At 46.7% G+C, this 58,837-nt stretch overlaps 1 long non-coding RNA gene across 1 annotated transcript; it reads right to left on the bottom strand.

Annotated features, from left to right (window-relative positions):
- Positions 1 to 34,780: 34,780 nt before the first annotated feature.
- Positions 34,781 to 54,896, bottom strand: LOC109314538. Its single transcript, XR_002102303.1, has 3 exons — positions 54,886 to 54,896; positions 50,605 to 50,610; positions 34,781 to 34,877 (listed from the first exon to the last, which is right to left on the bottom strand). It is a non-coding gene; the product is annotated as an uncharacterized LOC109314538 (long non-coding RNA).
- Between the last annotated feature and the right edge of the window lie 3,941 nt (positions 54,897 to 58,837).

Below are 58,837 nucleotides of genomic sequence, written 5' to 3'. Positions count from 1 at the left end.
GTTGCCTCAGGAGCCCCAAATCTATTTCTTCCCCTTGATGTGGGGGTCTGTAGCAGACCCCTACCACCAAATCCTTTTCTCCTTGCCCCCCATGTAGCCTAACCCACAGTCCTTCTACTTCCTCATCCTTTGATTCTGTCTTGATGAGGGTTGATGTCATGACTGGTCTAGGTGACTGGGTAGACTCGGTGTTGGACTGCGACTTCCAGGTTGCACTTCATCCTGGGCCCTCACGAGGCTGCTTTTTGCTTTTTTGTTTGTGTAGGAAGTTGAAAGTGTTGTCATGTGTATGACTGGATACAGCAGGGTAGGAACAGTTTGTTAATAGAGGGCTTGGCCTGTATAACCATGAGGCCAGTATCCTGACTGCATAACGGCATGTTAGGCACAACATGTAATACAGTGAAGATGTCTGTCATGGTGTGACACTATGAATGTAATGGCACAGTGCTCTTGGTTTGATGGTAATATGTTTGTCTTTGCTTTGTATATTGGACTTGGACCCTGGAGGGGCCAACTCTTTGTACCCCAAACCCCTGAATAAAGTAGTTAAAAAGTCAACTTCCTCCCTCCTTTGTTTCTGATGCTGTAGAGGTATTCAGGGGCCTAAAAATTCACCAAGGTGCCTAGTGGGATTTACAAAAGTACTTAAGAGGTTTAGGCACCCGACTCCCATTGAAGCACATGACCTCTCAATGGTTAAATTACCTAAGGGTTTTGAACTAAAAATTAAAGCAATTATGAACATATCTACTTTACAGTCAACTTTCATCAAGTCCTTCGTTTTATTTATTTATAAAATCTCAACTCAGGGATTGCAAATAGTCAGTGGTATCACTTTAACCATATGCTCAAAGGAAAGCACTAACCTGGAATGACAAAGTATTCCTGATAAAGAAAAGTATTCATATGCTGTCCTGAATGAGGGTAGTTTTAAGGATGTGTTTAAATCATGGGATTAAATCCATTGCTCTTCAGGGTGGCACCTGTGCCTACCCTTAAATATATTCTAAACAGGAATGCTTTGCTGGTTATGACCATGATGAGGAACATCTTAGCATCTTTGCAGTGAGATCCAGCAGAGGGCATACCTCAGGATTCATTCTGGCTTTGTTTTTTGACTGCTGAAGAGTACTGCAAGGAAATCAACTGAAGAGATTTAAGGAGATGACTCAATGATCAGCATGTCAGACTCCAATGTTATATGGATAAAGTGACCTTCCCAGTGTAATCAGTTAGCAACAGAATCCAGGCCTACATTATAGTGAAAGGGAGTTTCAGTTCAGTTCAGGAATATCTGGGTGTTTATATCTTTCCAGTGAAGCAATAAAGGCCCTAGAAGCAGCTGGGCAGGCTGGAAATTTAATGTGTCAGAGCAGCTCATTAGAGTGTAATGACATTTCTGAGACTAAATGCCGATATGAGCAGCAGGCAAAAATTTCTGAGTATGTATGATTTGATATATGCTGCCCATCACGAAGCAGCCGGGGTTGAGGTGCTATGCCAGGATTCAACTTTCCATCCAATTGTCCGCTTTTAATGGATATAAAGTGTTACCTTTAGCACTGAAAAAGCTGAATAGATACAAATATTACTAATACCTTACGGGTGCACTGGGCCTCATTATCCGTGGGTAATTGAGGTTATATGGGATTGTTCGCTCTTATCTGTCACTGTCCCTCTTTGCGACACGCCGAAGCAAAAGAATTCAAGGCTAAGTGCTATAAACTTTACAGAGGTACAGAACCCAGAAATACCAAGTCATCTGAGCCCCTTTGTGCATCAAACAGCAGCTGCACAGAGTGAGAAGCAAAAGCACTGCCTACCTGCTTAGGGATTGGTTTCTAAGGGTCAGTTGGAGGATTATGGTGTTGTATGATACAGCCCCAAGAATGCAGCGTCTAGCTCCCCTGGCTTCATACACCACACTAGCTTTGGGTCATATAAATCCTGCCACTGAACTTAGAAAGCTCAGCAAGGACAAAATATGCCTTGAAAAGATACCTGGACAGGCTGGCATAGAGCATAGGGGGCAGGAGAAGAGTGCACAAAGTAGAAAAGGCAAATGGTTTCAGTTAGACCTGAGCAAATAATTCACAGCAAATCATTTATTTGATGCATTTTGCTTTTGTCACTGTAAGTCAATTGCCTTTGAACAGGCAGTGACATTTTCAAATGGAATCATAATTATTTTCTACTTTCTTCAGGGAACATAACAATTTGTACTGGATTCAACATTCCCACATCACATGACATTTTTTCTGTGCCTTTACTGGATTATCTGTCTACCTACCTACCAGAAATCCTTGCATACAAAGGCTGTGTTGGTTAGTTACATAAGGCATCTATTTGATGAACACAAACAATACCATGGGACTAACCAACAGGGAGTAAATTTCAAATGGTATATTGATTTGTAATATTCATATTTCACACTGTGTTGGTTGGCTCCATAAATAAAGCACATGCTGTTCTTTCTGTTCCTTGATAGAGGTTATATAACAGCACAAATTGCGTGTTTACAACTGGATATACATTGCAGCATTCGGCAACAACAAATATTCAGACATTCAACCTTAAAATTTGCCGTTTGCAAGCACTTTTACTAATAAAGCTCCACCATTTAAATATTCCTGGAAAGTGCCTACAAAAGGGCTTTGAATATGTCCAGCCTCTAAGGTCACTTTTCACTTCTAAGGAACAGTCAAGACTTTTCTTTCATTGTTTGCTCAGTGCGAGGTGCAATATAAATTCTTACTATAATGCGGCACAGTGTAGCGTGCAATATGAGTAATAATGTGTTGGTGTGTGCATACCCAGTGTTACTAAAAACTCTCTGCAAATATTAGACAAAATTATTGCACTGAAATGTTAAATATCATTTCTAATGGATTCATAAAATTCCAAGTCTGTTAAATTCAGTTGAAAATAAAAAAGCAAAACAGTTTCACAAACTGCTTCTAGACTGGCAAAGAAGCTGCAGAAGAAGTGAGCCAGAGACATTGAGTTGTAGACTCCTTCTACAGGTGGCTGTTCGCAGGTAGGATGGAAACAGATTACTGGTGGGCAGTTTTCAATACTGCTGCTCCTCCCACACTTACTAGAGTGAGGACTGCAGTTTCCCAGAATAACGATGCTAGTTAACCAATAATTTTAAGTTTGCTGTAAAGGTTAATCAAAAATTGTTCCTGTCCCAAAGATTAATGTAACTCCAAAGGCCAATCAAAGCCAAGCTCCTCTGCTTACTCTTTTGCTACATACACAAAAAGTTACACTGATATTAAAAAAATGACCTTAAGATTTCCACCACCAGATTATTTAATATGGCAACATTGCTCTCAACCCACTGGTACTATAAAAGAAGACAAATTACTTTGCCTGTGTTTAAAAGCTTTTGAATATAGAACAGAATTGATTTTGTGTATCTAAAAGGTAACATTCATGTAGCTTGCCAGCAAGAGGTTGCTTTTGATGACAAAGCATCTCACTGTTGTTCTTCCCTAGTAATATTGTGCATCTTTTTATTTCTATACAGATGTAAGGGCATAATAGATGTAACAGTTAACTATCATTCAAAAGGGTTTTATGTTGAAGTTTTATTTTCTTAGTTATTTACCAAAGCTCTGCTGTTCTGAGAGTGAAAAACAATTTTGCATGTCAGATAAGTTGTATTCCTCAGCACTTTAAAAACTCATTTGCTTCAGATATTTTTCTTTTATAATGTTTATTTTTCCTTGTTATGCATTCTGGGGAGGTACCTGATAGGGCTGACTTGGAAAATAATTATAAAAGAAAAAGTGTTGAAGTTCAGCGCAAATGTCCCTTACAGATGTGCAGAATGCTTTACAAACAGAGGAGCATTACTGCACAAAGATGACCATACTGGGATGAACATCCCAGACAAAACCATTCTGGCTAAATGCCTGTCTAATCTGCTCTTGAATATCCCTAGGAATAGGCATTCAACAGCTTCTCTAGCTAGCCTGTTCCAGTGCTTGATCACCCTCATAATCTAAGTTCTTCAAAATCCACAACCTAAATTTCCTGTACTGCATTTTGAGGCCATGGCTCTTAGTGCTGTCCCCTATAGCAAGGGCAGGCAATTATTTTGGGCACAAAGCCGCTTGCCCAGTTTTGGCAAGCTGTTGAGTGCTGCACAGGTAGCCCCACCCCTTAACAGGTACCCCACCCCGGTTGCCATCTTGTGACTGGAAGTCCTGCCTTCAAACCCCTGACTTTTGCCACCAGAAAGCTGGGTTTTGCCATCTTGAAACCAGAAAAATACCAAATTATATTCTAAAAAGTGAACATCTAAAACATTAATTTGATTTCAAAAAATATTTTTGTCCTTGTTTACATATGTTTGTGTAGTGTGCATGGAGGTGATTGCACAATGGCTTAAAACGAAGTCATAATCTTGTATATTGTGGGGGAAGGGTGGGTACAGGTTTGTGGAGGGCTGTGGGTGTGTGGATATGTTGGGTGTGGGTATGAGGTGAGGGAGCATATATGCATGTGTGGATATGTGGGGTGTGGGTTGGTATGGGTATGTGGAGGGCTGTGGGGGAAGGGTGGCTGGGGTGTGTGAGGAGGTGTGAGGTCTGCATGTATGGCAGTACGAGGGGGTGTGGGGGTGCATGTGTATGGTGGGGTGTGCGTGTGAGACTTACCCTATGAACACACACACACACACACACACACACACACACACACACACCCCTTCCTTACCTACCCACACACACCCACACGCAGCCCCTCCCTATATCCCCTGCCCTCCCACCCGGGTAACAATGCAGCTCTGTGCTCCCTGGTCCAGTGATACAGCTGGGAACCATGTAGTGTTGGACCAGTGTGGGGGCAGGAAGGCAGGGAAATGGCTGGGGTTGGGGTGAGGCTAGGCTGCTGCATTCCTGCTGAGGCTCCCCTTGGGTCCTACTACCTCTGGCTCCTGTCATGTTTGACAGGCAGCCAGGAGCAGATAAAGATTTTCTAATTTTTTTTTAAGGGGCTCCATGGGCTAGATAGAATGGCCTGGTAGGCCCAGTTCAGCCCGTGGGCCATATTTTGCCCACCCCTGCCCTATAGCCACAGAGAAAAAGCCAGGTAAAAGGCAGATGAGGCAGGGGGAAATGTTAGAAAACTGCTGGAGTTTCTTTGGCCTAGGTGACAGAGTCATTGAGACCAGACCTGAATGAACCTCACTGTGTCAAGAGAGTCACAGTTTACTACATTTTAAGGCCAGATGAGACCATTAGTTCATCTAGCTTGACCTTCTGTGTAAAACAGGCTTGTGTTTGGCTACAGTATAGTCTTGCATCAAAGATATCCAGAGGCAGAGAGTCTAGCACTTCTTCTGACAGTTTGTTTTCAATCACTGTCACTGTTAAAAATGTATGCCTTACATCTAGTTTGAATTTGTCTAGCTTTAAATCAGTTCTACGTATGCCTTTCTCCACTTGATTCAAGAGCTCTTTAGCGTCTGGCATATCTCCAGAAGGGTCCTTACATACAATGGTGAAATTACCTTTCTGTCTCAGATAAGCTAAACAGATTGAGCTGTTTTACTGTCACTAAAAGGCATTTTTTGTGGTCCTTGGACAAAGTAAGAGAAACACCCAAACGTCTCAGGGGCTGCACCTTTCTATCTCCTTTATTTGGAGTGCTCTGAAGTGGTGATCCATTCACAACTGAAAATCCATGGCAATGTTTTCACTGACTCCAAAGCTCAGACTTTGCTTCACTTGGAGCCCACATTGTCCTGCTGGACACCCCAGCAAATAGGTCTTTATTACTGAGGTAGTAAATGTTCAATGCTGGTGGTTAGGGGACTTTGGAAAACTTAAGATGATCCTACCTCACTCCCGGTCCAGATGCTTATCTGTCAGGCTACCTCTAGGGTAAATGCTGAATGCTTAAACAGTGGTGGGTTGCCTGAATACTGTCAGTTATGGACCATGATTTGGACCACAGCGGGAGCAGTTACTTCCATATGCCTTTCGCAAGAGGGCGCCCAGCTGCAGAAGGCCTGTCAGGGCTTAAGAGATAAGCCATTGGCTCTCTTGGATGCCATATTGAGGGAAAGGATGCAGAGCACAGAGCAGGCTCCCTTCCTGTTCATCTAAGGACTGCATTTCCTAACCTGTGACAGTAAACATCTGAGGTGAGGCAGTCTTAGGATGTTTGCTGCATATTGCAGCCAGGGCAGGCAGAGCCTCAGAGCACTCTCAGATGTATCCACCTTTGGACACACACATCATATTGTCACCGTGGAGGACAGACAGAGCAAAAACAGCTTCCCCCAGCCCCTTGCCAGCATCTCTGCTCTGAAAACACCTGTGCAATTGTTTGGAGAGGGGAGAGGTGTCATTTATCTCAGCAAGGAAAGGCTGGGCAGTTTGCCAAGCCCATCCTGGGAGGGGAAGGAGTGTGACCTCTCTCTGGCCAGCACAAGGAGCACATCCAAGATACTGTAGCCTGAATCAGAAGTACAGTTGCTATGATACAGGTGCCTCTGAAGGGACAGGAGGTGGGAGGAGAGGTGATATTAGGACTTCAGATTTCTCCTCCTTAGAAGAATAGGCTTCATTTATCAATGTCATTTCCACTGCTTGTCCTTGGCCACAGCCAAGCCCACACAAGACGGGATAGCAGCAAAGGATTTTCAGAGGGGCTGGCTGATTGTTCTGCCGGTGAGTCCACTGACAATGCAAGCGTGGTGACAATATAATCTGTCAGCAAAGAGTGTGGCTGAAAACCTTATCCTTCTCTTGCCTGTTTCCTTCTGCCCGGGGAAGGCAGCAAATTGCACCCGGGCGGCCCTGAGAATGAGCGCACTCAATGACGTGAATGCTGTGTTGTGCTATATATCACTTTCCCCTCAGCTTCTTGCATGCTCATTTCACAGGTGTACCAGGGAGGTTAATGGCTTTCATTTGTTGAGGATCCAAGTTATATGCACACAAACCCAAGGCAATTATGCCCCAGCTCTAGTTTACGCTCAGAATAAAACAAACTCCTCGTTCTAATTCCGTTCCCCAAATTCCCAAGAAGTGCTCGTAAAGGGTAAGCCGTGAAGGGAAAAGTAATTACTTCTCTGTGGCACATTTAAACATCACTTTTATTACTGTTCAGCCTTTGCATGCACTTTGTCCCTCTCTGATTTATTCTTGCTCTTTTCAGGTGGAACAATGCTAATGTTTTGCAGATCCTGTTTCTTGAGAAGAATGTTTAACTCTCAATTTGCATAGCAGTGTTCAGCCATAGTTGCTTTATCAGAGAACAGTTGCACAGGCTTCGCTTTGATTTGAAATCTGATAGGGTGAGAGCATAGTTAATTCCTTCACTGGCAGACTGGACTGATTCTGCTTACTGGGTCTTTGAGCAGGCACAGAGGGGAGAGCATTGTGCTTTCTATGCCGGGCTCTTTATAGCCTGCAGTCATTTAGAGGACCAAAGGATTGTTCTACAGTGGGAACAGCGAAGAAGAGGCTGATTCCTCCTTTACTCTGGGGAGGGAAGGAATGGGTGGGGATGGGGAGGAGCAGGAAATTGCTTACAGAGCCTAAAGCCACAGGTCCTCTTGAGGACTCTGCTGAAATAACTCTTTTGGTAAACGCCCATTTTTAGCCACTGGCAGGTAGATTACAGGGAGAAAGTAAGAATCCTCCATCCTTTCTGTGATATCCAAGCCCAACCTGAATTATTTCTATCCAGTACATGACTAGTTAATGCCTTGTTTGGGATGTTTGCAGGACAAGAGCCAGGACATGCTATAGCACCACAGGAAAGGCTGAACTCCTGGTGGTTTCCTGTAAACTGTTTGGGAGCAGGAAGGTCTAGTTCTCTTCTGAGGAAACCTGTGAATATGAAACTTCTGGTATGAACCTGCTGGCTCAAGAAACTGGTAAACAGGCTGAGAAGGCTCAAATTTCTCCTGCCCTTAAGCAGATCAAACACATGGTTGCTTTCCTGAGGTCAACCTTAGGGTGATTTCAGTTGTGCAAAGGTAATTCCTTTGCATAACTGCCTTTCTTTTCCTTGTCCCATAGCTTTAAGTCTTCAAGTCCTCAGTTGTCTGCAGAGACAAGCAGCCATTATAGCGTTGAGATGAGTGCAAGCTGTCAGAGAAGCTGCATACACTGTCTGTTCTCTCATGGGGTCTTTGCTTTCACTGTGTCCAGATTCTAGCATCAGAGTTTCAACAGTATTTAGGTGTATAAACAGAGCAAACCTATACACATCTGGATGTCTGCTCCGACGTGTGCTAATTAGCACACGTCAGAGCAGATTTAAGTAATTTGAGTCTGCTAGACCATGTGCTCCAGCAGCCTCCATGTCACATCTATTCAGTGTCCCTGTGCTTCAAAATGGCAGTGGGGATGCTTGAAATAAAGCTCAAACGAGCTTTAGTTCAAGCACCCCTGCCACCATTTTGGAGTGCAGGATGCTGAACACACAAGACTATGCGGGTGCTTTAATTAAGCAGCTCTCGGAGCCACTCTAATTAAAACACCCCTCCCGAGCATGTGTATAGATGCTCAGAGATGCCAAATGGGATCTTCAAGACTGTCTAAACACTCATGTCTAAGCACTCATCTTGTCACTGGTTTTTAGGACCCAGCTAGACAAAGCCACAGCTGGGATGATCTAGTTGGAGACGGTCCTGCTTTGAGCAGGGAATTGGACTAGATGACCTCCTGAGGTCCCTTCCAATTCTGATTTCTATGATTCTATGAAACGTCTTCTAAAAGCTGACCTCTCATCTGAAATGAAACTATTTAGGCAGAATGTGTCTTTGCCATGTATACACGGAGAGCCGTAGCCCTCCCCATCACCTGTGTGACTTCTATGTTGCTTGGAGTAAGAACACTGGGTGAGAAATAGTTATGGCAGTTCTCCTCTCTGAGACGTGAGATCCTGAAATCTGTGAGGGGTATTATTATGATCTCATGCCAGCCTGACTCAACTTGTTGAACTGTTCCAGGCCACCACCCTTGCAAACACCAGAGCTAGCTCTTTAAGCTGAAGTTCTCTTTTGTGCTTATGGAAGAATTTTCCTCTACCTCCTGTACAAGTGCTGGTCCCAGGGGCGGTCACGATACCTGCTGGTGGCCGCTCAGCCCTTGCCAATTTGTGATTCTCTCTGGGCAATATCCCCTTCACTTTCTTGCCATGCCTCATTTTTGTTATCTTTGAATAAGTAGGCTGCCCCAGGGCTTCCCAAGCCTGGTCTCACTCTCATAACTACAGGTGTCCATGGTCACTGCCTTAAGGGCCAATTTTGTGAGCTCCATCTTCCCCATTACCACTTCCATGCCTTATACATGACATGCTGACATATGCCCCTCCTGGGCTATGGGACTCCCACCCCCAGTCCTGGCCTCTCCTGGACTACAAGCTCCTTGGTCTCCTCTGTCTCTGGATGTGGTCCCTAACCTTCAATCTCCCTAGACCCTGGCCCCACTCCTAGACCAGTGAGACATTTGGGCTCCCAGGCCCTGCTGACAACTGCCCCTCTGGAACCTCTTATTGAGGTTTTGGCTGCACTATTACCCATAACTTTTTATTTACTCAATCCCCATCTGCGGCCCCACCAAGTCTCAGGACCTCCTGGTCAACCTCCTCCTGGCCCTGGCTAAGCTGGCCATGTACTTGACCAGGAAGGAGGCTCTGGATGAGAGGGTCCCTGGGGACTGCAGGGTTGGTTTCCTTGACTTGATTTGCTCCCATCTCTGAGCAGAGTATCACTGGGCAGTGACTTCTGGCTCCTTGGATTTGTTTGAGGCACTGTGCAGGTACTTGTTCATGGGCACTGTACATTGTATTCTGCTTGGTGTCCCCACTCAGCACACTTGTTTTGAACCTCTGACCAGCACTCCTATCCCTGTTTTTTATTCTTTGTCCCATAAACTCTGTTGTCCCTTTCCCTGCGGCCTCCCTGCCTAAAGGAGGCCAATGAGTGTGTTGGTAGGCTGGGCCCACACACTCTTTTAAAGGTGGACAAATAGTGCTGACAACCACACCCCCAGGGCTACTGACTTCCAGGGTCCCTGGCCCTGCTGTCACCTGCCCCTCCTGGGCTCCAACGTCAGGCTTCATGGCCTTACCTACTCAGCCCCTCCTGGGTACAGGTTTTCTCCCTCTGGGCCTCAGGCCCTCTATTCTTTCTGGCCCCTTCCTTTCTCTGGGCCAGCTGGGACCTCCCTACCTCCCCTTAGTCCCTTCAATAACTACCAGCCATTATTCATCACCAGCCTTCTGGGGCCTCAGGCTCTGCTGTACTCCCTTGCTGGGATTCAGGCCTCCTGGCCCTTCACCAGCCCCTCTCCAGCCTATGGCTCATATGCCCCTGTTCCCAGGCCTAGCCTTTCCAAGGCCTGTGCTGTTCCTGGGCTCAGAGCAGCTTGCCCCAGCTCAGCTGTTATCTCAGGAGCCCTGCTGCTAGAAGCTCTTTTCTTTGTGGCACTCAGGCCTAGACTGCCTGACCAGCTCAGGCTCTGGGTTTATATGGCTCAAGCCCCACCCCCTTATGGTCAAAGGTCTCCTTAATTGGCTCCTGCTACACCTGCAGGCTGCTCCTCCCTCAACCTCTCTCCTCTTAAAGTGAGAGGCACACCAACAACCCTGTCACACCTCCCTGAAGAGCTTGACTGCCCTTCCCCTCCTCCCTATGAAGGTATGTTGTAGTAAAATATGGTCCTACATTTATTTTTCCCAACAAGGCATTATCAGGCTTTGGAGGCCTGTCAGCAATGGGGCTCCAGTTTAACTAGCAGCTGCTTATACTGTGGGGGCCTCAGGAAACTTTCTGAGTTAATTCTGAATTCCTGGTCCAGGGCTTAGAGGAAGTAAAGCTTTTATTGGAAAGGGGAGGTGTAAAATGAAAAGATGTTAGGATTAGAAATACAGTAAGCCAAACAAATGTCCGATAAAAGTTAGCAAAACAGTGGAAGCAGCAGCTAGTTCATTATATCTGGGCCCACTGCTTCTAATTGAGATCAGATAAGTGCTGGATGGAAAGGACATATCCTAGTCTGTGGACTATTTTCTATTTCCTTATCAGTGGTGCGCAGAGGATAGAGGGAGCTGTGAAACAGGACTTGCCTTGATGCTCTGTTACACTTACAAACACACACATCCAATGCAGACACTGCCATGCTCACAGCTGATGGGACATGTCTGGTGAATGCTATTGATTGGGCAACTTGCTTGATAACATGAGAACTGTCCTGAACCTTCATTTAACCCATAGTCATATCGTAACTAGACTGCTGGCTGGGTTCTCCCTTGCCTTTTTGCATTATTGCTTGTCTTTGCACTTCTGGCTTCCAGCTGTTCCTGGGAGATGAACTATGGAAACACTGCATTGTTGTTGTATTTCTGGAACTTAAATTCATGTACATGGGAACACATTGCTATGACATTTTTGGACTAAAAATTAGGCCTGTGCAAAGCAGGTAATATTCACTTCGGATTCGGATTCGACCAATTTGGGGGACAGTGATTTGATTCGGTGATTCGTATCACTGTCCTGAATCAATTTAGCTGAATCTGATTTAGAGATTTGGCTGCTGCCAAATCAGCTGAATCTCTAAAACACACAGGCCACATTCCCTGTCTGCTCTCCCAGCCCCGCCCGGCCCAGCTCCTGGCTCTTTGAAGAAAAAGCCCCCACTCACTGACTGGTTTCAGGCAGGGGCGATCCCCACTACCCCCCACTGCTGCATGCTGCATGGGGGGCTCTGCTATGAGCCCCCCACTGCCCATCCGCTCTCTCAGCCACCCCATGGCTGCTCTGCCCGGTTCAGCTCCCAGCCCTTTAAAAAAAACCCCCCAAAAAAAAGCCCCCACTCACTGGCTCCTGCCTGGCAGCGGGGCAATTGCCCCAGGCTGTGTGGGGGGCTGTGTCATAAGCCTCCAGAAGCTGCAAGGCCATTGCAGTAGCCAGTGGGGGGGGTGGGTTTTTTGTTGTTTTTTAAAGGGCTGGAGCTGGGGTGGGTGGGGCAGCCATGGGGGGGTTGGGACAGTGGGCAGGGGTTGGGGGGCTTGTGCAGAGCCCCCCACATGGTGTGGGGTGGGGGGGAAGCAGGAATTGCCCCCCCCACCTGGCAGCAGCCGGAGTAGGGGCTTTTTTTTAAACAAGTGGGAGTTGGGGCAGGCGGGGCAGCCATGAGAGGCTGAGGGGTGGGAAGGGATCCAGGGGCCCGCAGGGCGGCTGGGGGAGCAGGCAGGGGGAAAAACCTGGCAGAAGTCCCCCCCGTGGTTCTCTCCCCCCTCCTCCAGCCCCTTCTCCCCTGCCCCCTACTTACCAGCATGGAGTCTGGGTTCAACTCCCTAGTGCAGCAAATGGGAACTGCCCGAATCACCAAAGCTCTCCGAATCTTTTCTGAATCAATTTGGAGAGCTTTGAATCGATTCAGACCTTTTAATTAGTCCCCTGATTTGATTTGGATTCAGAGATTTGGCCGCCGAATCAGGTTGAATTTCCTCTGAATCAAATCAGCACCCAAAGCTTTGCACAGCCCTACTAAAGATATTTGAATAAACACCTGTCCCACATTTTCAGAAATGAATGAATGCTCATTAGAATATGTAAAAGTCCGCATGCATTTTTTTATTTGAATGCACTGATTTGCATACAGAGTTATTGCAACTACAGGCAATAGAGTCATTAAATGTTTTGTGAAGATACTTTCCTGTGAGGGATAATTCTGTTATAACCGATCAATTCCTGCTGCTTATTTAATTTATCACAAGCCCTGCCATGGAAGTGGATTGTGGAGTCACACAAGTTCACATTAAAAAACCTCCACATGTTATTGTACAATTTGATATGAAAAAGAAATTTGGGACAAATGGAATATAAAACCTTGTGAACCAGAGCCGAAGTCTTTCTCCCTCCCCCATCTCTAAGACCGGTGCTGAAGTTGGTTCCATGCAGCAGAAAGCTGAAGTTTTGAGGCAGCCCCTCTACTAGCATGGATTTGCCATGCTCTGTTAGATCCAATAGAGTGGTGTTTGCTTGCCCCATCTGTGCAGCTGTGATGGAGAACCACCCTGGCACTGTATGCAGATACTTCCAGTCACTTGGGGTCAAGTGGAAGAAAACTCATTGGTTTCTTTTTTTTCCATCAGCTGGCTTCTCCTCTGATATAGGCACAGACAGAAGTAAACATTTTCACCCAATCTGGCCCCTGGAAATGCTATATAGCCATGACCAAATGCAAGGGCATGGCTACACAGCACTGTAAAAGGGACCAATTCTGCAGAAATCTGACCTTCAATACATGAGGGTTCATATGAAAGCACCCTAATGCAGAGCACCCCCAGGAACTTCTGTCTCTGCTCTTTTGAGGTTTTAAAGGATTAATACTGGGGAAAGAGTATTGGTTCCTTGAGTTTGCTGGTCAGGATTTAGACCTGGCAGTTTTAATAGGGTTGTAACCTGAGAGTTCGTAATCCTGCCAGTTTGCGCTGGGGTTGAGGCTTGCAACTTTATGCTCCCGGTAGAGCTGTGATCCAAATCACCCAGAGGTAGGCCTGGTCTTTCCCCCTTGAGTCATTTGATAGTCGTTGGTTTTAGTCAACTGTGTAGGTGGGCCACCTGTAGCCATTAATCAGCCTGGTTCCTTTGGTGTTTTTCCTGCAATTTTCATTGAAGCAGGCCATATAATCCAGCCCAGAAGTGTGGTGTATGTGCATGCTGCCTGGACCTGTAGTCACTCCCCACACACATATACAGCTTCTCCATGGGAGCAAAGATCAGCACGTCACTATCCCTCCGAGAGCACCAAGGGGTCCTTTGCACTGCCAAAGAACCCAAGCTATCCAGCAGCTGCCCCCGGTGCAGAGCAACCTATAGACTATGTCATGTAGTTAGTAGTGTTTCACATTGCATTTGCTATTTCCTTCTGTTTTTTGTATTAAATTGGTTTTGGTTATACTGCTTGTGAGGAGTGGGTTTTTGTTTATGCAGGACACCATAGTAATTAATGTAGTGTTCACAGATTTCTGGGTGGGGGCTCAAGCCAAAGTAAATACATGTAGTACCCCTAAAATTGAACTTGGCCCACGTGCTGCCGACTGGTGCCTAGCAGAAGCGTTACAATGGTATAACTTGGGGAGTGTAAATGTACCCCGAGGCTGGCTTAGTTTGCATGAGGAAATCCCCATGTTGTGCAAAGGAGAGGAAGGAGTGGGGTTGTGTCCCCAGGTTCAGCAATCCCTAGTTGGTACAGTCAGAGGATCCTGAAGGTAGATTGGTGGGTGGCGTATATACCTTCCTGGACTGCGCACACAGAGTTGTGCTGTCAAAGGAGCTGCAGTGGACACCAGAAAACCCCCACTTCTTTTGATCAATTTATGCTGCTAACTGGTGAGCAGGCCAAGTGTGGGCAGGGGCCTTGCAGTGTTTCCACTGAAGCTGCTCACAGTGCATCAATTCCCCTTCCTGTCCCATTTGTCAGTACGACTCCACAGGGCAGAAAATTACCTACTGGGAGGGCACTGACAGGCTGCAGGGGAAGGAGCTGAGAAGTTAACAGCCCCCTGCAGCAGCCAGTTCCCCCTGCCTGGCCATTAGCATGACCCTTACCAGCTCACCTGTCTTAGCGCCTTCCCTTCCACGTGGCGCACACAGTGACTAGCACCTCATGTCTGGTGCCAGCTGTTGCCCTTTAGCTAAGTGAGGCGCTGACGTGGTTTGAATTCACACTCCCCAGGATAGCTGACACAGACTGGCCACGTGCCTGGCAAAGACAACAGCCAGGTACAGAGCTGTACTGCAAGAACAGGGACACTGATTGCAAATACAGCTAAATGCACTTGAAGGCTGGAGAAACCAGACCCTTGAGAGCTCTGTCTGGAGCCAAGAGAACTTTAGGCTGCATGTCTCTGCCTCAGTCATCTGTCACATATGGGACATCGTGTCCAGGGGTGGGGCTATTTTCCCTTTGCCCTGCACAGTGTGTGGCAATTCACACCCAATACTGTAAGCATGAGGTAGAGCTCCATTAGCATGGGGCTTTGCACCCACTTTGCATACCTGTTGCAACTGCTGTAATGGCTTCACTTCCATATTCCTGTGCTTGGCACATATAAGTGGGAACCGGTGGGCAGGGTACACTGGGGTGTGATGACACTCCTCTCCTGTGACACACCAAGGGAGGCCGGGGGTAGGTGTGCCCCAGCCTTCCATAAACCAGACCTTGCCTGTCAGGACAAATTACCCAAGTGCTTAACAGGGGAACAAGCAGAAAATGTTCCCCTTTCCCTGGATCTCCAGAGGCTCTCTCCACAATTATTTCCATCCATGCTTCAGTTTAATTGGGAGCTGCTGCAAGGCAGCTGGTGGCATCAGGGAGGTCTCCAGACAGATGAATCGTGGCACTGCTGCACTGTCACTGAGAGCCTCAGAGGGGGAAAAAGCTGGGGAAGTATTGGCATGGGGGAAAGAAAGTTGCATTGAACACACTAAGAGCCTGGGGGTGGGAGTGCAGGGAAATGACCAAAGATCAGATGGTGCTTTGGTGACAACAGACTGCTGTAGAGAAGTCATCAGGGGGGGCAACAGTCTCCTTAAGGAAAGCTCAGACACTGAGGGCAAAGCTCAGCCCCTGTCTGAGCCCCTATTCTCAGCCCCTGTCTGCAATTCTCTGACCTCTCCCTTCCCTCAGTAGCTCCGGACTCTGTACGAGGGAGCTTGAGCCATCTAGTGGAGCACGGTGTAGCTGAGTCAGGAAAGGGAGCGGAGCCGGGCTTCTCTGCACGGTGCCCTTGGGCGCCTCGCACACCTCTGCGTAAGGCAGTCAGGATTTAAAAGAAACAAAACAATCCTTTCCAGAGGCTGGGGACCAATAGGGGTGTCTGTGGACAAGAGAGATGAGAGCAGAAGAGTAGCATTCACAGCACAGCCCTGAGTGTCACTGTGTCCTTTCGGCTGCCTGTGGCTCTTCTTTCACAGTGTTAATATTGCTGTTTCCAGCATCACATTGACTTGGGCACCGGCAAGCAGCCTAAGCTTAATAAATGTTCCATGTGCTATCAGGATGATGCCAGTGTTGTTACCCTCCCAGGCCATGTTGCATACATCCTGCTGGTGCTTGCAAAATCAGAGACTTCTGAATTAACCCTTGACAAAGCAATCAGAAATTTCCAAACAAAGGGGGTCACCCATGGTAGGTGGGACCTGCTGGAGGGTGGCCAGTCCTCTGATATCCTAGGTGTGATACAGAATCCAGAAGGTTACCAGAAAAGGAGCCCTGACGGTGACAGTCCATAGGGAGAACAAAGGGAGGATCTACAAACACAGCACCAGGGAGTCCCACACGCTGGGGCAAATGGTGCAAGCTGAGACAATGCCCCAGGCTTGAAATGAGATGCAATGGATTGCTTAAAAACATAATAACCTAAGATATGCCATAATGAACCAGACCAATAGTCCATCAAGTCTGTTTCCCTCTAGAGGGCTTTGACCCACACTCCACCCCTGTTCTTAAGTTTATTGTCCCCTAAAATCAGTTGTGTTCCCAGTAGCCTCCCTAATTAATGGAGGCTTAAAGTTTTCCTGGTGGGCATAGGCCCACCATACCATGGCACAACAAACAGGTCTATCTCCCTCTAACATCCACTTCTGCTTCAAAGGAAAACTGAGACCTACTGAGAAAAAAATGTAGAACCATGGCAGCATCCAGTAAGTCCTGTCTACTGGTGTCTGTAGGCTGGTTCAAGCTTTTGCTATCTTTTTTTTAGGTGGCTTCATGATACAAGATTTCAATTTTTTTACCCATTAATGAAATTGATACTCTTTAGGTTTGCGGCCAAATAGTTGTATGCGTCTGCTCTGAGGGGTTACTGGGGAAAGCATGTTAAGTGACAGCTTCTTTCCTTCAATCTTAGTAGTGCCTTGGGACCTCAGCCTGGAAGGAACTTACAGAGAATCAAAAGCATCTCAAACACCCGGTGTTTTGTCATGAATGTCCCTGGCATTCGGGAACCTGGTTGCGATTGCTCACTTTACACATTGGCCAGGATAAGTCAAGGGTGACCTGTGAATCGTGGCCCAAGATGGGTAGAGACCACACAGGAACATCAGAAGCACAGGCATATCGACAGGTGGGGGGCAGGAGGGGGCCATGGCCCCCAGGCACAGGCCTGGAGGGGTGAGAGGGACACCAGCTGAGCCCTTCAGAGCTAGGTGGAGAGGCTGTGGCATCTTCCACATTTGGTGTGTAGTTCGCCCACCCCCCAGCCCGGCGGTTGTAAGTCTCTGGAAATTCTGGCCACCAGCCCTCCTCCCCGCCCCGTCTGGTTGGCTCCACTGTTAATTTCCCCATGGAAATGCTGTGGGACTGGAAAGGGGACCCTGCACCCCGCTCAAATTGTCCCTGGGGGGGTGTGCAAATGCAAGCATTGATCCCCAGGTCCTGGAGACCCACAGTACGCCACTGATCAGAAGTGCTTCATGTCAAACCCTGACATTTCTACCACTGGCTCTGGATGGGATCCAGAAGTTAGGACATGAGTGAATGTGGAACCAAAACTGAAGGGAGAAGAAAGGTTTGGGATTGGTTGGGGTTTTCTTTTCACTGAGCTGGTTTGCTGTGTCCTGTTCACAAGCTTCTGACAGCTCAAGAGACAACACTGCTGCTGAATGATCAAACTCCCTTTTTCTCCGTTAGGTATCTTCCAGCCAGTTAATGAAAACAAATGTCATCCAATGATGAGGGCTATCCTTCTTTTTTGTCTTCTGGAGCCCATTGGAATTAGGTCACGTTAGGCTTTTTTATATATTATCTTAAGAAATGGACCAAATTACATCCTGGCTGCTCCCTGATAGACCTAATTCCCAAAATGTAATGGAGTTGTTTCCATGCTACGACCATTAATCCTATTAGTGTCAGATTTTGTATTTGGCATTAGGAATGTGAAATATAATAAGTTGCTTGAATGTGGAACACAATAAAAGCTCTTTGAGGATGTTTCCTACATTCAGACTATGGAGAGCAGCGTGTGTTTTTCAGTAGATTAATAACAAAAGGCTAATTCCCTTTTACCTGCCCTCTGCCTTTTCCCAAAAACATAGTCTCCAAATTAAGCCCCTGAATCTGTGGAGAAAGCTGGAGAAGAGTCCAGGCGAAACTGTAGGATTTGCATCCCTGTGCCACTTCCCTACAGGAGATTATCTTAATCCTGTGTGCGTTCAGTCTAACAACAAGCAGTAATCTTCCCACTGATTGATCTAAAGCAATACGGATGAAGCCAAGATCAGGCTGCCACACAATTGTTCTTTAAATCTTCCAGAGTCTGCAGCCTTGCTGGCTTCCTGTTTGCTTTGCTGTTTGCTGGTGTAGCCTGGGTGTACATGGGTATGTACTCCCTCTCCAAATAGAAAGGATAAGTGGCTAGGCTGGAGTGCTGTGAGAGGGAACTGTAATTGTCAGCCAGTTCCCTCTGTCCCCTATAGAGACAGGCCAGGACAAAGTATATCTTAACTATTTACAGGTTTATTGATAAACACACACATATATATATACAAACCCAAAAATGATATTAATAAATATATGTACAATATATAATTTACATTGTATAACTATACTCTATAAATGGCAACTAAGAAATTATACCACCACTAATGGCTTCGAACATAACACAGGTAAATAACTGATCTAAACCAGGTAAGCACAGACGAGTTGTACAATATACGATCTTTATACAATACTACACTCTCTATAACTGGAGACCCAAAGTTATGCTGCCTTCAGTGGCGACAACTCCTGCACAGGTGAGGAGCTGATATAAAACTGGTAAACCACAGGTGAGTACACTTGAACAACAGGTAAGTCAGGTTAAATACAGGTAAACAATCGATAGATACAGACTAACCCAAATAAATAACAAACAATCAATAGGTGCAGATAAATCTGGTTAAGTACAGGTAAATACTGGTAGACCCCAGGGAAGGTATCAACCAAGGTCACTATCCCAACTATATACATACACACATACATACATACATACATACATACATACACACATACATGTAATAACCTGGAACAACAAATCACACTATAAATAACAAAATATAAGGTACTTCCACAAAATATAAGGCATGTCAGCTTTGGATTAAACTTAACTCTTTAAGCCTGCAGTGCCAAACTGGTCCTGGTGCATTGGCAGCGCTTCTGCAACCAGTAGGAAAGGGGAACTTCCCCAGGGTTCTTGGCCTGTGGCTTAGGCAGGTCTCCTTCAAAACAGCCCACCTGAGAGGCCTGACCTGGGTGTTCCCTCCCCTGTGGGAGATCCTGTGTTCCTGGGTAACTCATGCTCCAGGGGAAATTATGTGGATGGTCTGGATCTCCTTGCTCCCACTGCTCCTATCAAGGCTTCTGGGGCCAATGGGTCCTTGCAGCTACTGCCTGCTGATGCCCTGTGCACTGTGGCATGCACCAAGCACTCTGCCTTCTGTGCGGGGGAGGGAGGAATAGGGATTGGAGGCCCAGGCCGTCTCATGCAGTACTGGGGTTTGGTCTGCTCCCGGACACTCTATGCAGTGCCATCTGCACTGAGCCACTGGTTCTGTGTCAGTGGCTGCAGGCCTGGGCCACCTCAAATGGCTCCCAGGGCCTCTTATTTGCCATGCACGATCCATGCACCAAGAAAGCCTGGCTGTTTGCCAGGGAATGAGGGACCTGACTTGCCTGCTGTAGCTCCCAGGGTCCTGGTCCACACCACATACCACTTATGCACTGGGTGCCTGGCCTCAAGCCAGGGGTTGTGACCTGACCTGCCTCATATGGCTCCTAGGGTCCTGGCTCCATGCACTGGGCCATGTACCATGATCCCAGCTGCCTGCCAGGTTGCAGACCTGAGCCACCTTAACAGGCTTCCAGAGTCTGGGCCCTATGCACCGAGCTGTGAATTGGCTGGGGCTGGAGTGTTGGACTGGCATGGGGAGTCGTTAGGGCTCTTCTGGGCACTGGCTCCATCTGCTGGGCAGCTCTCCCCAGCTCTTCTCCTCCTCTCTTCTCCATTCCCTGACATGCCTTCCCCATGTGCTGGGCACGCAGCTCTTTTTATTCTCTTCAGAGGCTTCACCCCCCCCAAATTCTGCTGAACTGGCAAAGTGCAGTCTTGAACCAGGTCCAAGGCTTTTCTTTTTTTCTTTTTCCTTGAGCAGGGGCAGGGCAAAGCCCGTCCCAGCAGTTACCCGATTGGTGGATGGGCTCTACCAATCACAATAGAGATTCCCCAAGTCTGGGCGGGCTGGGCTGCATTGGTAAGTTCACCACGCTCAGTTTCAGTAAATGGGACCATAAAGAGGAGAGAAATCCTAATCTGCTGTAACCCCATTTATAGAAGATAGTGGCATACCATTTGTAGCCAATTTAGGCACTGGTAGAAATTATGTTTGTTGTGTGGTCAACCCCCTGAAAATTATTTACAGACATGCTCTGACAGAAGTGCACAGCTGTAGAGTACTTTAAAAGTGCCCAGTCACACAACAAATTAACTTCATTACATGAGGGTTCAGATGCAGGCGCCCCAAAGTGGAGCGCCTTCATTAACTTTGGTCAGTGTACACCAGTAACAGGACTGGGTTGATGCATCCCTGCCCTGCTCCTGGTACTGTCTTCAGGATGGGAGAGGGGGAAGGAAGGGGAGAGAACTCAGTCTTGGGTTTGTCCAACCTGTGCTGGGAGTGGGGGAGGGTGGTTTAGAGCTCCCTCCCTCCTCTCCCCCCCGCCCCCATCCTGAAGACAGCACTAGACCTGGGGCGGGGCTAGGGGAGAAAAGTTGCAGACATAAAGCCAGCCCCAAAGTGAAGCTTGATACCCTGACCCTTCAGGCACAACAGAGAACATCTGTTGAGTCAGGGGGATGGCTGTAACTCATGATGCTTCCTGAGAAGTGCCATGAGTTACAGTGGGGAACTGCATTTCTGTCAGTGCCCAAACAGGGATCCAATTTGGCAAGATGTTGTTGCTGGACTAAGTGATTCTGCATATCTCTGCATTGTAATACTACATGGGTACCTTTGTTGTAAAAATATATAACAGATAACATCTGCTGGAGGAGTTGGCATAGATTCATCTACTTTTCTGTAAATATAAACACCTTCTAATTGAAGATTTTTCCAAAAGATTTTTTAAAAATTACAGCAATGACCAGAGCTTGTTTTCCACACTCAACAAATTCTACAGTTCCAATTCCTAGGTGTGCATGAGTTGTGAGCCCTACCAGTGAATCCCTAGGGTGTTCTGGAACATCCCATTCATCCCAGAATATGTCCTTGCTTCTCAAAAAACTTGTGCTGAGATTCAAGTCATTTGGGAAGCCAAGGAGCAAAAGCTTTTCCAAAGCCAAGGAGAACTATGTATGTTATTGCAAAGCTTAGTTGTGTTCACCTTACTTGCTGATGTCCAAAGCAGAGTAGTTCACAGCCATCTGGCACATAGCCAAATGAACTTTTTGAATCTCCACAGATTTGACATCTTTGCTTAATAGAAAACATCTTACATAGCTAAAGATCCATGCATAGCACTGTATCCCATATAGCTTTTTTTGACTCAGGAGGTGCACAGGTCAACTAGAGGCAATGCAGTTCTTGACCTGGTCCTGGCCAAAGGGGATGACATTAACATAGAGGGCAGCCTAGGCAATAGTGACTATGAAATCATTATGTTTATGTTCCATCACAAGGCTGAAAAAATAGATACCAAGCTCGAAGTCTTAGACTTCAAAAACACAAATTTTAATAAGCTCAGATCAGTAGTAGAGAATGCCTTGAGAGACCAAGGACCACAGGTAAAGGGAGCATGAGAAGAATGGTCGTTCCTTAAGGATACAGTCCTTAAGGCTCAGACAAAATCCATTCCCTTATGGAGAAAAAGTAGCAAAAGTGTCAAAAAACCCTCTTGGCTAAGCAGGGAAGTTGCAGCCCTCCTACAGAAAAAGAAAGAGGTGTACAAACATGGAAGCTTGGGATAGCCTCTACGGAAGAATACTTGACAATGGCCCGCACTTGTAGAAACTAGATTAGGCAAGCTAAGGCAGAAACTGAATTAAAACTAGCTACAAGAATCAAGACAACAAGAAGTCCTTCTTTAGCTACATAGGGAGTAAAAGGAAAACTAATGGGAGTGTGGGGCCACTGCTTAATGCTTCAGGATACCTGGTCACTACCACTCAGGAAAAAACAGAACTCCTAAATGACTACTTTGCCTTGGTCTTTCATAAGACCAAGGGGAACAACATGCCAGGTAAGGCACAGAACGAGCCGGGCAGGATTGACACCATTCCCACCATTGTCATGGAACTGGTGTAGATTAACTAAAGAAATTAGGCATATATAAATCAGCAGGATCAGATGAACTCCACCCAAGAGTGCTGCAAGAGTTGGCCAAAGTAACCGCAGAGCCCCTGGCAAAGGTCTTTCAAAAATCATGGGCCTCTGGAGAAATCCCAAAGGACTGGAAGAGGGCCAATGGTGTGCCCATCTTCAAGAATGGGAAGCATAAAGACCCAGGAACTACAGACCAATTAAAATAACTTCTATTCCAGGGAAAATCCTAGAAACATTCATCAAAGAGGCTGTATATGACAAACTTGGAGAAGGCACGATACTGAGTGACATCCAGCATGGCTTTGTCATGGCCAGGTCTTGTCTGACCGACCTCATTTTTTTCTATGGTCAGGTGATTCATCACCTGGATGAGAGAAAAGCAGTTGAAATCATATACCTTGACTTCCAGAAAGCTTTTGACCTGGTATCCCACAAGGTACTGATCAGAAAACTGGGAGATATCGGGTTCAAATGCGGGACCATCAAGTGGGTGCAAAACTGGTTGTGGGGTAGGACACAGAGAGTCCAAATGAATGGATCGGTGTTGTCCTGGTGAGATGTGGGCAGTGGCATACCCCAGGGGTCAGTACTTGGCCCAGTGCTTTTCAATATCTTCATCAACAACCTGGATAAGAGGGTGAAAAGCCCATTTTCCAAGTTTGCAAATGACACCAAGATATGGGGTTGTGCGGACACACCTGCAGATAGGCTGGTGATACAAGCAGACCTAGACAGGCTGGCATGTTGGGCAGAATGAAACCAGATAAAGTTCAATGTAGAGAAATGCAAAGTGTTGCATCTGGGAAGGAAGAACCCCCAGTTCACCTACAGGCTGGGCATCACTAACCTGACTAGCACTACAAATGAAAGGGATCTGGGGGTAACAACAGACCCCAGCATAAATATGAGCCAGCAATGCAACACAGTAGCTGCTAGAGCCACTAAAACTCCAGCATGGATCAATCAATGCATCTCCAGTAAATCCAAAGAAGTGATTCTCCCACTTTACTCAACTTTGGTGCGGCCACAGCTGGAATACTGTGTCCAGTTCTGGGTGCCGCACTTCAACAAGGATGTGCGTAAGCTCGAGAGGGTCCAGAGAAGGGCCACCTGCATGATCAGGGACTTTCATGGCAAGCCATATGAAGAGAGGCTGAGGGATCTCGGACTCTTCAGCCTAAAGAAAAGAAGGCTGAGAGGGGACCTGATTACGGCTTACTGCTATATCAGAGGGGTACATCAGGGGCTCAGTGAATAACTGTTCACCTGTTCACCAGGGTGCCCTGGGGGAAAACTAGAAACAATGGCCACAAACTCCTGGAAGATAGTTTCAGGCCGAACATTAGGAAACACTTCTTTACGAGTAGGGTGCCCAGACTATGGAACAAGCTCCCGCCAAAGGTGGTGCAATCATCTACCCTAGAGGTCTTCAAGAGAAGACTTGGACGGTCACCTGGCTGGGGTCATCTGACCCAGATGTCTTTCCTGCTCATGCAGGGGCTGGACCTGATGATCCTTCAGGGTCTCTTCCAGCCCTGTGATTCATATGGGAGACTTTCAGTTCAGTCCAATTCTTGTTCTTATACTTGGTAGCATTCCAGTTGTTTAGGAGCTTTTTGACCAGTCATCTTTAGAAAAGAAAAAGGGATGAGGCTTGGCAGTGCAGTAAATCCTGGTGTTTCAGCTGCTAAAATGCAATCCCCTTTTAAAACTGAAAAATTAAGTCTTCCTAGATGGCTCATGACAGAACCTTAACAGACAAAAGCATGTAGAGCTTAGACAGCAGGAGGGGCTATTTGTGCAATAAGCCAGTCTTAAGAATGTGTAGGCAAGAAAATAAGGGTTGATGAAAGTCATCTCTCCTGCAGTGGTATTTGAACTGTTGCAGTTCATATTCCAACAGCAACCAAACCCCAGTCACTCTCAAAAGGCCTTAAAGCTTTAAGATCACTTCCCCTCAATCTTCAAGTATTTACATTGCTCACCAAAATGGAAATGTGCAGAGAGAGGGAGAGAGCAAAAGAAAGGGAAGAGAGTCCTTAAATCAAAATTCCTGACTCCAGTTGAAGCTGACAGAGGCAGGCAGACTTTTACAGAACAACATTTGCAAAGAATACTCTCGCAGTTGCACTCACTGAAGGTTTAGGCTCAATTGTTATACACAGAGGTCACACAGCTCTTTATTTACACTCTTGTGTAAGCAGGTAACTCCACATTTGAAACAAGCAAATAAACTTTAATATGTGCAAATGTGTTTTCCATGAACAACAGTCTTGGGGCATGTCCAGACATTCCCAGGACCCAATCTATGATCATGCAGCTTACTTTAAGCCCTGTGATTGTACATCAGGTCCACACTTGTGCACATGTTCACTGGTGCCGGCAGCTGTGCTGGGAATGTGATCCAAGTCAGTCAGGGTGGGAGAGAGGTGGGTGGGCAGAATCAGAAGGCCTGGAAGGTCCACAAGAAGGTTGCTGGATCCACAGGTTGGGTTGTCCTTCCAGGGGCTGGGGCTCAGAGGGCTAAGAATAGCCCAGTCAGGCTGTGGGGTAGGAAAAGTACAGTCCCAGGGCTGGGATAAGTGGCTGAGCTTCCTCAGCCCTATGGCTGCACTCTGAAAATGTACACATGCTCGATTATATTGGGCACTGGTTTTAGCCTGATCTATGTAGTACACCTCCTCAGGAGAACAAAGTTAGATCAGGCCGGCCATGTTTTGCCAGATCTAACCTCCCCAAATGTTTGGCACTTAGATTGACCTAATCTTACCTAGTGAGGGCAATCTTGCACACTAGTTTGGCGCTTAGATTGACCTAATCTTACCTAGTGAGGGCAATCTTGCACACTAGTTTTCTGAACACAGTTCAGTATCAAATTACTTCAGTGCTGAAATGTGCTATTCACTGGGCGCATTTATATGTGCCTATTAACGCATAGCAATACACTCCAGAGCTTATTACTCCTGAGCTTATTGTTGCCAGGCACACATCTGCATGTGCACCCTTGATCGCAGCATTTTGAGCTGGGCTGGAACAGCCCCGGCTAGCAGAGGGCCTGGGGAATCAGTCTGCTGGCCTGGGGCTTCTCCCTCTGGCTCAACATGCTGAGGAGTGGGGTTGGCTGGGGCATGAAGGTGCTTCAGCATGTGGCTAGCCAGTACCCTCATGCCCCAGCCAGCCCTTCCAGTGTTTATATGTGCACTTCTGGGGAGTCTTTTTACTCCACAGCAGGATAGTATTTACAAGTACTATCCTGCTGTGGAGTAACTTAGTTTACTCCAGCCTAATAGGGGTGCATGTGTAGAAGCTGTGCAGCTAATTAGTAGTTTGCTGTGCAGCTAATTAGTTAATTGTGCAGCACACATCTCATATAGACATCTCCACTTTGAACTAAGTAGGCACAACAGAGATGCTGTTATAATGAATTTCTACATGCAGGCCCCTTATGCTAAGAATTTGTTCATGCAGGCTTCTTCTGCCTGTACAATGGGAAGTGTGTGATATCAATTTTCTATCTGACGTGACTTCCTCCTGTTAGGATGCAGGTTTATGTTACACAGTTGACTGTTCCTTCAATTTTAAATGTAGACTGATATAATTTTAAAGACACACATGTTCATTACATACAGCTATATATGTTCTATTGTACGTGTATATGTGGGCATATCCACTTCTTTCTTCTTAGAACATGCATGCAGTTTCATCACAGACTTAGTTTGACTGTGCCCTCTCTCATGGAACAAAGGAGTTGCTTCTAGTGATTTTATCATTTAATTATCCTCATTGTGTCCATTAGACACTACATGGTCACCTCCTTAATAGAGGCCCCCATGCAAGATGGCAGTGTGAGTTCTGTAAAGGAATGCCTGTAGTGAGGGTGCTACCCAAGTGCTACCCTAATCTAGGACACTGGCATCACAGAAACAAGCTGGCATAGTTTATGGTGAATATTTGAAGTCCGTGTCCTCCATTGCTTTCACTTTCCTTAACAAATAACTTTCCTTTGTTTGGAGAAACCACCTCAATTCTTTCAGTAGCTTATTTAACTTTCTATCTCAGTAATGCGTTAGATCAGGTCAAGAAAGGAATGTGACTGTGCTTTAGACACCATGACGTGCAAAACCCCAGAATGGTTTTGTGCCAGTAATTTCTAGGGAGTATCTTAATATAGTTTCCAGGACAGAAGCCCTATTTGTGCTAGGAGAATAACTACCTCTGTGAGACAAACAGGAAAAGATTTGTGAATCGGCCTTGGGTAGACACAACCAACCAATGCAATGTATGCAGCCAATGGAGGATAATTCATTCAAGAGCACTTCAGTGGCAGAAAACAGCCCTGATGAAGTGGATTACAGGCAAGCTTTTTCCCTCTAGGGAACTGAGATTACACGTTATGAGCTCAGTGAATAGGAAATGCCAAATAGAAGTAATTCTGCCAGTTTGGGGCTTGTATTCTGCAGGGCCCATGCAAAGGTCCAAAAAATGTGATTGTTTTGATGCTCCCTTGTGCTGAGAGGTCCATTCCCTGGCATCATGCTGAAAATGGAATTGGAACAAGGGGGGGGGGGTTGCACTATTACTTTCATGCAGTGACTGACCATTAAAAAGATTTTTATCATGTTGTATGGTCCCTTAGGGGCCATTACTCATACAGCATGGCAATCTTCAATTGCAGTGGGTGTTTGGAGGGGGGGTATTGAAAGGTGCCTACTAGAGAGTTTCTTTCTTTTAGCCTTTACTGTTTTTTTCACAAAGCAGATGATATATGTTCTCCATTTGTACAGTCTAGTTTACATGTGCAGCTGGGATTGATATTCAAAACTGAGTGAGGTTTGCAAGTGTACTTGTACACACACCACCCAGAGATCCAGGTAGTTTAAAGAATAATGCATGACCATTAATGGCATTCTCAGCCTGACACAGTGCTGCTCTTGATAAAAAAAAAAAAAAAAGAACAACCCTTGGGTATGGATGAGAAAATAAAGTCTGTGCCCTTCACTGAGGATAGTGGCCCTGAAATCCGCTGTGTTTTGTGACTGATAGAGGCAGAACAATTTGTTAAGGACATTTCATTTCCCAGCAAGAGGGCTGCAGGTGAGGGATGCAAAACAAGGAGTTGCTGCAGCTGATCAGAAACCAGCCAAGTGCCTCCTAGGAGACTCACCCCAGGGTTTTTTTAGGATCCTGACATGGCTTTTCCCTTTTGAAGGATCTATCTGCCCTGCAATGAAAGGGTGACTCTATTATAAGTTGGTGTGCCTATGCTGGCTTTTTCCTAGTTAATTTATATTACAATAGCAGTGACACCTAGCAACATAAATATGTACCCAGAGTACCAGCTAGGCTTATATCCAGGTTGCCACTCTGTACTGAAATCCTTGCCATTACGTCATCAATGCTAGGGCTACCTGTGCTAGCTGGTGGAGAGCTGGTGCAGATGTGCCTTCCCATGGATGCTCTCACCTTCCCTTGCAGTGCAGGTGCACCCAGACAGGCATGTCTACACCATCCAAAATCAAAACTGTGCTAGGAAGCTGCATGCAACAGAATGGTACCAATTGTGTTTTGGTGCCCTGCACCCCTTACCTGGCTGGCTCAGTGGGTGTTAATGAGGTCAGGATTAACCTTCAGCATTGGTTCTACTTTTGCTCCCTGGAATAAGACACCTGCTTCTCAAACCAAGCCATAAATTGTATTACAAACAGGTTTCAAGGAAAAGAGAAAAGTGGAGTGATGATAACAGCAACAAAAGTTCTGTAAGGAAATGAATTACTTGAAATATGACTGGAAACTTCTATCCCATAAAAATATTTCTGATCTTTGCTAATAAATCACCATAATTATCCTATAAACAAAGGGAAGGATCACTGGATGATGCTTCCATTCCCCCCCCCCAAGGTACTTGGAGCAAATTTGTTAAGAGTCTTAAAATAAACTGTTTGATTGTGATCATTTACTCTGCTCTCCAACCTGTATTTTTCATTATCTTCATTTTGATCTTTGGAAATATGCCCTGTGTCTTTTTCCCCAACAGTTCTAGCAGAGAGATTTTTCATACAAAATGTTTCCTCTTTTTCATGTCTTGTTTTGGTTTGTGCAGTAAAAGGAGTGACAGCCAAGATGAAAGTCCCCTTCCACCTCCCCCAGGCTGGCTGGTGCCTTGCTGCTGCGGCTATGTGCTTTCATTCTGCCTAGTCAAACTTGGCTTAATTTCATCATTGGATCAGATGGAGGTGTAACAGAATGGTGCTGAGCAGCCCCCCGTGGGTGACCCATCCATGCATCTTCAAGCTCTGCTTTCCAGTTCAGCTTGTTTGAAGTAAGGAAATTCACAGCTCTAAATCATTTTTTTAACAGATCCATTTTCCACATGCTCATTTCCACAGATTAAATGGATCTGTGCATCCTGGGGAATTAGTGGCTTTGGGAAGCGAATGTCTGAATCTGGATTCCCATTATGCCATCAAGATAAGTGAAGAAGAGGCACCATGCTTGACCACTGGAAGGGAAGGAATGGCCTGCCTTACTACTGCTTCCCAGTAGAGAAAAGCTGTGTTAGTTTGAGCAGGCCTGGATTTGTGGAGCTGATGAGCTGTCAGGGTTCAAAGCCCCAGCTCCCCAGATGCATGTATGAGTTACCTTGTAATCAAGCCTGTTGTCTGCCAAGCAGTGATTCATTACAGTATTCTGAGGGTCAGGATGCCAGATATTGATTGCCTTCAACCACATGAGAAGTACAGTGCTCTGGTGTATTAAAACACATTAACGCGCAGGGTGTTATTGATTTGCTATAACAATGTTTTAAATTAATCATCTATAAAATAAACCCTTCAAGGCTTTTAACACACTTTTCCCATACTGGAAGATTTGATTGGTTAACAAGCAATGATGCTGAGCTATTATACTTAGTTAGAAACCTGGCTAGCCAATCAGACTCTTCCTTTTCTTCATTTCAAGTGTACTGAGATGCACTAGCATGCTATGCTGTACTTGGCTCAGCTCAGGAGATTTAAAAGCACTGGCCTTTATAACAGTGTTCTTTGCTTCAAAACTCAGGTAGTGTGAGAAACCAAGACTTTTGGATAGCAGGAAGCTCTGGAATACCTTTAAATGGTTAGGCATTGTTTCTCTTTCATGACACGAGATTGCTAACAGACCGAGGCCATCATATCGGAAGAGGTGATCACTAAGTAAGCTGGAGAAGGAAATACATTTGAAAGCAGTTTAACCTGTTGTGACATACTTTATAGATCTACACTCTTATCTGATACAGCTACTCAGCTGGACTCTGTCAAGCACTGGTGTGGATTTGAAAGGCTTGCTGTTCTTTCTTTTATAAATCCCAAAGATTTAAAGCACAATTATGGGATGAAAAATAAAATTCTGATTTTGTATATGTTGCACCACACACAGCAAATTGCCTTGCCTTTTCAGGTCAAAGAGAAAACCATTGAAAAGTAAAATCTGCATCGAGATTTTCTCCTGTGACACGTAAATTACACATTTCATGTCCACTTTGCTACAGCATTTTTTGCTTATCAGCCAGTTGGTTTTTCAATAACTCATCTCATGATGAAGTACAGCGTGAAATGATGTCAAGTAATAAACACATCAGTCTGGACTGTATGTCAAATGACTGTAAAACTCAAGATCTGCAGTCTTTTGCTGCAGGAACCACACTGTCATTTCTGAACCCTGTGTCTTTGACCAGGCAACCAGCATCCAAGCCTGGAAACAGCTGCACCAAGAAGTGGCAGGGAAGTAGTTTCATGGAAAGAGGCACAAGAGAATTGCTTTTTAAAAACGTCAAGTGCCATTTATTTCATTTCCTCTTATTCAGTGGTAAAATTGTGATTTACTATAGTTTGGACTGGAAGCCAGTGTCAGAGATGAAGTTTGAGCTCATGCATAAAATTCACGTGTACAAACTCTTCAGTTTGGGGGCAAAATGGGCAACCGTGGGAAAAATGTTGCCTCATTCATTTAATGTACATAGATTTTTAATTTAGAAACAAAGTAAAACCAAATCAAGCCTATATATAGACGGTACCTAAAGTCATTCTTTGTACTGAAATAACCTGCCCCATCCAAACTGACCTGACCATCATCAACCAAAGCAGCCAGTAATTCAAAGGGGTAAAAACAGCTTCCTCTAAAACCTGCTGTACCCATGTTGTTAAGCCTGCTCACCCTTTGCAGCCAGGTCTAAAAATCAGGGGATCCAGGCTGCCCGACAGGACTTGCATGTGTGATACCTGAAGTTGGATAACCAGTTCCCAGAGTCCCAACTGGCTGTCTCAGGAAAGATTTTCAAAGCTGATGAGCACCCTCAGCTTTCACAGCACTTGCATTGGGTTTGCTCACTCAGGGGAAAAGCCATACAGCTCCCAGCATCTGGTTCTTTATGGCTGTGCAGATGCTTTGCTGGCCCATCTGCCTGGGCGATGAATGTCTCAAAAACAGTCTTTGTTACTGATATGATAAATTAGCTCATTTCAGCAGTTACCTACAATTACAAAAGAATAATAGTGATGTTCCTGCTGCATTTATCTCCCAGTGTAAATTATAAAGTCAGACTGATTCAGTGCCTTTGGCCATCCATCCCAGCTACCAGGAACAGTGTGACAGGACAGAACAGGGCCAGGTCTATACAAATACCTTTTGTAGTCTCTGGGTGTGTTTACAGGACATGCTTACTACACATTAGCCTAATAAGACTGCACAGGAGCATGGCAGTAAAAAATCATGCTAATAGCTCACTATGCAGTGTTATTAGGCTAATACACAGTAAGTGTCACAAAATAACCACGCGCTGTCGTTACAGCCCAGTAACTCTAGTTACTATGCATAGATTTCATAGATTTCTAGGGTTGGAAGGGACCTCGGTAGGTAATCGAGTTTGACCCCCTGCACTGGGCAGGAAAGAGCACTGGGGTCAGATGACCCCAGCCAGGTGCTTGTCCAGTCTCCTCTTAAAGACCTCCAAGGTAGGGGAGAGCTCCACTTCCCTTGGAAGCCCATTCCAGATTCTGGTCACCCTTACTGTGAAAAAGTTTTTGATGTCTAATCTAAATCTGCTCACTGTCAGTTTGTGGCCATTATTTCTAGTTACCCTGAGGGGCTCTCTGTAAACAGAGTATCTCCTATTTCTTGTTGCGCCCCCCCCACCCCCGATAAATTTATAGATGGCCACAAGATCACCTCTCAGCCTTCTCTTGCAGAGGCTGAAGAGGTCCAGGTCCCTCAATCTCTCCTTGTAGGACCTTACCTGCAGGCCCCTAACTATATGAGTGGCCCTTCTCTGGACCCTCTCAAGGTTATCTACATCCCTCTTGAAGTGCAGCACCCAAAACTGGACATAGTACTCCAGTTGCGGCCTGACCAATGCTGCATAGAGGGGAAGTATCACCTCCCTAGATGTGCTCATGATGCACCTGCTAATACGGAGTGCAACTAGCTTTACCTATCGCTCTGTCACATTGACAACCCATGCTCATCTTGGAATTGACTCTGAGATCCCTTTCTGCTGCTGTGCTGCTTAGAAAGTCATCCCCCAGCCTGTAAGTGTGTTGTTGATTTTTTCTCCCTAGGTGCAGCACTCTGCACTTATCTTTGTTAAACTGCATCCTATTCTTTTCTGCTGACTTTTCCAACCTGTCCAAATCCACCTGAATCCATTCCCTGCCCCCCAGTATGTTTACTTTGCCTCATAATTTGGTGTCATCCACAAATTTGGACAGAGCACTCTCCATGCCCTCATCCAAGTCACTCATGAAGACACTGAACAGCACTGATCCAAGGACCAAGCCTTGTGGGACTCCACTGCCCACATCTTACCAGGTCGACACTGACCCACCCACCACCACTCTCTGGGTGCATCCCATAAGCCAATTTGATGCCTACCTGACTCTGTAATCATCTACAACACAGCTGCTTAGTTTATTTATTGAGACACCGTATCAATGGCCTTTTTGAAATCCAAGCAAACAAGATCGACTTTGATTCCTTTGTCTAAGCATTTGGTGACCTGATCATAAAAAGAAACAAGGTTAGTCAGGTAGGATCTACCTGCTCTGAATCTGTGCTGGTTGCCCTTCAGCATTACTTTTCCTGTTGGACTCCCATAAATGTGGTCCTTAATAATTTTCCCGAGGATAGAGGTGAGACTGACTGGCCTATAATTACCAGGACACGCTTTTCTTCCCTTCTTGAAAATAGAAACCACACTGGCCCTTTTCTGGTCCTCTGGGACCTGTCCTGAGCTCCATGAGTTCTCAAACAGTTGTGCCAATGGTTCAAGTTAGTACTTTATTAAGCAAGTACTAAATTAAATGCACAGTATCTAAGGCACATTACTGAACACATAGACATGCCCTATGTGTTCCTGCTAATGTGCTTCACAAGGGAATGAGGCGAAGTCCAGTAATTTAAGGTCAGGTCTTGAGTACTGTTGAAGTTAATGGAAACGGAGCACATTTGGCAACAACTAGGGGGCAATGGGCCATGTAGTTCTGCTCATTTGGAGGGGAAGAGGGAGGGAGTAGTAAACTGCTTTGCAGTTACTGCTAATTGGACTGAGAACTGGTTTTACTGGGAGAGATGAAGGAAAAGAACAGCTTTGGTGCTGGGGTTTTACGGTCTGGGATCTCTGTTTTTCTCTCCTTCTCCCCTGAACTGTATGTGCCAAAGAGGCCTTTGGTGTCTTATCCAAGGGAGCTATAAACTTGCAACATTCTACTTTTTTATGGATCAGCATTGCTAATTTATTGGAAGTTTACTGTTTGGAAATGTTCCCATGTAAATTAACAGGAAAGTGACAGTCGTCTCAGTCACTGGGAGTAGAGAAAGCCAAACAAAAAACACATGCATTCTGCTTAGGCAAAGGCAGAGAATTAAATCATTCCTGTACCTCAGGTTTATGGTGTGTAGTTTCCAGGGTAAAGCCTCTGCAGCACAGCCTCCTGTTAGCACTTGCAGTTCAATGGCTGGCTCCACCAGGAATTTTGAAGCCCAGGTGTCTGGGATTCTGTATGTGATTCATCCTACAGATGGAGAAACATGGGTATGGGTTTTGCACGAGGAAGGGGCTGGGGGCTCTGGAAAACTGAGGGCATGTCCCTTCAGGGTTGTGGCCTTGATGACCTAGCCAAGCGTTCCCAGAAAGGAGCTAGGGCCTAAACTCAGCTCTGGCAAAGGCCATCCAAGATCCTGCATTGGGAAGTGCTATGCAAGAACAAGCCCTCTGACTTTATGGCTCCTGACAGATAGACATGTTAGGATATCAGGAAGGGATGCAAGAGGAAGAAAAGCCCAGGTGCGTTGTTGACAGAAGAACTGGGGAGTGTGCCTGTGAGAACAGCAGGCTACCTACAGCACTATAGGGACACATCAGCAGAAGGGTGCTCTCTCACATCAGGCAGCTCTGGATAAATTTTGTCTGTGTTTGCCTTCTGCCCTGAGGGACTGAAGACTGGTGAAGTTTCAAACTTGCAATAATAGCACTCAGAAACAACCTGTGCCCTCCTCAACACTGTTGTTGGCAGCAATCCCTCAATTCGAGAATGATCTCCTCGACACCAACCTCATGAAGGGCAGACTATTACGTATTTAAGTGGCTCAGAACAGTGAGCTAATTAGTAATCTTGACACTGTAAACATCCTATCCTGCAAGCCTGGTCCCCCAGGTGTTTGGCTATGTGAGGATATTATTTTGTAAGTAGGAAGACTCAGTGCCATTCTTTCTCCTGTCTACTGCACCTTGCAATGCTGATCCTTGCTAGTCCTCTCTAGCTCACTGAGCCTGGTAAGTGTCTGCAAGGATGCCACCCCTGAAGGCGCAGACAGAAGTGACAAATTTCGCCTGACCTGGATCCTGAAAGTGCTCTACAGCTGTGACCAAACACAAGTGAATGATTGCAGAGAGCTTTAAAAGGGCCTGATCCTGCAAAAATTGGAACCCTTGTTCATCCACTTAAGTCATGCTGGCTGTCAATTATTTTCAAGCAGGTATTGTGCTGGTGGCCACCAGTTTCAGGCAATTTTCATGGCAAAGGCTGCCATTTTCCCCCAGTCTCACTCCCACAGTCTCCCTCACTGCCCACTGTTTGGGATAATCAGCATACTGATCAGCTTAATCACCGAGCCTGGCTGGGAGACCCTGTACTTTCCCTAGGGGCCCCCTGTTGCAGGGGAAGGTTTCCTGTGCTTTCCTTTGCTCCCTGCTGCTTGCCTCCAGCAAATCCTGTCCCCCGCCCCACAAGTGCCAATTTCAAATGAGAAAGGCATTTTCCTTCTTTTGCGGGAAAGTGGGGGATTTCCTGCTTTCCCTGAAAAATGTGATTTAAGTAGATCCCTACTCATTGCACGAGGGTCCAGATGAAGAGACTCCAAAGTGGAGCAGCTTCAGTAACTTGTGTCTGTGCTGCCTCCCACCCCCAGCACTGTTTTCAGAATGGCAGGAGGAGAAAGGAAGTGGAGGGGGTTTGGTCTGGGGTTTTTTCAGCCAGAGCTGAAAGGTGGGGTGGATGGACTGGAGCTCTTCTTCCCCAGGATGCTGCCACGGTCTTAGTTCCCTGCAGCATATTGCTGAGTGAGTTGCTTTGCTCTCTCCCTTCCCCCTGTCGCGCTGGAGTTTTCTATTTGTGTTTTCTGTAGTTGGTGTTTTACCTCTAGCCCGAAACTCATGTGCCTCTCCGGTGTTAACTGCAGTGTGCTCTGTGTGCTGGGGAAAGAATAGAGGCATTGGCCCATGAGTTATAAATAGGCAGCTTCTGCTAACAATCTGCAGTAGCACTGTCACACCTGGGAGCATACATTTCCCCAGCAGAGGACCCGTTTCCCAGGAATCCAGGGTTGCAGCTGCAGAGGCTGTTTGATCCAGTTCTTTCCTTCCCATTCCTGCAGATTCAAGTAAGGGCAAGCAGAAGTGTCCATTTTTCCCCAGAGCACCTGCACTTGCCATTATGCCCCCCTGCTCCCCCACCCCACAAGATGCCTTCCCTCTCAAGGAGATACCACCAGATGTCCTGGGACAGGATCTCATTTTCAGAATTAAGCCTCAGCCTATCCACAAACCCCAGGCTTTTGCTTTCCTATCCTTCAAACAGATTTCATCCTGGAGGATGAGATTCACCCCTCTCTCCTCACTGTGAAGATGACCTGTCCTGTACCAGCTCAGCAGAATTTCCTGCCAGTGCCCAGGGGCAACCCCACACCTTATTTCTTGGCATGGCAGCCCAGTCATAGCCACCTGTAGGGTTGCTAACTCTCCAGGAGTGCCCTGGAGTCTCCAGGAATTAGATGCACATTTTCAGGAGACTGTGGAGAGTCACCCAGGAGATAAGCGAGAGGACATTCATTAAAATAAATATTAAATGTTGAATCCTATTTATACAGTAGTCCAGTAGATTTTTCAAGTGCAATAGTAATGTGCATTTGCCTTTTTGACAAAGTCTCTGCACTGTAATCCATAACTGATATTCATAAGCACACAGACATACTTGTGCTGTGTTTTGTGGGCACGTTGGCAGTCTGAAAGCCTCCCAGAGTAGACTTAAACAGAGTTGGCAACTTTAGCCACCTGCCAAAAGTCTTGGAGAGAAAAGTACGATAATCCTCATGTTTCACAGCTGTACCCAACAGAAAATTACATTTAGCACTAGCCCACTAGCACGGGCTTCTATACTTGCCCATGCTCCCTACAAGCCTCACTCCCACGTCCTGTGGGTTAAGATGGATCTCTCTACTAGTCCTCCCACAGGCCAGCTTTCAACTGGCTCCCGGTAGTGATATAGCCTCAAGCCGTCTACTCTGGAAGACAAAAATGCTTCTCTTCTCTTCCAGCCTCCCCTCTGGCTTTTCAGCCTTTAACCTGCTCCTTGGGCCACCGGCTGCTCTTTATTTCCCAGCAGGCCTGGTTCTGAGTCACCATCTTGGACCGTGTGACCCCAGCAATTATTCCCCTCATTTGGAAGGTGTGCTGAATTTTCCACAAGAGGCAGCTGGGCCCCAGATGTCTGTAAAGAGCCAGCTTATTACCTGATAAATGCCCAGAGGTTTGCTACTGCAGGGTGTCCATAAACATAAAGCTATCTGTGGAATTGCCACAAAAGGCTTAGCTGGCAGTTCATAGCATGGAGTGTGCTTTCATGACTGACGAAATGCTGAAGCTACTGTTTGTTCTGAAGCAGGCCCCTGAAGCCTGGCTGTGGCTGGGCAGGAGTCATGCACAAAAGTACAGACACTAATTTGTCTTTTGGTTCAGCCTTTGCAGTGTACCTTGCAGGTGCTCAGCATGGAGGTGGAGGTCCAGTAAACCTCTCGGCTCTGTTAACACTGACATATTACTAACTGTGTTTAGCCAAGTCTCAGTGACTGCCATCCTCCTTTTCTCTGACTGTGACTGCATGCTTCCTCTCCCTAGATAACAGATGAAATATCAAATACCCACACTGACTTATCTCTCAAGCTTTTTTTGGCATCCAGACACTGCAAAGCACTTCACCAAGCATTTAATTACAAGCTAGTGGAAGAAAAGCTACATTCAGGCAACTTCAGTTGCTGTTATGAACAAGCAGCTTCCTCCAGGCCATAATGTATATGCACAAGTATACGCATTAGTGTCAATTAAACTGCACAATAAATCAAAGCGTAGCTTCTGGTACGCATACACAGAAATCTGTATTGAGGAGAAGGGATAAAGATTTGATGCATTCATATGAAAGAGGAACAACTGGGTTCAGCTTTTTTTTTGGAGGCATAGGCTGTTGTTAAAGCACTTTGTGTGCTGCAGCGATGAACATTAAATGCTCTGAAAGAGGACCCAAATGTCCCGGCGGTCTGTGCACTAGAGATGGCTTTGCTGGTGATTTTTGACTCCTGTTAGCCTGACCTAGCCCTTCTCCAGCTAAGCTCAGCAGGTTGCCAACACACCATCCAGTCCCTATGGCTAGAAGTTAAAGGCAGACTAACTCCAGTTAGAAATTACACAGGCATTTTTAACAGGGGGTTGTGAGGGTATCAGCTATTTTACCAGTCTTGAGGTTCTTCATGTCTTTCAGCTCCAGACTGGATGCATTTCTAGAAGATACACTTTCATCAAACAAAAGCTACTGAGCTTAGGACAGAGGTATCCTGGTCAAATTCCACAGCTCATAATGCAGGAGGTCAAATTTCTCATGCAGGAGGCCAGATTTTATGATATAACACTTACTTCTGGCCTTTGCTTTTAAGAACCTATTAACTGTGTTTCCCCCATCTTTTCATCCTTGTTGGGGATGGCAGTAGAAGAGATCAGGTGGGAAGGGACCTTTACTTTAATCTGTCTTCAGCTTCCTTACTGAGCATCCTTGTGTTCCTTTCACAAACTTACTTAAGACTCATTAACCTACATTCTCAGACCTGGAGAGAGCAGCAAGGCATTGACTTTCTAGTTTATTGTCTCAGGCATTAGGATTCTTCAGAATTTAGCTGTATTTATAGGTATGATTAATACTATGCATTTCTATAGCACTTATTGCCTTAGCATCTGAAGAATCATTCTTGTGGCTTATGCCTCTGACCTGCTTGATGGCAGAGGACAAGTACGTCATGTACAGGTCATTGATCTGAGGTTATTGGGACTGAAATAGGGAAATAGTGTTTGGTCTCATTATAATCTCAAATCTGCAGAAGGGGATAATTATAACCGCTACCAGACGACTGTGCTCACTTAGCTCCATTCACATTTAGCAGTTAGTGTTTTGAAATGATGGGGCTGAATGTTAATTTTGTGTTAATTTACATTCACTTCCTTTCATTTTATAAGACTATTGTCATTTGTGAGAAAAGCTTATTGAGTTAAAACACTTATGCCACAGTAATATGAAAATACTCCAGCTCAAGAATATTGACATGCATGAAAGTCAAGCTCACTTCTCTTCTTGAACAGATGAAGCAGTAATGATTATTCTGTATCACTTTACATAGGAGAGCTTAATGTAATACACCTGCTACACATTGATAAATAGTGCAATGAGATAATAAGGGCCTTAGGCAAGAAGTTTTCCAGGATGTGAAAAAAATGGTTTGAATATTGAAGAAATGCTCTGTTTATTACCCTGATTTGCAAAATTAAACTGGCACAAGTGTCAACATCACTAAGATTTTAAAGAAACAAATATGGCCAAAAGAAAATGAATCTACAACAAGCTTTGTAAAGATTTCCCAGGGATTTAAGAAGGACCTATTATTTATTAAAATAAACGTGCTAATTTCATTATTCTGCAAAATCAGCGACAGCATATCAGGTGATTGCAGAGCCATGGAGAGGCTGAGGAGTCCATCAACCAAGTAAAAAATGAACAGAGTAAGAGGAAAATCTGGCCCTTGGACAATAAGGTGTCATGGCCAAGGGTAAATCTGCCTTGGTTTTGTATTTCAGCTCTTCTGAATACAATCCTGTATTGTCTACTACGAGACAAGACCTCCACATAAATCACGTTACTGCCCTCACACACCATCTCAATGCAGTCTCAGCAAGTGGGTTACAAATAAGCCTGTTGCAGATGTGCATGCACAGAAGACAGAAAATACCTGGAAAGAAAAACCACAAATCTCCAGAAATCACCTTCTTTGAGTTCTGCTGCTCCTGGCTATATGTCCTATAATCATCTTGCTCTTTTACAGAGGTGATAGTTTAATATCAGGGGCCCACATCACTTGCAACTGTCCTCTGAGGGCAGTGGGAAGATACCTTTGAGTGAATTAAAATAACACACAGGCTTTTCTATAGATTCCCTCTAGGTTTGCCTTCTTTTGTCTATCTTGCCTCTGAAGCTCACCCCCATTTCCAAAGCTCGTTCAACAAAACATATCTTGTGAAACTGCCCTAAACCCTGCTGCTTTTCCCCATCTCCCTTTCTTGGCTGCTTTAAAAAAAAAAAAAAAAAAAAATCAATCAGAATCGAGGTATGCTGCAATACCCTGCTTTCAATTGGGGTCTATTGCAAAGCACTGTATGCTGGAGTTTATTTCCAGAATCCAGCTACTTTTGGAAAGCAAAGGGGAAATGTTCTCACAGCTCCATGATTTTATTGTTTCTGACAATGACAGCACACCACGAAAGGAACCTGACTCCAGGGCCCTTGCCCCAAAGGGACATTTGCTCTTGACTTCTTTGAGGCCATAATTTCACCTCCTGTTCTATCTAATAGTCGAGCAGGAGGACAGGATGGTGAGCTCTCACTGTGCTTAGCAAACAGAAAAGGAGCTACTGGGAAGCACGTTATTACAAAACCAAGAAGGCAAAGGGAACTCTGCTTCCAGCTGGTTCCTCCCACTCCCCACCTGGTACACTTCCTACTCTGGCAGAGCCTCAGGATACCCAGAGTCTGGAGCCCAGCCCCCACTGCATCCAGGTAGAGTAAACTTGGGTCAAACTTCTCAGAGTGCCTTCAAGCCTATTGCCCATCACCAAGCGAACTGCAGAGCCTTGTGAACAGACAGCGCTGTACATCCAGAATCAGCTCTATCAGCAAGCTGCCTTCCTAGTTCATCCCTCACTGGCCTCAGGTCAGCCTTTGTCTATTCTTCAACCAATTACCTGGCGACTCTGAATTCCAGGTGGCCTGTTAGAGCTGCAGACAATAATAATGAACACCTGAGCCTGAGCCAAATCCAATACTGGTCAGCGAGTTGAAAGCAGCAGAGGTCTGTGATATTCCATGGCTTGTTTAGGTGCACAAGGGACTGTCCCTTTTTTTAGTAAATCACCCTTTAATTCAGCAAAATAACAACTGGTCTCCAAACATAAGACTTGGTGTTTCCTGCCTGCTTTATTTGTGTGTGTTTCAGACAGGGCTTTCTGCGCTGCGAGATGTGCAGAGGACATGTTTTAAGGAATTGATTAGTGGTGGTTGGATTTAAAAAGCAGGAGTAATGTACAAATGCCTAGATAAACTTATACAATGACAAGTACCAGCTTTCCTGCAACAAATGACTCTGTGTGATGAAAGTGTCTCAATAAAGAGTGAATACAAGGCTGCAGGCAACTTCTGGTAGCAGGGGAGAAGCGCGGATTTGAAGATGGGTAATGTTAATCCAGCATGAAGCAGGATGCTAGAGTTTCTCTGTCTGTGAAAGGGATGTGGGGCCTTAGCATCTGAAATGGTCCATCTCCTGTTGGAATCTGGCAGCGAAAAAGGATAGGCTGCAATTAAATAGTATGGTAAGATGACTGCTGTACCCTGGGGCAGCAGAGCAGGCTTGGGCCATTGGGCTCTGCAAGCTGCGGGGCAATGGGAGCAACACACTCATTTTCCTTCAGACTTGAGGATTGAGCAGAAGGCACATGAGCTCCTCCAGATGTGCTCAGCTCTTGGGCTCTGCCAAAGCTTCTGTCCTGTTCTGCAGCATCCTACCCACTTCTCTTGTTAGGGCTATTTCTTTTACATGCCTTAAAAGCAAGCTGTGCCTCGTCTGTTTGGCTTCTACACATGCCTTAGCTCTTTGACTCCTTCCAGTGGTACTCATAGTTTTAGGCAAAACTTTCAAAAGCAAGGCCAAGCCTCACTGTCTTTCAGCAGGACCACATTACCAAAACATTTAGGTTACGAGTGCCCCATAGACATACCATGCCAGGTTGCAGGGCCCTCAGAAATACTGTGCTGTGCAACTGGGGAAAAAAATCACACCCTCTGTCAACACCATTCCTCATATTAGTACCTGATCTGAAAGATGTAGTTACAAGATAAGGAAAAGGTAAAAATTGTGCCCTACTCCTCCATCCTCAGCAGACTTCCCTGATGGCTCAAGGGAAAAGGAGTAGTTAAACATCACCTATTTTGTTTGTAAAGACAATTCTGTGATCCTCCTTGGTAACTGTAGCCAGGACAGCATCTTTCATTCCACCTACAGGCAAATTAGCAGATGCCTTCTTAAAAACTGAATCCAGAAAATGGAGGTTCCTCCCCACAACTTGTTAGCAAGTTCCTTAGGATCCCCACACTTTTTTAAAGCAAAAAAAAATTACAGTACGGGGAAGGTGGTGGTGCAATGGCAAGTAATAAAGCAAATCCAGTTCACAGCATGGGGGAAATAACCCTGCTTTTCTTCTAAACACTAGTCTCCTTGTCAATCTGTGATACATGATGTGGGAGTTGGTCATTTATAATGACACTGTTAGCAAGTTCCTTAGGAGCCCCACACTTTGTTAAAGCAAAAAAAAAATTACAATGTGGGGAAGGTGGTGGTGCAATGGTAAGTAATAAAGTTCACAGCGGGGGGGGAAAAATCCTGCTTTTCTTCTAAGCACTACTCTCCCTGTAGATATGTGATACATAATGTGGGAGTTGGTCATTTATAATGATATTTTATAGCCCTCTGTGAGCTATTAGGAATTTAAAATGAGGTGGTGAGATAAATCTAAGAGGAACAAGTCACACAAACCAATTCACTAATGACTTATTTTCCTCCTACTTAAACTAGGGGCCAATTCACACTTCCTGTCACTGAAGTGGGCTGCCCTCTCAGTCATTCTCTCGGTAGCTCATGCCTCCCATTCACTGAGATCTGACGTGTGGTAAACGTGCACCAGGGCATTTATTTCAATCACAAACAAACAAGCAAATAAATGCACAATCAAGTGTTTTCTAGTTGATTCCTAGTCCTGTTTCTGTGCTAAGGAATCCTGGAAAAGCACCAGAACTTCGTGGGAGTTTGTCTGAAACCAGCCCAACCCTGAGCACTACAGGCGCCCCTTCACCGGCTGTAGTTGTAGCCGTGAGCCCAGCAGGCCAGTACGTGACGTACCCATGTGTAATCACAGTGAAAGCTGATTACGTTTTGGCACAAACAAAAATCATAAACCAATTCTGCAAAGTGAAGATTGGGTAAAATGATTTGTTTCAGTCGAGGTTTCACTACCGTTAACTGTTTTCTTGTTTTTAAGCCTTAAATCATTTTCTTCTCCTTAGCAACCACGTTCCAATATATAATCATGCCATAGACTTATAATACTGGAAATTGCACCCTTGCTCTCTCTCAAAAATCGTTCATGTCGGTAGTAACAGTTGCTGCTGTTTTTTTCAGTAGTTCCCACCATGTGCCCGGTGCTGCCCACAGAGGCAGACGTGGTCTCTCGATTTTCATTACTGACTCAGAGCCAAGACTGATACTGAGGCCCTCAGTAGTCAAAGTGTTCAAAGACACCCTTTTGCTAAAACTGTATTATTTTACAAAGACGAGTTCAATCATTGCTAAACTTCAACCTTTTTACCAGGAATATGCCTGCAGCTCATGTCTGCCCAGATGGAGAAGGAATTAGCACTTTACGTGGACAGTGCTGCAATCATACCCATAACTGGTTTTCATTACTACCAAGATGAGTTTTGTGATTTATATCACACCTTCTAAAGCTGTAATTGGCTTTACAATATTACAGAAGCATCAAATTGTCTAGGTTATGAGTTAATATTTCATTGGATGCTTTATGAGAATGGTGGTTAAATTCTACAAAAAAATCAGTCTGGCTAGAGTGCATATAGACTGTGTATCTAGAGCGTTATGTTTACAAACTCTGCATATTCTCCTGGCACCATTAAAATCAAGGACAAAACTCCTATGGGTTTCAGAGTATGCCATGGACTGAAGCCTGGAAAAGAGGTTTCTAGTGACTAAGGCGGCTCTGCCCACGGAGGGGATGTCTGTGGCATGGCTTAGGGAGCTGGAAGCTGTAGAAACGTCAGTACAATTTTATATTATGAGCTATCCTACCAAACACACCCAGAAATGCTGCTAAAAGAAGATGTGAGACTAAATGCTGATTCCAGACACAGTAAGGTGCGGAAGATTGGTAACAGTAAGAATTGGCAGGAAACCATCACCCACATTGGGACAGCTTCCTCTTCAATTGCACGGTAGCTGAAGAAATGCTTCTGATAGGAACCCCCCAGGCAGCTACAAACAGCCAAGCTCTGGGAGTTTGGATCTGGGAGGAACCTCACTGAGGATGAAGAGATCCAAAGTCGGTGAGGCAACCCATTCGCAATGCTGGACTAGGCCTTGGCCTTGACTAGGTTAAAGCAAGGGTCTAGACCTACGGCAGGGCTATGGCTAGATTTGGATTGGAGGGGGCTGAAATCTTGCCAGCAGTCCTTCATAAGATTTTTGTTCCACGTCATTCAAAAATCATTAGTTTGCTTATTTTTGAAAGGTCTCAACAACTTCTGGCCCAAGTCCCTCTATTTTAGTTAGCTGAATATGGGCTTCTTCCAATTATGGATCTAACCCAGGAGGTACCTGTAGACTTATGTTCAGAGTTGGAGATTCAGTTCAACTCACATGAATTTCAAAAGAACTCAGATTGGAGTATCTGGGTCTGGTACAGGCCAAAGTACACAAACCAGTCAGAGCCACAGCATGCACATTTGTGGCTGGAATGTCATTCATGAGCTCTCAACCACTGTGTTATGTTACTGTAGCTCCTACTGGGCAACAGTCACCATCCTACCCTGAGTTGGGATATGAAAGGCCTTGTGAGGACAATACTAGACCTCCATCTGGATTCCCTGGATCCAGTAAATAATTTTGTTTGTAAATTAAATGTAGATGGAGGCTGCAAGACAAGTTCAGTAGCCATGAGCACTTAGGCAAGGAGATGCATTAGTTTTCTACTTGAACTTTGCTGCTTTGCAGGCTCCCTTTCAGCAAAGTAAGTTTTGTTTTTTTTTCAATTAGCTTTTTGCTTGCCAGCGCTTTCATGGGAGTTTTTACCACTTGGCTCTGCATTTTTTTATTGGCGTTAAACCATGCACTATTTAAAGACAGTCTAAGAAGAGTGTCCAAGAAAGAGTTCAGTCTGAACATTTTAACAGAGTTTCTCATCTGTAACCAGGAATTGCTTAGAAGAGTCCGTCCCCATATTCAACAAACAGTTCTCTTTTATTATAGCAGCTGAACAGAAACCACAAAGGAAAGAGTTTCATTTTCAAAAGAGACCTTGTTGCTTTAAAATCTAAGTTGAAGGCATAATTTTGTTACTTACCTTCAGTGCTGATGGAAACCTGGGGCTGTCTTAGGCCATGATAAAAAGTGTCTTAGATGATCAAAGCAATTGCCGATATATTTTTTTTTTTTAACTTTTCATGGTTTAAAATAAACACAAGGACAAATAATACCCATGCAGCTGGGAGGCTGGTTACTTCTTTCCAGCACTTTGAGTTGGGAATCTCAGGCCAAATAAAGCCCCCCAGAACAGTTGCTTAGGGAAATTTCCTTCCTGGCTTGGAAGCTGATTCAGAGAATGTGGGAAACAGCAGCATCTGGGGACTGACACACAACCAGGAGGTGCAAAAGCAGGTACTATCCCTTGGGGACAGGCTGGTAGTAGTTGAAATTGATTTCTTTACTCTGTCCCTGGCTGGGTACTGCTTGTACACACCGGGGTTGAGGTTCATGATCAGGAATCACTTAGGAAAGACAGGCCTAAGGCCTCGGTGACCTACTGCTCTACGATAGAAGTTTCATACAATAGCAGTTGCTCCACTCCCTTGTACTCTCTATTGACAATAGTAATCTCTAACACTGCCAGGGATTGATTTCTGAAGACAACTAATAACAACTATTAGCAAAGAAAAGGGTAGCGGGAAAAGAAAAACCAAGGGCACTAGTCATTAGGTGGGATTATGTTGGATAAATGGCAAGGCCTGGGAAATGGAGTGTAAAGAGAGTGTGATACATGCACATAGGCTTCCATACTACTGTATCCCCCACTTACGTGCTGCAGGCAGGTAGGACAGTGTGGGTGTGAAGAAATCCCTGTCTCTGTGCCTGTCACTGGGTCAGCCCCAGGGACCCCTCTGTCTCTCCTTGCTTGCTTTTTGGTTCAGGCTAGTCAACCAGGTGACTTGGCCAGATAAATTCCTTGGGGCAGGGGAGGGCTCTCTCTTCCTTTGGTAGGCATTTTGAAAGGGAACAAGCAATGTGCCTCCAGGTGCAGCCTGGATGATTCTCTGTAAGTAAAGACCAGAAAACTCACCAGAAGTCTAGAACTAAGTATGGGCAGTCACATTTTAAAATGGTCACCGTACCCAATAGCTCAACTTACTTTTGTTTGCTCAAAGGGTATTCTGACTTCCTTGTTGTACCCTCTTCACCCTCCCTCTCTGATCAATGAAGGTATCAGGTTGCAGCGTGCCTGGCTGTGTCTGTGGAGGAGGGAGAGGCAAACCTTTTAGTTCCTAGCCTGACCAGAAGATCTTGTCTGTTTAAGTTCCCCCAGTCCTACCTGAGGTTATCTTGGGAAGCTTTGGGCTGTAAGAGGCCCCCCATAAATATTAGCTGTGAGCAAATCAACCCCAAGGTTCACAGGGTCTGTGTGCCCCGGGCTGCACAGAGCCCCAAGTAAGACCAGTAAGACCAGTGCCCGGGTGGTGGCAGCATTACTCCAGGCTTGTGGGTGTTCTCTTCCAGTGGGCTTCAAGGAGGGAGCCTCATGGAGCTAGAATTGCTCACGAAGCAGACTCATCTCTGGGTCCTAGAGCTGGAAGCTGAGCAACACAAGCTGGAACTGGAAGTCTGGAAATACAAGCTGGAGCTGGAAGCCAAACAATGCAAGCGTGAGTTCGAGGCTGAACAACAAGAAGCACAGCTTAGAAGCCAAAGCTCTTGAGGCTGAGTAAAAGGAGGTGCAGCAAAAGCACAAACTCAAGATACTTCAGATGAAGCGAGGAAGAGAAGCTGAAGAGGCTCAGCACCATGCGTGGCAAGCTGCACCCCCTAGGGTGGCCCCCAAGGACATCACCCCATACAAAGATGGAGAGGATCTAGAAGTGTTCCTGAGTAATTTCAAAAAACGAGCTCTCTGATGGAAATTAGAAAAAAGAGGAATTCCTGAGATACATTGCTGGACTGGTAATGGGCGACATGGCTGTTATCCTGGACAGCCTGCCCACTGGGTCTGAGAATAACTGTGGCACCTTTAAAGAGGCTGTACATAAGAGGTATACACTGGGTCCTAATATTTCAGGAAGAAGTTCCATGAAGCTGCCCCACAGCAGGGAAAGTTTATGGCCGAGTCTGTATCCCAGTTGAAGGAGTCATTCCATAAATGGGTAGAGGGAGCCAAAGCTGACACCAGAGAGAAGATGCTAGACCTTATGGTGCTGGAACAATTTTATTTCAGGTGCCCTCGGAAGATTAAACACCTAGTCAAGGATAAGGAACCCAAATCAGCCAGGGAGGCTGCTGACATTGCCGATCAGCTGCTGCTAAATAGGGAGGGGCACGACAGAAGGCCTCCCAACTTTGGGAAGGACTAGGAAACGTTCCAAAAAAGGGGGAAAGGGAGGGCCAGTCCTGAAATGGGAGGTTGGGGGGCCCCTGCAGAGCACAGGGTGGCCCTAAATTCAGTCAATCCACCCAAGTCAGATAGGAAGGGTTGCTTCAACTGCAGGGAGTCTGGTCACTTCAAGACCAACTGCCCAAAGCTGAGCAACCCCACCCAGTAAGTCTGTCAATTGAGCAACAGCTGTGCACAAAGAGAAGGGAACCCCAAGCCACTCTGAAGGGAGTACCTGTATCTTCAGGATTACAAACCCAGAAGAGGGGATGGCCTCCCACAGGGAGGAGGTAAAAGTACACGGTAGAACCATCGTTGGGGAAGTGGACTCAGGGACTAGCGTATCATTGATTAATGCCAGCCTCATTTCACCCTTGGACATAGTCCCTGGAAAGACCCTTACCATAGAAGGTCTGGGGCAACAACCATTCGAGGTACAGGTAGCATGTCTCCCCATCAAGTGGAGGGACTGGCGAATGAGTGTGGAGATATGAGTGATGGAAGATGCTCCTGACTGCCTGTTTGTGAGGAGTTGACTTTGCATTGACTTGCTGTCAGGGCAAGAAAGTGCAGGCTGTAGGTGGGGAAGCCTCTAGAGCCAGGTAACTCAGTTGGCTATGGGGAAAAGGGAGACAAGAGAAGAAACTCCCCCCAGCTGTGGCAGCCAGCTGGCCTCTGAGGGAACTGACAACCCCAGGGCCAAGATAAGAGACAGCCCCAGGGAGGGGTCCAGTCAGCCAGTTGCAGAGGAAGCTGGGGCTCAGGGGAGGAGTTTGAGAAAAGCCCTGTGGAGGAAGGGGCACCCCTTAGGAAAGCACCAGAGCTCCCCACTGATTGCATAGCTGGGCAGGAGGCATTTAAGCAGGAGGTTTTAGTGGACCCCAGCTTGTAGGAACTCCAAAGAATAGCCCAGGAGCAAGAAACAGAGTTGACCACCAGATAAGAGGGAACAGGTACTCTGGGATAAGGGGCTCCTTTATAGGCTATGGGTGCTTAAGGACCATGTCATGTCCTGGGAGCCCTATTGGCAGCTCATCGTGCCACATAAATTCAGGTGGCAGCTGCTTGCCATGGCTCATAATCTACCCTGTGCTAGTCACCTTGGTATGGGCTGGACTTGGCAGCAGCTGCTGGCAAACTTTTATTGGCCCAAGATAGGCCAGAACATGACAGATTATTGTAGATCGTGTGGGATGTGCCAGCAGATGGGCAAGAGTGGGGATAAGAGAAAAACTCCCCTGCAGCCCCTCCCTGTCATTGATCAGGCCTTCCAAAGAGTGGGGATAGACATTGTGGGGCTTCCTAGGCATAAGACTCAGAGAGGGGAAAAAATATATCCTAGCTCTTGTGGATTTCATGGTGCAATCAGTGCTGGTACCCAGAGGCAATCACCCTAGCCTCTGTAGAGGCCCCTTGTGGTTGCTGATGCCCTAACAAAGATCTTTCTTCGGTTGGGTTCTCCCTCTGAGATCCCAACTGACTGACAGGGGTGGGAACTTTCTGGCAGACATGATGGAGTGCCTGTGGAAGTGTTGTGGGGTTAAACACCTCAAGACCAGCCTATCACCCACAGACCAGTGAGCTATTAGAGAGGTTCAATGCAACCCCAAAGGGTATGCTGAAGGCCTATGTGGACTCTCACGCCAACGACTGGGATGAGAAGCTTCCACACCTGCTGTTTTGCTTACAGGGAGGAACCCCAGGGATCTACCCGGTTCTCGCCCTTCAAGTTAATGTTCAGGAGGCAAGTCAGGAGCCCTCTCAATCTTGTGAAATAGGAGTGGGAAGGGAAATTCTTCTCTAAAATATCGGTGATAGAATATGTGTTTTTGCCAAAAGCTAATTGACATGATGAAGGCGGTGTGAGACTCCCTTACCCAAGGCCAGGACAAGCAGGGTGTTCTGGTATGACACGGGGGCTTGCCCATGCACTTTTGAGCTGGGAGATAAAGTTATGGTTTTCCTGCCTTTAAAGTCGGACAAGCTTCAGACAGCTTCGAAAGGTCCCCATATCATCCAGGATAACCTGTATGACATGACTTGTATTGTTGCCATGAATAAGACAGCTAAAAAGCCTAAGGTGGTACACATAAACATGCTCAAACCTTACTATGACAGGAATGATGTCATACTTTGGTTTTCCTCTGTTGAGGAATTACCTGAGGAACAGGAGGAGCCGGTTCTGTGTGTGGATGGGGAGGGAGAGGCAGGGGTAGAGGAACTTCACTTGCCTGATCATCTTCATTTTCCAGACAAAGAGAAGCTGAGTACAGCTCTCAAGGACTTTGAAACCATGTTCTCAAACAAAACAGGTAGGACAGACCTGGCAGTACACACTATAGACATGGGCAGCCACCGCTGTATCCATTCCATGTCATATCCAGTCAACGGGAAGGTGCTGGAGGACATAAAATGTGATCTCGCTGACATGCTAGAACTAGGGGTAATACTAGCCCCTTGACAACACATGCTAGAGCTAGGGGTAATACAGCCTTTGATGAGTCCCTGGGCAAGCCCTGTGGCACTTGTCTGAAAGCAGGATGGGTCCATCAGGTTCTGTGTGGACTACAGGAAGTTGAATGTGATCACCACCCCTGACACTTACCCTATGCCCAGGATGGACTCCCTGCTCAACATCCTGGGCCAAGCCAAGTTCATCTCTCTCAGCCTATCCAAAGGGTTCTGGCAGATGGCACTGGATCCAGATGCTATGGCCAAGCATGGGTGACTGGTGCCTCCTGAGTTTGGGGGGGACATCAGATCGTTTATTTGGGGGACTGGGGGGCAGCAGCCGATCACTAAGCCCGCAACCACCAGTGGCAAAACCATCAGTAAGTGCACGGCTGCTGGCACTTACAGTCTTGCAGCTGGCTCTTCCAAGGGGTGCACAGCCAATCTCAGGGGGTGCATGTGCATCTGCATGCACCTGCTACGCGTTACCAATGTGGCCAAGTCTGAGATTACGACATCTTAGGGACTGTATAAGTTCACAATACTCCCTTTCAGTATGCACAATTCTTCTGCCTCTTTCAAAGACTGATTAATAACTTGCTATAAGTATTTGAGAAGTTTGCAGTGGCTAACATCGATGACATCACCATCTTCAGCCAGGACTTTGACTCATACCTGCTTCATCTAACCACTGTGCTGCAAAGGATCAAAAAGGCTGGACTAACAGCAAAAGCAAAGAAATGTCAGTTGGTATTGCCCGAAGTGATGTATTTGGGACACTGTGTCGGTGGAGGCCAGATCACTCTGATTTGGAATAAGATTGAGGCCATTAGAGACTGGCCATCCCAACAAACTAAGAAGCAGGTCAGAGCTTTCCTTGGCTTGACTAGGTACTACAGAAAGTTTGTCCCCTACCTTGGTGGCAATACCTGCTCCCCTGCATGAGCTGACAAGAAAGGATAACCCTGATCAGGTAAACTGGGAACAGGAATGCCAACAGGCATTTGACATCTTGAAGGCTGCCCTGATCAAACAGCTGATTTTAAGGGCTTCAGGATAAGCCCTTCTGCATGGCCATTAATGCCTCAAACACTGGACTTGAAGCTATACTTCTGCTGGAGCATGAAAGGAAATGGCACACAGTAGTTTACTTAAGCAGGACGTTGTACAGAAAGAGTGTTTGGCAATTGTCTGGGTGCTGAACAAGTTGAGGCCCTATTTGTGGGGACAGCAGTTCACTGTCCTAAAAGACCATGCCCTACTTCAATGGCTGCAGACAATGCAGAACACCAATGCCAAGCTTCAAAGGTGGGCACGGCAGCTTCAGGAGTTCAACATGAAAGTGAAACACATAAAGGGATGCCAGAATATGGTGGCAGACTTACTGTCTAGAAAAGACTCTGGGCTATCCATAGGAGAATGCAGGACCACTTTGAAGAGCTCTGGTGCATGGAAACCCCAATTTTTTCTGGTGTTTTATGTGTATTGTCATTACCCCACGCTTGCAGCTGTTCTCCAGGAAGCGGAACAGCTGGCTGTAGGCACCCCATGGGAGACTCCTGAAGCAAGGTTTTTGGGGTGGGCACAGTGAAGTGGGTGGCTCTATGCAGTAGCACCCCCTACTGTCCTGCCACAGTGGGGGCCAGTCATGTGTACATGCCATGGAAAGGGTCTCCATACAGGTTATGCATTGATCCTCTTTGGGAATAGGCTGACCCTGGGGAGAGCTTCAGGCTGTATGGACTAGTGACACTTATATTTTTGCACAGCCACAGACCAGATCGGAGGCTATACATACCTGTGTGTATACATGCATGTATGGAGGGGCAGTGCTACAAATTAGAGCCTTTATTATTGTCAGTCAGTGGGTGCATCTACATGTGTGCCTGACTACACAGTTGTTACTACTGGTACTATGCAGTCCTGGTGCCACACAGGTCATTTCTGACCCTACTGAGCAGTATCAATGACCTACTGTGCAGTACCTGCGGTGTCACAGTGTAGGCCCGCCGATGCTATGTTGCAGCATCTTATGTAGTCACACCCAGTGATGAGTTTCTCCTTCCTAGCCTTTAGGTAATGCCCTTGCACAGAGCCAGTGCCTGGGTTACAGCCCCTTGCTGGGGAAATTCTGGAAATTTACAACAGGCTTGTGAGACAAGAAAGTATCATCCCCACTATACTGGTGGGGAACTGATATGCAGACAGACTAAGCAACTCACCCACAGTCATGCAGGACATCTGTGGCAGAGGTGGAAATGGACTGCAGTTCCTCCTGAGTCTAAAACCCCAGCCTGACCCCTAGGCTATCCCTCTTCTGACCATAACACACCATTGCACAATCCTAGCATAAATCATTTAACTAAATTAAATGATTAAAAAAATTCTGCCTCACCAATGCAGTAGGACCCCCTAGGGCTTACTACAGGAGGATTCAAGGAAGTTACCTTTGGTGAACTCAGGGTCTGAAGTTAAAGCATGTTAGCTAAACTACATTAGATGTGAATAATTATCCACACCAGGGGTCCTTCTGTTTGAACTTGTCTGCTTTAAACTCAGTGTGTCCATGATTCCTGTTAATGCCATGTTAGTGGGGAAGATGACAACCTGCTCGTGGACTTCCCTGATAAATGAAAAAACACAACAAATGTCATCACTCTGGTAGCTGAGAGTCAGTCTTTGAACTTATGGTCACAAAAGCAACAGCAGTGTAAATGGCTCTTTTCAGGATAATAAATCATTAATAAATCATTAAATAAATTAATAAATCATTTTAATAAATCATTAAATTGGACCCTCACTGCATATTATGCAACTCAACATCAAGGGACAATCTACTGCAAAGAACAAAGTCATGTGTAGATTGCTGAAAACAAATGGCATTGCCAACATGACACCACGGGAAAGCCATGTAGTGGCTCCCGGACCCCATATTAAGATCTCTGGTTATATGTTAGTGGCTTCATGATATCATTGTAAATATGCTCTTACATCATACATCTATAAGGACATACAGGATAAGGTGACAGTGTTGACCAACATCAGTGACAATGCTGTCATCATCAAGATTGGTGAGACATACATGGTAAATGTGTACAAGACTCCATGTGTGTGCTGGCTGAAAAATGTGTTGCCAACACCTAACACCCATCAGTGCACATTGGAGACTTTAACAGCCACCATACCACCAGCTCCAGCGTGAAGGTTCCCCTGCTGTGAGTGTTGGAGCTGCAGGAGCCCCAGTGGTAGAGGCAGCTGGGCAGGCGGCGCTTTCCCCCCGCCCGTACACAGTGCTGCCTGGAACCATGCACCACCTGGCACCTGCACTGGACATGAGTGTCCTGATCTCCCCATCTGCTGCTGCTGGCAGCAGGGGTTGCATACTATGGGGGAGTGTGTGGAGGGTCCCTACCATAAATGCTGCGTGCCCCCGGAGGCTGGGTGGGCTTGGCAACCGCCTGCAGGCGGTAGCAACAGTGGCATGGCAGCGGCAAGCAGGGAGCACCCACAGGCAGCTGCAAGGGTGGTGGGGGCAAGCGCTGACCAGCAGTCAGCGACCACCTGCAGACACCACTGGCAGTGTCAGTGGTGGTGGGGGTGGGGTAGCAAATGGCAACAGCCCACAGGTGCCACTGGCAGCATCAGTGGCACTTTTTGCAGGGGGTGCACCTCCAATCTCAGGGGGCACATGCACCTGTGTGCAGCCCCTATGTGTCACCAATGGTCCCTCCACCCTCACACTCACACCTTGCCCAGCTGAGCTCTACACTCCCACTGCCCAGCTGGGTGCAGGCTCTGCCTGCTGTGCTCTTGACATCCACAAGAACTGCTTCACAGTCAGGGCGGCTAGGATCTGGAACCAACTTCCAAGGGAAGTGGTGCTGGCTCCTACCCTGGGGGTCTTTAAGAAGTGGCTTGATGCCTACCTGGCTGGAGTCATCTGAGCCCAGTTTTTCTCCTGCCCAGGCGGGGGGTTGGCCTTGAAGAGCTACAAGGTCCCTTCCGACCCGACTTCATTGATATGATTCTATGACTTTATGCTCTGTGCTTCCACCCAGCTGCAGCTCCACCCCCCTCCCACCAGCCCCACTGCTTCCCTACCTGTTGCCCCGAACGAGTTGGACTTCCAAGAAACCAAGCAGGTTCCCATGGGGTGGCTGCAGCAGGAGCCCCAGCCTGGAAGGTGCTGCTGGCTGGACAGGGCCCTTCTGCCCATGAGGGTGGAAATGAGGGGCAAAAGGGTATGTTGGGGGGTTGTACATGTGGGTGCCTCACTCCCAGCCTCGCAGGAGGGAGGGCTGGGCAGGGCACCATTTGTTGTGGGGACACTGTGAGCCAGATGAAAGTGTCTGGAAGGCTGGATTTGGCTCACAGGCCATATTTTGCCCAACTCTGTTATATAGCATATGTTGAGGGAAACATCTATCATATCCAACCTTTGGCCTCAAACTGCAGCCGTTTTGTTGGCCTGGTGGTGAAAGCAGCAAAGAAGGTTATACCTTGCAGCTTCCAAAAAAGATACACGCTATGCTGGTGATCAGAAACTGAAAGTCTCTTCAAAGATTACTAAAAGAACAAAAAACAGGCCACAGCAACAGCTCTCCTAAAGTTGTTGAGCTCAGAGCAGTGAAGGCGGTGGCATGAAATGGTCAAGAACCCTGATTTTATGGAGTCAAGCCACTGTGCCTGGCAGCTTCTTTGGTCTCTTGGCACCACACCCCTGGCGACATAACAACTGCCCCAAGTGATTCCATCACCTCTGTCCCTGTCACCAGTTCAAAGGTACCGGTGGTCAAAACAGTCATAGATTCATAGATGTACGGTAGGAAAGGACCTAAGTAGATCACCAAGTCCGACCCCCTGTCCTGGGCAGGAATGAACACTGGACTCATATGACCCCCTGGTAGGTTTGAGCTCATATGACCACAGCTAGGTAATTATCAAGCCTCCTCTTAAAGACCCCCAACGTAGGAGCAAGCACCACTTCGCTTGGAAGTTGGTTCCAGATCCTAGCTGCCCTGACAGTGAAGTAGCGCCTTCTAATGTCCAGCCTGAACTTACTCTAAAACAGCTTATGGCCATTATTCCATGTTACTGTGGGACATGCATGGGTGGACAGGGTCTCTCCCATCCCCTGCTGGTCCCTCCTGGTAAGTTCGTAAATGGCTACCAGGTCCCCTCTCAGCCTTCTCTTGTGAACAGGTTCAGGTCCCTTAGTCTCCCCTTGTAGGGCCTGCCCTGCTGTCCCTGGATCATGCGAGTGGCTTCCTCTGGACCCTCTCCATGCTGGCCACATCCCTCCTGAAGTGCAGCGCCCAGAACTGGACACAATACTCCAACTCTGGCCTGACCAGTGTCGCACAGAGGGGGAGGGTCAACTCCTTGGCCCTGCTTGTGATGCATCTGTGGATGCACAACAAGGTGCGGTTAGCTTTACTGACTTCACATTGGCAGCCCATGTTCATTTTGGAATCGATAATGACTCCAAGATCTGTTTTTGTCACTGTGCTTATGAGAAGGGAGTTCCCCAGCCTATAGGGATGCTGCTGGTTCTTACTGCCCAAGTGCAGTACCCTGCACTTGTCACTACTGAATCCCATCTATCCTCATTCGCCCACCCCTGTAACCTGTCCAGGTCCAGTTGTATTCTGTCCCTCCTTTCTAGCATGCCCACCTTGCCCCAGATCTTGGTGTTGTCAGCAAATTTGAACAGGGTGCTTTTCACCCCCTCGTCCAAGTCACTAATAAAGATATTGAACAGTACGGGCCCGAGGACCGAGCCCTGGGGGACTCCACTGCCCACATCCCTCCAGGTCGAATATGACCCATCCACCACCACTCTCTGGATGCGGCCCCTCTGCCAATTTATGATCCATCTGGCTGTGTAGGCATCAATGCCACAGTCGCCTAGGTTTTTAACGAGAATGGGTTGGGAGATAGTGTCAAAGGCCTCCCTGAAGTCCAGAAAGACCACATCCACCGCGACACCTACGTCCAATGATTTTATGACCTGATCGTAGAAGGCAATCAGATTGGTCTGACAGGACCTGCCCCTAATGAACCCGTACTGGTTGCCCCTGAGCATCATCCCCCCTGCTGGTCCTTTCCAGATGTACTCCTGGATAATCTTTTCAAAGAGCTTCCCCAGGATCGAAGTAAGATTAACAGGCCTATAGTTGCCCAGGTCCTTCCTCCTCCCTTTTTTGAAAATAGGGACCACACTGGCCTTCTTCCAGTCATCTGGCACCCGGCCAGAGCACCACGAGTGCTCGTAAAGCTGTGCCAGGAGCCCCTCGATAACCCCTGCCAATTCCCTCAGCACCCTGGGGTGGAGAGTGTCTGGACCTGCTGACTTGAACACGTCCAGCCCCTCCAGAAGTTCCCTAACTCGGTCCTCCCTGACCCTAGGCCTGGTGGAGTCTCTCCTGGGTCCGTCCTGAATCCCTATGGGGAAGGTGTCCCAGTCTCTGCACAAAAAAATGGAGGCAAATAATTTCTTAAAAAGGTCTGCCTTTTCCTCTGGTGCAGCCACCAGATTGCCAAGCGTATCCTGCCGGGGCCCTACGTTACCCGGTGCCTTCTTCATGCTCCCTATGTATTTAAAAAAGGACTTTTTGTTGTCCTTGATGCTAGCCCTAGTTCCGTATCTGTCTTAGCTTTCCTAACAGCCCCCCTACAGACCCGAATGATGGAGGTATATTCCTCTTTGGTGACTGCCCCTCCCTTCCACTGGGTGTACACCTCCTTTTTGGTTTTCAGCCATTCCTGAATGCCTTTGGTGAGCAAGGGGGCTTTTGAGCACTCCTTGTGCCCTTTGATACTCGTTGGGACTGTCACCCCTTGGGCTTGGAGGATTGTCTCCTTAAGGAACGACCACACGTCTTGGACAACCAGTGCCTCCTACCAATCTCCTCAACTCATTGAAGTTGGCCCTCTTGAAGTCAAGGGCTACTGCCTTGCTGCAGGCCCTTGACGCCCTGCACTGGATGGTGAATTCCAGTAGGCGATGATCGCTGTTGCTCACGTGGTCAGGCAGCACGTCCACAAAGAGCTGAGGCAGATTAATTCAGCCTGCCAACCTTCCTCCCCTTTCTCCCCCTCTTTCATGCTGGAGGAAGTAGACGAAGGACTTGTGGTCATAAAGTCAGGGAAAGTGGCTCGCTCTGATGGAGTATTCCCAGAGTTCCTAAGGAACCTGGGACTGCTCTCATGGACTTGGCTTGTGACCTTTTTTAGCAATATACATACCACTGATCAGCTCCCTAAAGAGTGGAAAGAGACAAAAGTCATTGCAATCAGAAAGCCTGGAAAGCTTGCTGATGGCCCAAGAGGCTACAGGCCAATCTCTCTTCTGTCCATGGCTTAAAATTTGTGGATTAATTCTCACCCGTCTGAAATCCATCCTGGAAGCTATCATACCCAAAGAACAAGCCAGCTTTTGGACAAACAGAAGCTTCTGTGATCAGCCATTAGCACAGCTCAGTCATACTGAGGCCGGATTTTAGTGCAAATTAAAATAAGTGAGGCATTTATAGCTCTTTCCTCTGCAGCTAACACTGGAGAAAAGGACTTTTGTTAAAGCTGGAATATGCTGGTGAGTGCAAACAAACTCTCACACTAATAAATGTGTTCCTATCAAACTGTAGATAGTGGGTACATCTTGGCGAGGATTTGAGCCTCTGGCTACTGGTAAATGACAGCCTCCCTCAGGGGTCTGTTCTTTCCCTGATTCTTTTCAACCTATATACCAGCAACATCCTGCCCAAAGCATTGTGTAAATTTATTTACACTGATGATAAGTAGTGCTCCACACTGCTTCCATGGCTGCTGGTGTTATTGAATATTGCTCCCTCTGTGGTAAGAAGGGATTCGGTGTTGTACTTTGAGAGTACAAAAAGATCGTGGCTGATGCTGAATTCCTGTTTTATGAAGATATCGCCTACCCAGCAAGATGTAGGCTTCGGTCAAGGAAACCTTTCTAGTTACACATGCTCCAACTTCCGTTGAACAGTCTGGACACCGAGCGCCACTGGCAAGGGATCTGCTCTGCAGCAACAGCGTGCAGTAAAAGTTTGGTCACAGATTTGACCATTGAGCTTCCGAGTTTCCGCCTGCAATGTAACTATTGGATCGTGCTGAACTGCATTCACACAAAACATGGAAGGTGGGTTTATTTATTGAACAAATGGGGCATCAAGGATTCGTCGAACTACACATGCGGTGAGGTGCAGTCAAATGAGACGCATTGCAAATTCCTGCCCTGAACTTGCATACCGTGGAGGGATTGAAGCAATCCACTTAGTCGGCTCAGAAGACATTGAACGGCTCAATCGCAACTTTAATTAACCTGCACCTTCTCTGCTGTTGCTTGCCCTAGCCATACAAAAGAAGTGAGGACCATATGGGACCAGTCAAAAAGGCTGTTTCCTGGAAATCTGCTCTCACCAATAGCCCCTCGGCAGGAGCGGTTCCATGCTCTGTGCTTGCAAACTGACAGAACAGAAGGAATCTGTGGAGCAGCGAGAGACTAATACTGTCATTTGCTTGACATCCCTGCTGCCGAATAAAATATACGAGTTGAGATTTAAAAAAGAGAGATTTGTCAAGGAGTGATGGGAACTTGAGTCACCTCCCCAGCTCCCGGCTGTGGCACATATTGTAACTTACATACTCCACCCGCATTTGCAAGGAGGGGCAGCGATCATGCTGGGACGCACTGTATGGCACGCTCCCCTCCGCAAGGCGAATATATTGAACTAAACCACAAGACATACGTGAGGCAGCCTGCCGCTCCTCCCAGGCAAGCTGCCTGCGTGGCCTGGCCCTGGGTGCTTTCAAAACACCAATAATAATAAAAAGAAGTATCAACTTCCTGTGCCTTAGAACAGAAACTGACTTCAACTTCAGTGCGTCTCAGGAGACGCATCCATCTGCTCAGGGGAGAAACATGAACGTGATGGCAGCTTCCTCCTAAAAGCTGCTCCCAATCAACATCCCCACCCCCATCCAGCTATGAACATATTGCTAAATAGATACAGAAATGTCAGAGCAGGGCAGGCAAAACGTAGATAAGGCGCAGCAGACAATGCACCTCCTTCCTGAGAGCAGGAAATAACGCCAGTGAATTGCCTGGCCAAGCTCCGACGCAGGGATCGGCAGCCCCTGGCATGCATGCCAGAGCGTGGCACACAAAGGCATTTGGCTTGGCACATGCTTGAGGCGGACAGTGGAGCTGCAAAGGGCCTGATCCCTGTTTTAGTCGTGCAGCCCCAGCGCCTTCCCCGCCATCCACCTCGAGGTGTGCGCGCATCTGCGGGCAACAAGCAGCCCAGGCGCTGCGGTGGGCGTGCGTGCCTTGGGGCGGATGGTGGGCTGCGCTGCCACAGCGAGGATTGGGCCCCTCACCACAGTCTGCCCCTGGCACACCAACATCTTACAAGCAGAGGCTGTGGGAGTTTTGGGCACTCTGCCCAAACGTGTTGCCAGCCCCCGATGCGGTATTGCTCGCCAGGCTTTGAAGCTAGGGGCCTGGCAGAGCACTCGGACGCTGGGCAGCAGGTCCTGGGTCTGCGGGCAGCGAAAGATACTCAGCCTGGGGGCGCAGGGGCTTTCATGGAAACCTCCCCTGCCGGCTAAGGGGGCGCAGGAGCCTAGCGACAGGCGGCGCGTGCCCGCGGAGCCCCAGGACCTCGCGCGGGGGCGGCCGTGGGCACGGGGCAGGGCACGGC

Source organism: Crocodylus porosus, unplaced genomic scaffold, assembly GCF_001723895.1.
Source record: "Crocodylus porosus isolate Cpor-Errol unplaced genomic scaffold, CroPor_comp1, whole genome shotgun sequence".
In the NCBI taxonomy this organism is placed as follows: Eukaryota; Metazoa; Chordata; order Crocodylia; family Crocodylidae; genus Crocodylus; species Crocodylus porosus.
This window is presented reverse-complemented; position numbering and strand designations above follow the sequence as displayed.